General features: G+C 44.7%; 1 long non-coding RNA gene across 1 annotated transcript; it reads right to left on the bottom strand.

The window, feature by feature from the left end:
• Positions 1–23922: 23922 nt before the first annotated feature.
• Positions 23923–40186, bottom strand: LOC117067532. The gene is made up of 3 exons (XR_004430770.1): positions 39740–40186; positions 39313–39373; positions 23923–24036 (listed from the first exon to the last, which is right to left on the bottom strand). It is a non-coding gene; the product is annotated as an uncharacterized LOC117067532 (long non-coding RNA).
• Positions 40187–72089: the final 31903 nt, after the last annotated feature.

A 72089-nucleotide genomic window follows, 5' to 3' on the forward strand; every position in this document is an offset into this window, starting at 1 on the left:
TTTATGAAGATGAATCTTTTAGGCAAGGGCCAGAAGTGGGCTATGGGAGAAGTGAAAGGGAACTGTGCTCTCCCCTCATCCCCTGAAAGAGAACTGAGCACCTAATGCATAGCATTAGGTCTAGTCTAGCATCATGCACAAGCATGAATGTTTGATGGCTTCCTCCAGAAGCCTCCTGTGGTCCTCTAGCACATCACAAGAACATCATTCATGGCAGGAAGGTGAAATGCAGTGAATCTGGGAACTCTATCTCCCTACTCCCACCCACCACTCATGCTGCCATGTTTACAGTTTAGCTATAAAGTAAGGAGTCTTTCTTGTGTGCAGAAATGCACTATGTGCCACATGGGACATCAGAAAAGCAGGCCTACAAGGGACCTCAAAAATCATCTAGTCCAATCCCTTATCATTGAATGGACAAGAAGCTCATATTTACTCTGCAATAGTTCAGTCTTTGTCCTAACTATATGTGGCAGGTATTGTTCTTATTCTCACTTAACAGAAGTGGAAACTGAGCCTGAGAGAGATTAAGTATCTCATGTAAGGTCACAGAAAAGGCTATGGCTGCATTCAAAGTCAGGTCTCTGACTACAGCTCATGTCTATTCTACAGCAGCACATTATTCCTCCTTTGGAGGAGGGAACTATAAGCCAGGGAGATGAAGAGTGGCTTGCCTAAAGCAAATCTTTGGCAGAACAAGAACGACAAGACAGATCGCTTAATTCCTACTGCATACCACTACTTCTTGGGCTGTTTCTAGTCTGTGTCTATTATGGGTTTGGCTCTTCACTGACTGATGTGGTGGGAGGGGATGGTGGATGCAGAACCATAAAAGCATGGTTTCCCATTCCTAGACAGCTTATGATCTTCCTAAGGAGGTGGCTCCAAAGGTGGTAACTACAATGACTAGCACAGACTGGCAGCCTTCTTTTTCCTTTTCCTTCCCCCATCTCCCATACTTTACTCCTTCTCCTTTTATCAACTGGTCATCAAGGCTGAGGATAAGGATAAAGTACTCAACAAACTCTCATCCAAAGGGTCCCACCATAACTGGTAGCCAGAGTAGGAAGGAATGCATGAAGGACATATTTCAGGAAGGCACTCAAACCATAGATGCCAGCATTCTGTAGTCGACCTCAAGGTCAGGCATGAGATGGCCAATTGCATGCTGGCTGGTTTAAGATGCTGTTGCATGGACATGGGCAGAAAAAGGAAGCCAGGGAGGGTTGCAAGTCAGGCCAAGTGCCAGTGATACAGAAACACACAGTCTTTAGGGCCAATATCTGCTTCATGGAAGGACACAGGATAGATCTGATTGACTTTTGCTTGCTGTGGTCAGAGGCAGTGAGAGAGAAGAGCAGGGATGTTGGACCCAGACAGACATGGGTTCAATTTATAGCACTGATAATGTATAGCTGTGGGACCTTGTGCAGGGATTTAACCTCTGAAAGTTTTCTCACCTTTAAATGGTGAGGAAAATACAGATGTGAAAAGTATGCAAAAGAAAATATGCAAAGCACCTAGCCTTGCTGGAATCCTCAGTTAATCATGATGATGATGATCATGGCAATGGTAATGATGATAATGGTGATAATGGTAGTGATGAAGACTGATCATAGTCTGCCCTTCCTTTTGAGTATCTTTGGAAAATGAAATCTCTTTGATTCCTGCTAATGCTTTAAGCTGTGTCAACCAACAGATGGGTTGGGGAGGTGAAGGGGGATAACTGAAATATTTAGCTCCTGCTCTGTACCATCTACTACAATAGGCTCATCTGCATACTTTTTTCTTCATCTCATTTCTCATGAGAGTCCTGTGAAATCTGTCTTATCATCCATATCTTATGAATGAGAAAACTGAGGTCAAAGAGGTTAAGTCATTTTCTCAAAGTCTCACAGTAATTAAGTCACAGAGCGAGGATTTGATATCAAGACCACAGGGCTCTCTCTTTTATTGACTGCACTTCTCATGAACTGCTTGAGACAGGATTCCATGGCTTCTCAACTGTGAGATTTTTTGTTGTATTGGAACATTTCTGGATAAACTCTGACCCACAACCATCCCAGCAAGGAGACCTGAGCAGAAGTCCCGACAATTATACCTTGAACTGTGCTGACTCCAACAGGCATCATTCATTCCTTTGTATTCTGCTATTATTCAAAAAGTCAGCTGTGTTTATTGAGTCTGACACTACTTTTGGCCCTAGAAATAGAAAGAAGAAAGACTGGAGTGAGATTAATGATAGATAACAGCAATGTATTTGTTTGATATGCCCTTTGATAGATGTAAATCATAGATTGTGTGTGGAGGTATCAGTCAGTATCCAGTCAGGAGAAAAACATCATACCAACTTTTTTAAACAAAGAGAATTCAGTCAAAATAATTATTAACTAGGAATAATGAATTGTTAACTAGGTAACTCAAAGGGCAAAGATAAAACAATAAGTTATTCCAGATACAGCACAGCCTTGACTGAGGAAACAAAATGATGATGTTAGAATTATTAAAATGTAGAATCTTGGGACTGAGGAAACAAAATGAAGATGTTAGAATTATTAAAATGTAGAATCTTGGAGATCAGACCCTGCAGAGCTGAAATTAAGCTCTTTGAGGAGAGCACCTTTCCCGCTGGTGCTAGTGGTTCTGAATATGGAGGACGTAACCTGTTTAATTTGGACTTCTGAGAAGGGACCACCAACCAGTTGCTGTTGATGTTGAGGAGCAAATACAATAAAATGTGTTCTGAAATGTTGGGAAAAACCTGAAGCCTGGATCTAACTGATGCTACAGGACCAGACTACTACTTCTGGGATGGAACAGCAAGACTAGCATGATGCTGCTAAGAAAAGGAAGCAGAAAGAATGTTTACAGGAAGTAAATTGAAAGACAGGAATTTCTTCTTTTTTCTCCTACCTTGCAGCATCCCTATAGTTCCCTCTATTGGCAGCATTCAACAGGAATCCAGCTGGAAAAGCAGAAATGTAGTTTGTAGAGCCCTATCACAAAACAGTGTATAGAAGGGTGGGTATGAATTGATAGACAATTGTGGACAAGAATAGAGACTTGAAACACTGAATTAGTTAGAGAAGGCTGCCTGGAAGGCATGGCATCACTTTCAGAGGAGAGTTTGAATCTTGAAGGATGTGAGTACAACGGAGTAAGAGGATGAAACATTAATGGTGACATGAGTTGTTTTAAGAAATAAAAGTAAAACCCATAAAAAGACACACATAGAAATAATGTCAACAAAATGATGGGATAGGAGTTTTCAGAACTCATATCCTTGCAGAAATATCAATTTGAACAACTATCTATGTGCAAAAATATCTTCACAAGAGCTGAAGGAATCCAGGAGAGAGAGTACACCACCTGAGTGGAACACAGAAATAAGAAAAGATGCACTAAACAGGGTAGAAAGGACAGTTTCACATTACCTGTATCATCCTTCCCCTATGCCCAGGCAATACATTATGGAGATACCCTCTATGTGGGGAAGACGAGTGAAGTGATCATCCATCTTTACCATGGACCGCAGCATTAGGCCTAACCCAGGTTCCAGGCCAGATCTGACAGCCCCAGCCAGGCTACAAGCTGACTCCCAGGGACCCAGGCTTCAGGCCCACCCCAGTTCTGTTGAATATCCAGACTCCAGGCTCATCTCCATGAACCCAGTTGCCAGGACCACCTCAGTGGATGCTGATGCCAGACCAGCCCCAATGGGCCCACAGTCCAGGCCTACACCCATAGATTCAGTTTTCAGCCTGCCCTCATGGACCCACACACCAGGCCTGTCCACACAGACCCAAACTCCAGCCTACGCCAGTGGACCAGTCTATAGGACCTCCTACGTGAGGACTCCAGCAGTAAGCCCACCCATGGACCTCATCAGATGGCCCACCCAGAACCTCTGAGAAAGTAAGCTGGTGAAGAGATTAACTTGCTAAAGCTAGTCTGTAAAGACTGGAGGAGGTGCCTACATCTTCAAACACAGACATCAACACAAAGCAACAAGGATTGTGTATACTCATAGAAACATGATCCCACCAAATGAACAAAATAAAGCACCAGTAACCAACACTAGAGAAATACAGCTATATGAATTGCCTGACAAATAATTTAAAATAATCCTCTTAAAGAAGCTTAGTGAAGTATGAGAGAACACAGGTAGAAAAGTCAACAAAATCAGAAAAACAATACATGAAAAAAAATGAGAAGTTCAACAAAGAGATAGAAAACACACAAAAGAATCAAAGGTAAATTCCGGAGCTGAGAAACACAATAACTAAACTGAAAATATTCATAAAGAGTTTCAACAGCAGACTCAATCAGGCAGATTTAGTGAGTTCAAAGACAGGTAATTTGAAATTATTTAGTCAAAGGAATAAAAAGAAAAAAGAATGAAATAGAGTGAAGAAAGCCTACAGGACTTGGGGAATACCATCAAGCAAATCAATATTTGTGTTATAGGAGTTGCTGAAGGAGCAAAGAAAGGTAATGGGCAGAAAGCTTGTTTAGTAAATGGTGACATAAAACTTCCCAAACCTGGAGAGAGTAATGAGCATTCATACCTTTGAAGCCCAAAGAACTCCAAATAGATTAAATATGCAGTGATCTTTGGCCAGGAATGGTGGCTCATGCCTGTAATCCCAGCACTTTGGGAGGCCGAGGCGGGTGATTCACCTGCGATCGGAAGTTCGAGATCAGCCTGACCAGCATGGAGAAACCCCATCTCTACTGAAAATACAAAATTAGCTGGGCTTGGGGTGGCACATGCCTGTAATCCCTGCTACTCGGGAGGCTGAGGCAAGAGAAGTGCTTGAACCCAGGAGGTGGAGGTTGTGGTGATTCAAGATCGCACCACTGCACTCCAGCCTGGGCAAAAAGAGTGAAACATTGTCTCAAAAAAAAAAAAAAGTTATCTCCACTGATGTATATTATAATCAAATTCTCAAATTCAAAGGTAAAGAGAATTTTAAGAGCATCAAGAGAAAAGCAACTTGTCACATACAAGGGAACCTCCTGAAGTCTATCAATTGATTTCTTAGCAGAAAGCTTGAAGGCCTGAAGAGAGTGGGATGACATATTCAAAGGACTGAAAGAAAAAAAAAACACTTTCAACCAAGAGTACTATACTTAAGAAAGCTGTCCTTGAGAAATGAAGGGGAGATAAAGACTTTCAGAGACAAACAAAATCTGTGGGAGATCATTACCACTAGACCACTTTACAAGAAATGCTAAAGAAAGTTTTCCTGTTTAAAATAAAAGGACATTAACAGCATGAAAACATAAAAGTCTAAAACTCACTGTAAAGGTAAAAATATAGTCAAATCCTGATGTTTTAATACTGTAATGGTAGTGTATACACCACTTTTAACACTAATATAAAAGTTAAAGGAAAATATATTAAAATGATGATAGCTACAACAATGTATTAATGGATATACAATATATAAAAGATAGAAATTGTTACATCAATAATATAAAATGTGAGAAAAAGGAAAGCCAAAGTGTAGAATTTTTGTATGTGATTGAAGTTTAAGTTGTTATCAGCTTAAAATCGACTGTTATAACTCTAAGCTATTTAGTGTAAGACTTATGGTAACCACAAAAGTAAACTACCTGTAGTACATACAGATAAGACACAGAGAAAGAAATCCTAGCATACAACTATGAAAAATTATCAAATAGTGAAAGAAGACAGCTAGAGAGGAAGAAAGGAACAAAGAAACTACAAAACAATCAGAAATCAATTAGCAAAATGGCAATAGTGACTCCTTACCTATCAATAATTACTTTTAAGTGTAAATGGATTAAATGCCCCAATCAAAAGACATACAGTGACTAAATGGATTTTTTTAAAAGCCCCAATTATACGTTGCCTACAAGAGATGTATTTTAGCTTTAAGATCACATGTAGGCTGAAAGTGAAGGGATACAAAAAGGTATTCTATGACGATGGTAATTGAAAGAGAGCAGGAGTAGCTCTGCTTATATCAGACAAAATAGATTTTAAGTGAAAAATGGTTGCAAGAGATGAAGAACGTCATTGTATACTGATAAGGGGGTCAATTAATCAAGAGTATACAGAAATTATAAATATATACACATCCAACATTGGAACACCTAAATATATAAAGCAAATATTAACAGAACTAAAGGGTAAAACCGACAACAACATTAATAGGAGGCTTCAATATCCCACTTTCAAAAATGGATAGATCATGAAGACAGAAAATCAATGTGGAAACAACAGACTTGAACAACACTGTAGACCAAGTGGACCTAATGAACCTACAGAACATTCCATCCGACCGTAGCAGAATACATATTATTTTCAAGTGCACATGGACCATTCTCTGGGATAAGTCAAATTACACTATAAAACAAGTATTAACAAATTTAAGAAGATTAAAATCATGTCCAGTATCTTCTTCAATGACAGTGCTATGAAATAAAAAATCAAAACCAGCAGGAAAATTGAAAAATTCACAAATATTTGGAAATTAAATAACACATTCTTAATAACCAATGGATTAAAGAAGAAATCAAATGGGAAACCAAAACATATCTTGAGAAAAATGAAAATGAAAACACAACGTAACAAAACTTATGGGATACAGAAAAACACCACTCTAAGAGGAAGATATAGTGACAAATGCCTACATTAAGACAAAAGAAAGATTTCAAATAAACAACCTAACTTTATACCTCAAGGAACTAGAAAAGAACAAAGTCCAAAGTTAGCAGAAAGAAGAAAATAATAAAAATCAGAGCAGAAATCAATAAAGCAAACTAGCAAAACAGTGAAAAATATCAATGAAACTGAGTTGTTTTTAAAAAGATAAATAAAATTGGCAAACCTTTAGCTGAACTAAGAAAAAGAGAAAACTCAAATAAAATTATAAATAAATAAGACGCTACAACTAATAGTGCAGAAATACAAAGGATCATAAGGGAATACTATGAACAATTACATGCCAATGAATTAGATAACCTAGAAAAAATGAATAACCTTCTAGAGAACGTACCATCTACGAAAAATGAACCATGAGGCAAAAGGCAATCTGAACAGGCCAATAACAAGAAAGGAGATTGAATCAGTAAACAAAAATCTCGGAACAAAGAAGAGCCTGGGACCTGATGGCTTCATTGGTGAATTCTAGCAAACATTTTTTAAAAATCCAATAATTTAAAAAATAATGCCAATTATTCTCAAACTTTTTCAAAAAATTGAAGAGAGAAGAACACTTCCAAACTTATTTAATGAGGCCAGCATTACCCAGATACCAAAGACAGACAAGAACACTGCAGAAAGGAAAATCACAGAGCAATATCCCTAATGAACATAAAGCAAAAATCCTTGAAAAAAAAAAAATTAGCAAGCCAAATTCAACAGCACATCAAAGGGATCATATACCATGATCCAGTGGGATTTATCCTAGGATGCAAAGATGATACAGCATACACATATCAGCAAATGTGATACACCACATTAACGGAATGAAGGATAAAAATTATATGATCATCTCAACAGATGCAGAAAAAGCATTTGATAAAATTCAACATCCTTTCATGATAAAAATTCTCAACAAATTAGGTGTAAAATTATAACTCAATACAATAAAGGCCACATATGAGAAGCCCACAGTTAACATTGTATTCAATGATGAAAAAAGTAGCTAAAAAAATAATAAATGTAGAGGCAGGCATGGTGGCTTACACCTGTAATCCTAGCACTTTGGGAGGCCAAGGCTGGCAGACTGCTTGAGCTCAGCAGTTTGAGACCAACCTGGGCAACATGGTGAAACCTTGTCTCTACCAAAAAAAAAAAAAAAAAAAAAATTAACCTGTAATTAACATGCCTGTAGTCCCAGCTATTTGGGGGTTGAGGTGGGGGAATAGCTTGAGCCCAGGAAGTCAAGACTGCAGTGAGCTGAGACTGCACCACTGTACTCTAGCCTAGGTGACAAAGACAGAAACTGTCTCAAAAAGCATAAAAATAAAAATAAATAAATATGTTTAGAAAACAATACCATTTACAATAGCATAACAAATACTTAGGAATAAATTTAAAGAGGAGATGAAAGATTTTTGCACATAAAACTAGAAAACATTGATAAAGAAACTGAAGACACAAATAAATGAAAAGATCTCATGTTCATAGGTCGGAAGAATTACTATTGTAAAAATGTCCATGCTATCCAAAGTGATCTATAGATCCAGTGAAATCCTTATCCGAATTCCAATGGTATTTTTCACAGAATTAGAAAAAGCAACCCTAAAATGTACATGGAACCACAGAAGACCCTGAATGGCCAAAACAACCTTGAGCAAGAATACAAAGAAGGAGGCAATGGACATCTTGATTTCAAAATATGCTACAAAGCTATAGTAAACAAAACAGGGCAGTACTGAAATTAAAACAAACATCTAAACCAATGTAACAGAATAGAAAGCACAAAATAAACCTCTGCATTTTTATCGATTAATTTTTGACAGAGGCACCAAGAACACACAATGGGAAAAGGACAGTCTTTGTCTTTTCCCAAATTGTGTTGGGAAAACTTGATATCTACATTCAGAAGAATGAAATTGGACCCTTATCTCATACTATGTAAAAAATTAACTTGAAATGCATTAAAGACTTTAAAATGATACTAGAAACTGTAAAACTGCTAGAAGAAAACATAGGAAAAAAGTTTGTTGGTATTGGCCTAGGCAATGACTGTTTTGGCTATGACCCCAAGAGCAAAGGCAACAAAAGCAAAACTAGACAAATGAGATTACATCAAACTAAAAAGCTTCTGCAGACAAAGGAAATAATTGAAGGAATGAAGAGGCAATCTACAGAATGGGATAAAATGTTTGCAAACCATACACCTGATAAGGGGTTAATATCCAAACTGTGTAAAGAACTCATACAACTCAATAGCAAAAAAAACAAATAACCTGATTAAAAATGGTCATAGAAATTAAATATGACATTTTTCAAAGGAATACCTACAAATGGTCTATAGGTATACGAAAAAAAATGTTCAACATCACTAATCGTCCAGGAAATGCAAATAAAAACCACAATAAAATATTACCTCATACTTGTTAAAGTGGATATTATCAAAAAGATGAAATACAATAGGTATTGTCAAAGATATGGAGAAAAGGGAACCCTTGTACACTGTTGGTGGGAATGTAAATTGCTACAGCCATTGTGGAAAACAGTATGGTAGATCCTTAAAAAATTAACTCTTTGATCCAGCAATCCTACTTCTGGATATATATCCAAAAATAGGTAAATAAAATCTGTATGTTGAAGAGATATCTGTACTCCTGTATTCATTGTGCATTATTCACAATAGCCAAGATATGAAACCAACCTAAGTGTCCATCAGTGGGTGAATGAATAAAGAAAATGTGGTATTTTATTTATACACAATGTGGTATATATATGTGCATTTGTGTGTGTGTGTATATATACAGACACACATACACACACAGATTGTGGTTTATATATATGTATGTATATACACACATGTACATATACATATGTATATCACATGATATGCTGTGTATATATATAATTTTTCTTCATCAGTTTTTGTTCCATAAAGCTGGAATAGAATAAAATAAGAACTTTTTTAAAAAAGACACATACACATACATACACAGAGAAAAGAGACTGTAGTTCATGATGGAAGGAGCCGGGATACATGCCAGAGAGTGAGGAGGAGATGAGGTAGAGGAGATGAGTAAGGGATGGACAGGGAAGGCTCTCCTTCTGCCAGGTTCTGGGTCTCAAGCCTTGAAGGTTAAGAGGTCAGGAATGAACTTTGTGTTGAGGGCAGGAAAAAGGCCTAATTCACCCACTTGCCCAATTTTATCCCCCCAATTGTCCGTTGAATAAGACATTGTTGTCTCTACAAATGAAGAAATTTATCAGAGAGATAAAATCTCCCTGCCACACTTAACATCTCCGGTGGGAGCTTTTGGTGTTATTGTCTACAGGGATGGCACAGCCTGGTGTTGTGTGGGATCTGACCTTCATGGCCATAGGTACAGTCCTGGATGGAGGTCATGCAGCTAGTAGACAAGCATGTTATGAGGAGTGTGGAGTCCTCTAACACATCTCAGGATTTCTTTCATGTCTCCAATGCTAGGAAGGGTCTATATGTGAAAAGTTGAAATCATACCTATAGATCACCTCCTTGAGAGAGCAATATTTGAATCTCATCTCAAGAAGCCCTGTTTTTTTTTCTGCATTGTCCCCAATCCTTCAGAATACTTGGATCAAACAGGCCAATCTGGGATCAGTAAAACTTCCTAGTAGTTGTAGAATCATCAGTTTCCCAACTCCAAAATCTATGAGTTTCTGGTATCAAGAGCTTCCCTAATCCTTTCTAGTGGGTTACGGTCAAGAAGACCACTAGATACCACTAGATCTTGAGTGTCAGCCACTGATTTCTCAGCTTGTTTGGGAGTTTGCAAAATTCAGTCATTGGTGCCTGTTACAGCTAATTTCACACTTTGCTGTCACTTGTTATTAGGTGAGAAAAAATACAGGCCCGCTAGCAAATTCTCATTTAAGGAGAAATAAAAAACACATTGGCTCTGGCTTCACTTAGGGAAAGAGCCAATTACTGAGTAGATATTGCCTAGTGTACCTCATGACTTAGGGACCCACAGAGGAGTGGTCAGGAAATTCATCTGGCCCTACAGCATGATGTGACTTCTGATGGTCTACTTGGGTCATGTCCAAGTGACACCATGCAGTATTCCTCATAGCACCATGCATCATTCCAGGTGGGTGACATTTGAAAGAACGGTCTTCGAATCCTGTGCCTAATCCATTGGTGATTTACTACATGGCTCTTCTTATAATTTGGGAAACTTATCCGTAGTTCCTTGCTGGCAGCTGACACATATTGAGCAATTTACAAGTAGCTATAGCAGCTTTAGATCTTCTGAGGCACAGAGCCCTGATATACTAGCATCAGACAGCTCTGTAATATGCTTGAGCTGGCCCCTTCATTTGATGAAACATTTGCAAAGCAGGGAGAACTAAGGTGATAGGAGCTTAATCTAATACATGTCTAAGTTTAGAGCACTGTTCTGGACTCAGCAGATACACAGGCAAATAAGACACATTCACTGCTCTTTGGGGTTCCCTAATCTGGTTGTAAAGACAGATTGTATATAGAAAAAGATCAATCACTGTGGAAGGCAGATACATGCCAAGCAAGAGGCAGAGAGAGTAAGTTCCTTTTGAACTGAAAAAGCCCGTCCATAGCATCTAACCAGACTCCATCATTTTCTGAGGAGGAAACTGAGGATCAGAGAGGAGTGTGACTTGATCAAAATGAATGTCTACTAACGGGACAGGATAGACACTAGACTAAAATATCACAGTTCAGTTCTCTCCCACTTCCAGTACATGATACCAAACACATACCAGATGTATCCATTTATGTGCTACTGACTTCATTTTCTATCGGCAGAACATGTGGCTCAGAGAAGCTAAGTGGCTTGCCAAATTTTCACAGCTATGAATTCTAGAGCTGGAACTTCAACTCAGAGTCTGTTTCTCCTTGATCTCTCCAGCCATCAGCCAGACACACTGGCAAAAGCCTCAAAGAACTTCAAAGAAGAGGCAGTATTTGTGCTGGTCCTTTAAAGAGAGAAAAATAACAGCCATGTGGTTGTGCAGAGAGGCACATGTGACTGTGCAGGGAGGCGCATGGCAGTGGCAGTAGGGTAGAGTGGGGTTGCAGGCATGTACCAGTGACTTGTAGGCTGAGGCTGCTGTTCTCTTTCAGACAAGTCAAGATACTGTCTCTTAAATGGCTACCTAACTAAATCATCATTCTGGTCATGTGCCAAAAAAACTGAAACCATATCAGTTGGGGAGGAGTACCTCATTGTAACCTTACTGCTTAATTACAGGGAAGCTACCAATCTACCAGTGAAATTATCTCTTTGCTTGACTTTCAAGCTCCCTGAATTAAAGTGGTAGGCAGTCATGGGCACTGGGGCACTGAGGGTGGATGTCATGATGGCCTTGATTAGTCCAGGAACTTTTTCTAGATCAGTGATTCTCGAACATGAAATCATGTGGGCACAGAAAATACTGATATCCAATATCCACTCCAGGACTTCAGGACTGGGCTATGGCCTGGGTACCAGGTAATTTTAACATACAGCCAGGGTTTCAAGCCACCGCTCTAGTTGTATACCTCTCATGCAAGCTACTCGGGACGCTTTGTAACTCATGTATACGTAGCATTCAGCCTGCTCGAAACCTGTCAGTACCCAGGTTTGCTGACTCTGGTCATTCATTTATTCATCAAATCTCAACTATATGCTTATTACATCCTAAATGCTAGGCAGTGGCGATGTAGTCCGTGATGTGCTGGTAAATACTTAACCAGCGCTCTGGGAAGAAATAAATCCCTGATTTGTAGTGTTTCCGATTTCTCTGTTATAAACATCCCCACCATGACTGATCTCAAGCAGCTAACATAGAGTCCACTGAACTCAGAGTTTGGAAGAAATGCAGGTAATTGACTTTTGCGAGCCAGTGTAAGTTAGCTCCAACACACTCGTGGATAGAGTGAATTCACCCCGCACCCTTAAGGTAAGCAGAGTCTCATTGGGAAAAGACCCACGTGTGCACAGTTAACTGAAATCCCAAATGAAGGGTGTGGGAAGGAAAGAAGTAAATTCAGCCTGGCAGGGTCAAGGAAGCTGAGTTTCGATGAATGAATAGCTGACCAGAGACAGACCTTAGAAATCAATTTTCTCAGTTGTCCCCTTTTGTTTTTCTCTAATGGCTTCCAAATACCTATGATGTCATCCACAGCCAGTCAGCATCTGACTAGGCTGAGCTAACTGGTGTTATGCACTGAGAAGATATAATTCTGCCCAAGAGGAGAGATGTCAGAGTTTGACTTAGTCTATGCAGCATTAGATTAGCAATACAGATGATTCCGTCAGCTATCTTAAAGTATGGTGGATAGCTTGTGGGTCTCTAGTTCAAACCACCGAAGTGGTCCAGTTCTATCACAGTAGGTAATGAGAAACTGAGGCTCAGAGACTCCAAGTGGCTTAGGCTGGCTGCTTGAAGCTGGCATGAGAAGCCTGGCAGCTCCCAGGGCAGTACTGGTACTCTGCTGCTGGGCCAATCTTAAAGATCAAACACCTCCTGGACAACATTTATTAATACACTAATCTGAGGAACACCAGTTCATTTGCTTTGAACGAAAGGTTATGGGCAGAAAGGAAATCCAATCTTGTGTCTAAATTGATCCTAATAAGCCCACAGTTGGCAGCCTCAGTGATGATCCTCTCAGGCTGTAATTGTGTGAAAAATGGATGAATTCCTATAACCAAGGAAAAACCAAATCTGCCCCCACTGGGTAGTGGTTAATAATCTCATTAAGTTATCAATGAAATTATCAGAGCCTCCTGGCTTGATTGGTGGGGAATATCAGGTGCAGTTATTTTGTGGAACGTTGAGAAAGCCAACAGTGCATTGCCTTGGGGAATTCTTCCTGCCGGTTGATGGTCCCCTGAAGGCCAGACCATGTGGTTAGCTCTGAGTATCCTGCCTATGTGATATGATCAAGGATGCAGCAGACCCTTACTCCATGCAGAGGAGGTGCTGGGCCACTCGGGGGTCAATTTAGGAGTATTTGTATGTGCACATGCAGCCGGTGGCAGGATAGATTGGGGAAATCTGGAGTTAAGGGTTCATTTAAAAGACACAGTGGTAGTGTAGAAAGAGAACTTGACTGGGAGTCAGGAACCCTGGGACTTCATCCTGGCTCTCCCCAGCAGGGTGACTTTGCACGAGTCACTTCCCCTCTCTGATGTCTTCTCCTTATCAGTAAAGCAAAAGAGGGGTTTGACTTAGTTGAATCTATGAATATTTTCTCCAGCTCCATCATCCTCATCTTTTCAGTGTCTGAAACTCAAGACTCAGTTAATAGGGAAAAGATATTTTTCTCCTCACATGTCAACACCAAGCTTCACACCCATAAACTCATAAAAACCCAGACTGATGTTTTTGTTACAGTGGTCAACCCTAGTTAACTACATCATCCACCACCCCTGTGGTTTAGAAGCTGTTTGAGTTAGAAGCTAGAGAATTTGATGCTTTCAGGTCTGCAATTTTTTATCCCCTACTCTCTTTACTGCAATAACCTAAACATTTGGAGTCACAACTTTTGTTAGAGTTTCTTGTCTTTGAATGATCATTTTTGAACTAAAAATTAAGTGTATGTGATGATTCATAGTTCATTTATTTGAGAATTTTTTATTTGTGTTTAATGCTGTGAGAGAGATGTTAGTGTTTCAGTTATTTCCTCTCCAAATCCTCTAGGCAAAATTCATCACTCCCTCCTTGGTGCACCCTTTATGCCTCTTGCATAATTCTTCTCACATTGCACTTCGCTTGGTTTTTCTATGTGTCGATCCCTCCAAGAAACTGTGAGCCTTTCAGGGCAAAAACTACATCTTATTCATCTCAGGGTCCCCATTTCCACTGTGCCTGGCTCATAAATGTTTGTACAACTAAATTGAATTGTGTTCCTTGTGGGAAAACAGAAGAAGCCAACTAACTTAACATTTATCTTCAGTGCCTGTTGGTCTTTGACAGGACATTTTCCTCCAGAAGGTAATTGATCTCAACTGTGCTTATGTTTCAGTCATTTCCTCTAGTCCATTGCTTTCCAAATCTACAATATTAGCTCTGAGGCCAACTCCAAGACTTGATCCCAATTGCCTGATGAATATGAAAATTTTTTTTAAGTTAGCATTTGTTGAGCATCTATCTGTTGCCAGACAATTTTGTATGCCTCAATATTTAAAGCAACCCTGTATCTATTTTCCCTTTTTGCAGGTGAGGAAATGGAGGCACACAGAGGTCCTAAAACTTATCCAGTCACGCAGCTAGTAAGAGGCAGAGCTGCGATTTGAACCCAGGCCTGTCTGGCTCTTTGGACTATATACTGCTGCTTCTCTGGATGGCCAGATGTAAAGTCAAGCTCAACATACATCAAATCAAATTCCCCACCTTCTCTCTTAAGCTAGGCCTTCTTCTCTCATTCTTTTGCATTCAGGCACTAGGTCAAAACCTCAAAGACAGTTTGGGCTTCTGCCTCTCTTTCACTCCTGCATGCTAATTACGCACGAAGGCCTGACCAGCTGTCCTTGTCAATATCACCGGAAGTACCTCTTTCCCCTTCTTCCCACTGCAGCAGCCCTAGACTGAGCTCAGTTCCTTCACGCTTAGTTTCCTGCAAAAACTCATTGGTCTCCAGGTCTCCTGCCTGCCTCTTTAAGTTGTCCTTTTCTCCCCTGTTAGTACGAGTTTTCTATATTTGAATGTTTCATTTTCTTGATCAAAGTCTCTGCGGTGACACCTTGTACAAAATTAAGCCCAAACTTCAAGAATGAGAAAAAAAACAACAGCGTCATTTCAGTCTCTGGTAATGGGCTAGGGATTTTAATTGTGCTATTCTTATCTAATCCTCAAAAGTAGGTCTTTTGATTTCACTGCTGAGTCAACTGAATTACCTGTTAAAGGTCATAGCCAGGAAGTGTTGGGTGTGGCACTGGGACCAAGGCGTGTCTACCACAAAAGGGTATATTCTCTCCATCCCTCGTTTGCCTCCTTAGCCAGATACCAAAGAAACCCTTGGCAGTCTGGCCCCGATCTTTCCAGCACTCTTTTCCAATTTCCTGGAAATTAGTCCATTTCCAGATGGACCAATTCCCTCTGTTGTGTAAGCACCTCAGTCACCTTTGCCGTGTTCTTCTGTTGTGATATCATACCTCCCAACCCTGGAGGCCTGCTTTCTCCACTGAGCTTATAACCTGCAGGTCTTTGGATGCTTAATTGAGATTTCTTGTCCCCAGGGGCTTTCTTCTTCACCTCTAAGCTCAAAAAACCTTCCCTAGCTCTTGACCTTACCATCATTCCCCTTCACTGGTGTGACTCTGTTTAACATCATGTCTCACTAACAAGAAAAAGGGCTTCAAGTTCATACAGATGTGGGTTCTGTTTCAGGTTGGGTTCCCCAGAGGCAGTTTCTGAACAGTGAGAATTCTTGTCTGAGTGATTTATTAAGGAGAAATCCCAGGAAAAACAAATAAGGAAGTTGTGGGAGGTGGGAAGAGGGTCATAGAAGTCGAAGAAGCCAGGCAAGGGAACAATTTAGGACAAAGTCTTGGCTTAGCCTGACTCCAAGCTCTAGAGTATAAATTACCTATCTGCTTTTGTCCCTGCTCTGGGCAAGGTTGCTGGGCTTTCCCAACCAGTCACTGTCTAAGAGTCACCAGGGATAGGGGGATAACTTAGCTCTCAGGTCTTGATAGCTCTCTGGGAGCAATGGCAAAGTGGATCTAAGAGCTTCAGGGCAGGCCTGTGAGGGGAATACTAGGAAGAGGTCATTAGATTAGAGGCAAAAACTAAACCAAAACAGCAGCAACAAAAACACAGCACCTGGAGGAAAGGCAAGCAGAAATGGTAGAGAGGAATGGGACCTACTTAGGGGAACATCAGCAGCATCTGTTAAGCGTCGATATATTAGTCCATTTTCATGCTGCTGATAAAGACTGGGCAATTTACAAAAGAAAGAGGTTTAATGGGACTTACAGTTCCGCATGGCTGAGGAGACCTCACAATCATGGCGGAAGGCAAGGAGGAGCAAGTCACATCTTACATGGATGGCAGCAGGCAAAAAGAGAGAGCTTGTGCAGGGGAACTCCTCTCTTTAAAACCATCAGATCTCATGAGACGTATTCACTATCATGAGAACAGCATGGGAAAGACTTGCTCCCATGATTCAATTACCTCCCACTGAGTAAGGAGGTAATAAAGGGACTGGCATGTGGCAATCATTCAGTGAAGGTTAGTTGCTTTCCCTGGAAAGTGCCTTGTATTTTATATGTGTATGCATCTACACCACACCATACTATATTATACCATTCACAATTACACTATTATATTTCTAAATGTGTTACATTCATTCTGTCTCAGGTCTCTCATGTGTGCTCTTCCTCCCAGTTCCTTCTAGCATAATGTACTCTTACTATCCTTTAAATCTCACTTGAGATGCCACTTCTTTCAGGAAGTTTTCTTTGATTTCCAGGCTAGGTCACATTCCTTCCTGTCTCCCTCACAAATTATATGCTGTCAAAAGACCTTAAACATTTTTTATTTCTTTAAGCTCTTATTACTGTTTACTATTCTGAATATACTTCTGTTATTTTTATTAAAGTATGTCTCATGCATTTGAAGAGATTGTCTTTTTTATCACGTTATTTTTTGAGCCTAACAATTTATTGAATTCAGAAATGAATGAAGGAAAGCATGAGTGAACACAAATGATAAGTCAGTGGGCATTAGAGCAGAAACCCTGGTCACTCCTTTCACCTAACAGTGCTTCAGTAAATGCTTTCTGGTTGGTCGGTTGGTTGGTCGGTTGATTAGTTGTTTGGGTTAAATGACACTGGAATGGGATTTCTAGGCCTAGTCCAGGTTTATTTCTGATTGTGTGTGTTCAGCAAGTCAGCATCTCCTCTGGATCTCAGGTTTCCCAGATTTCAAATGAGGAGATTGAATGTGATGGTCTCCAAGGGACTTCTTGGTGCCAGTCCCTAGCTGCCCAGCGTGGATCATCTGGGGAAGCTGTATGGGAAAGGGTTGCTAGGGATTGCAGACAGAAGGCTATAAACTGCACTCCCATCCATTAAAGGGTTCTCATATATCAGAGTGCTGGGAGACAAATACAAAGGCTGGGGCAAGACCGCTGTGGAGCACTGGGTGGACCTAAGAGGGAAGGAGGAGCTGGATTTGGCCCTGAGCACCAGAGCATAGTGAGGTGGTCATGGGAGCAGCTGAGTTGGTTCAAAACTGTACCTTGCCTGACTTTTTTCCCCTGATTCTGGCATAAGTAATGCTGCTGCTCTACAGCCATATGACCTTGGGCAAGGTAATATGCTATGTAACTTTTTAATTGCCTCAGCTTCCTCATCTGTAAAGTGAGGTCCATAGGGTTCTAGGAGTTAAAAGACTTAAAGCATGTAAAATGCTTAGAATAATGATTGGTGCATAGTAAAAACTCAATAAGCAATAGCTATTATTGCTGTGCTATGGCCACTGCTAATGAGGAAGGCACTCTGGACAGACACACAGCTCCCAAGTCTCTGATGCCGTACCTTGGCATTTGAAAAATGCCATTTTGTGAGCTTTGCCACATTGGTGTTGCGGAGAATGTGAGCATTAAGGCATGGCAGACCTTTATCCAAATTCCGGCTCTGTAAACTACTTAATCTCCCTGAGACCCAGATTCTCATTTGTATAATGGGAGATTAAGACTCACCTCAAAGGATTACTTTGAGGGCTAAATATGAATTTATGGAGCACATATGGCTTACAAGGCATGGTGTGAAACCCTGTGCTTCTTCTCCGTGGCAGCATCGAGGGGCCTTTTGGGGGAGAGCGGGAAGTGAGTGTCCCTCCCATGACATTATTCTTGCAGAATTAAAGACAAATTTATACTGTGGGTAATAAACTTATGGAATTCATCACTCTGGGATTGTCAGGGGATGAATATGAATAGGCCCAGAAAGATTTAGGAAAATGGATGAAGGCTGGATTCTCAGTGAGTTACTACAGCAGCCATTTCCTAGAAAATGTGCATTTAGGAATAGTGGTCATGCTGAGATGCTCTGTTGGAAAAGAAATAAGAAAGAAATAGGTTCTGCAAAGAAAAGCCTTTGGAGAATGATGTTTACGATATTCCACTCCTACTAAGAACTTCACTTTGGACAGCTGCTCAATTGCTGATTCAGCAAATATTTAGAGTACCTACTATAGCACAGGAACTGTTCTACGTACTCATAATACTGCAAGGAAAAAAGCCAGATTCCTGTTCTCATGGAGCTTACAGTCTAATGGGAAAGACAAACAATAAGCAATAAACATAATAAATTATGAAATTGTATGGTGTCTTTGTAGGTGAAAATGCATTGGAAGAAAATAAAAAAGAAAGTTCAAATAAGGGGGACTGCAAATGGTGTGGGTTATGGAATTCCACAGAGTGGTTAGAGCAGTCTCATCTAAAAGGTGGCCTTTGAGAAAAGAAGAAGGCAATGGAGTTAGTTATAGCTGTCAGAGAATGTTTCAGGCAGAGGAAAGACCCAGGGCAAAGACTCTGAGGGGAAGGGATGCCTATTTTTTCTTCCCAGAAAAGGTCTGTGTACCTGGACATAGGGAGAAGGAAACAGTGAAGTGCTAGGGGCCTTATCAACCAATGTAAAGGCTTCTACATTACCAGCTTTAGACAGAGGAGTGGCAAGATCTGACTCAGTGTAAAGGCACTGAGAAGTTCTTCGTACTCCTTTAACTTAACCCAGGTCCTCCCAAAAGTGTTTGACCATGGAACTCCTTTTGTTTTCTATAAAGCCTCTTAACAGCCTTAAACATATTACACTCTGCCCTCTTCCGCTGGTGGTTCAGATACTCGTTAAACTTAATGTTGTATGTCCCAAACACTTTGCCTCTGGAATCTTTTCTTTTCCCTTAAAGACCATTAGCATCTTGCTTAGCCAGTATTCTAAAACGTCTCTATTGGAGTATGGGCTGTAGACCAGTTGCGTCAGCATTTCTTGAGAGCTTGTTAGAGATGCAGAATGTCAGGCCCACCCTGGACACTCCGAGGACACATTAAAGTTTCTGTGCACACTAAAGTTACGAGGTACTGCTCTATGGGACACATGTTGAGAAATGCTGGATTCGAAAGAAGTTGTGTGTGTGACTGGGGAGAAGTTGGGGTGGGAATAATTTGCAGAGAAGTTTATGGTACTTTATATAGATCATTTCCCAAGTGCCCATCTGCCTATGGTCTATCCAAGGTGTTCTTGGAGCTGGCTGAGCTGAAATGTCCTACTCATGTCCCTCCGTACCTTTAATAACTCATCATGGCTTGAGGCTTCGATTAAAATTCTCCTGACACCTGTTTAGAAGAAGCCTGGGCCCCTTGGAGTAATGACCCCCATATGTTTATCACTCACATCTATATTCAGACAGCCTATAGCAGTCCCCAAATGCCACTTTCCTTCCACCTTTTAGAATTTCTTTCCTTTCAGTGTCTGAAGTTTCTGGTGCCCTCTAAGACACCCAGATGTTAAAGGACAGGGATGTGCTTATGAGCTAGGAGAATGTCAGGGTTAAAGAGGTAATCCATGCCTTCTATTTCCTCTGCTCTTGTGCTCAGAAACATCCCTTTCTATTCTTGTTGCCTCTCCTTCCTCCATCTCCCTTCAGCAACAGCTATAGTGTCAAGAGCCCATGCCTTGCTTAGGGTCAAATGGACTGGTGTTTCCGTCTCAGCTTCATTATTTCCAGCACCAGCTTAGACAGACAAGTGACAAGATCTGACTTATGCAGTGCAAAGGCACTGTTCTGTCCTTAGAGCCTCTTTTCCCCAATTGTGAAGGGGATGCACAAGTGTCTGCATCATCGGGTGGTTGTGAAGACTACATGAGAAAATCCTGGGAAATTTCCTCTTGGCCCTTTTATGTGCCATGGACCTCTGAATCCTAGGCAAGAGGCTCTAATAATAGAAACTAGGAGACCTAAAAATTGCTTGCACGATGTAGGCGTGTTTGATTGCTTGGGATGGAACAGAGAGAAACTGCTGGGCGTGTGTGTTGACACTTGATAAGAAACACAGATTCCCAGGTCATCTCACAGACAGGGCTGCACTGGGCCTCCTGCCTAGGCCTGTTCGATGAAGCACCAACAAGCCCCACAGCTTTGTTGCTTTTTCTGTGCCCACTGGGACCAGTGAGAGAAGTATGGTCTTATCCCTGGTAGGAGAGAAAGAGCCAGCATCTGCAAGTGCCCACAGGCTGTCAAGGTGAGTGTCCACTCCCCTCCCTTGGAGAGGGCTGACTAATTCTCAGTGAATATGATTGCAGCCAAAAAGGGGTTATGGGGAAGGAAGGCTGTGCATTTGTTCTGAGCATGTGTGTGCCTGTGTCCCTTATTAGAAACCAAAATAGAAAAGAACATGAAGAGGTCTGAAAAACAGAATGAGTGACAACAGGAACAGACAGCACGGACACATGCTGCCAGGGCCCAAGCTTGCCAGCACAAACAGAGGGCTTCTCAACCTGGGCATTATTGACATTTTAAGCCAGATAATTATTTGTTGTGGGTGGGAGTATCCTGTGCACTGTAGAATGTTTAGCAGCATCCCTGGCCTCTACCCATTGGATGCCAGTAGCAAAATCCCCAAGTGGTAACCACTGAAAATAACTCCAGACTTTTACAAATGTCTGCTAGGAGGACAGAATTGCCCCCAGTTGAGAGTCACTGACATACAGAGGGCTGAGTAAATGGGCCCTGTCTTCTCAGTCCAGAAACCAAGCAAAATGCACCAGGGTGGCTCATGAATTTACATGCCTAACTTCCTCCTCTGTTGCCTCATGATACATTGGCAGCAGGCAGAGGCCAAAATGATTCCAAGTGACCCTCAGAAGACTGAGAAGAGGCCTCAGTGACACATTCTAGACACTGCTCTGCTCTCTTACTATTTTTCTGGCTCCATGTCTGGTTCCTAAGGCCCAAACATCATCAAAACTGGGGCCAGAACTGTTCACTGGCGTTCTCACTGATTGAAAACTGTCCGGGGCATTTTGGCTGTTGGGAGCATTTCATCTCACATTGATTTATTATTATATTTTTAAAGACACTGAGATTTAAGACTCATCCAGGAGACACAGCTTGCCAAGACATAATTAGGAGCAAATGACAGAGGTAGTAAATATATAATTAACTCTTTTCTTAGTGTCTTTTCCTGGCATTCTTAGTCTATCCACACAGCCTGGGAACCAGTTCTCTGGAATCTCCAGGCAACTAGAGACCAATTACCATCATGTGCACATATTATGTTTTTGAATAACTGGTATACTTGTGTATATGCAGTAAGTTAAGCGGACAGCCACAAAGGTAAACATGGGTACACACACACACATTAACAGCTCCTAATTGGTTTATTTTGATTGATTGGTTGATTTACTCACTGACTCATTGATTCAACAAAGATATGGCGCACACCTACTGTGTGTGAGGCACCATGCTCTTTCCACCTTGCTAAAAATCTGTCCCTAACGAGAAGACTTTGAGTTCTTATATATGTATATACATAATTTGTATATGCATATGATACCAGGGAGTTTTATACACCCATGTACACATACACACATATATTGAGGTTCAGAGAGGCCAAGTAGCTTGCTGAAAGTCGTATAGCTATTAAGTAATGAAGTTGGTATTTTGTCATAAGTATGTCTGATTTTCACTTTCCTATACAATCTCCTTTCAAAGCATACTTCCCAGAGAAGATGATAGTTGAGCTGAATCTTGAAAGGTAGATAGGACTTTATGAGGTCAACATGATAGGAAATGACCTATGCAAAGGCTGATAGAGTTCAGGAACTCCAAAAGTAAAATACAGAGAGACACCAGATGCCTTGGGAGGAGCTAGAGAAGACAGTATGGGCAAGGACCCACTAATGGACGATCTCGTTACAGAACCCGTAGCAAAGTTGGACTCAGATCTGACCCAGATGTTAATCTCTCTCCTTCAGGAGCTAAAGATGCTCCCACTTGGAGCTGCAGCCTCTGGCCAGGTCCACCAGCATAAGTTACAAGGTGACCCCAGGCCCATTAAGAAACCAGGGAGCACTTGATTTCACCCAGTAACTGTCTCCAGCCTTCTCTTGCCCAGGAAGCAGGGACCAGTTAATTGCAGGGTGATCGCCATGTTCTTGCGGAGCATTTAATGTAGCATGTAATTGCAGGGTAAATAAATACAGAGCTATTTCCAGCTCTCAGCCCAGTGCTGCAAGCCTAGTGGTAATTACGGCTGGGGATTGGCTGGGTGCAATTTCCAAGCAATGACTCCAGGCATGAACTGGGTCAGCCCCCAAGCAGGCCCTGTCTTCTCCCAGGAGAACAAGGATGCAGATCTGTCCAAGCTTCCCATTTATTCAGGCGCTTAGCATCTTGGTTAGCTGCTCTGGATTCCCCAATACTCTAGCCCACAACTGCTTCTTGAGGCTCGTCATCCTTCTGGTTGGTGCCAATTCTCCCTGATAGTAGTGGTTAAGATGCCTGGCTTGGAGTCGGATGGAAGTGAGTTTGTATCAAACCCCTTCCTCACACAAGGCTGTGTGACCTTAGATAACGTTGCAATTCTCTGAGCCTCAAATTCCTCATCTATAACATAGGGATACAAATAACACATATGTCATAAAGTTGTGAGGATTAAATAAGATAATGCATGTAGAATGCTGAGCATGGTGCCTAGCTCAGAATAAGTACTAGATATTAGCTAATCTTCCCTCCCTCCCTTCTTTCCTTCCTTCCGTCTTTCTTCTCCTTTTCCCCCCTTTCCTCCCTTCCTTCCTTCTTTCTTTTCTTTAGAAACTGTGCAAGAGAGGAAAGAACATACATTTGAGAGCCCAACAGACCAGAGTTTAAGTCCTGGTTCCATCAATTCCTTGACGTTTTGGTCTTTGAACAGTAATTTGACTTCTCCTAGCCTCAATTTCCTCATCTGTTAAGTAAGAACAGTACCACCCACTTCACCAAGTTATTGTGAAGATCAAGTGAGATTGAAGCCATCAATGTTCTTTATAAACTGTGGGCCAGGCAAAATGAAAACTTCCTGCTCAGAGTTTAAACCTGTGTCACAGATTGGGTCCCCAGGAAGGAAACTCTGAAATAGATATTTACTTGCAATGGTTTATTAGGAAGAACTCATAAAATTACACTTAAGGAAGGGATGGGGAGAAAGCAGGATTAGGCAGAGGGAGAAGCTGAGCTGTGATGCAGTCTCAGTGAGCATCTTACCTGATGCCATGGGAAATGTGAATATGGAGTGAGCCTTCAGAGTTGTTCCAGATGGGGAAAGGGGTTCAGGCCTCAAAATCTTTCCATGGATCAGTCATTGGATGTGAACCGCGCTGTAAAGAAGGCATGATCTGGAGCAAGGCAGCTCTCTGCAGTCAGGATTAGGGCAAACCTCATGGGGAGCTGGCAGCTGAGAACTTTGTGCAGGCAGCATCCCCAGCAAGTAGCAGGATAAGTCCTTCCTTCTTGAAGAAGGACCTGGGAAGCACATCACAGCATCCACCACAACCTGTTGCCTCAACCTACCCAAGTTGTGAGAAAACTTCTTCCCATTCCCAAGCTCCTCATCCTTTCTCCTGCCATCACATCTCCATATGTGTTGTGGCCCATTCTTTCACTCCTTTCACTTCATTCTTTCACTTCCTCGTCTCCCTTTCTTCTGGCCCAGAGTCATTTCTAGATGTCTAAGCTCATCTGGGGAAGTTCTTTGATCCTGGTCAAGCAGCAGAGATGGAGACACAAAGGCCATCCCTCATCCAGCTTCTCACCTCCCTCACTCAGAGCCTTGCTTGAGCTCTGTCTGTCCTTGGGCTCTTGCATCCTGAAAATATGTGGCTGTCAGTGGAGATGTGTCCTTCCACCCTGCTCCCAGCACCTATTTGTCTCTGTTTGTGGATCTAACCTCTTATGCTTGTCCCAGTGTCCTCGTGTTTGTGTCTCTATCTTTATTATTATTATTGTTTTACTATTATCTGACTTGGCTTGAAGCCCACATCCCTTGATGCTGCTGTCTGAGAATCTACAAGGCTCACCCCAGTTGGAGACCAGCTCAGAATACCAGGAATACTAAGTGACTCGGACACTTGTTGTTGCTGTGTCCAGTAGAGAAAGAAGAGAGGAGGCCTAAGAGGCACAGAGAGAAGGCTAGTTACTTTGGACCAGTTGAGGCTCTTCTATGTGGAGGTCCATTCAAGAGAGACTGAGTTCCCAAGTTCTTCATTATTGAAAGTGCGTAAGCAGAAATGGAGGCCTCTAAATGTGAAGACAGAAATGGGATTTAGACCTTGTAGGTCAAGGGCTGGCCACTTATAAGTGATGTCACCTTGAGTAATGACCTCAGCATTCCTGAATTTGCACTTTCACAATGGCCAACGTGGTTCACCCCAGCTCTGCAGAATGCTAAGAGGAGGAAAAAGTGAGAGAGTTCTTGTATGAGGGGTGGGATTTTGTAACTTTTTCCTGACACATGAGGACTTTCTGTCCCCTCTTACCCCAAATATAACCCATCTTAGTACCTGAGGAGGCCCAGTGCAGAGAGGGCTGATGCCAGCTCACATTCAGTGTGGATTCCTGGGGGTTATGACTTTTCTGGATTTCTTAAAGTACTCTGTGCAGAGAGGGGACACCAGGCTCAGGGGGAGCCACTCCTGGCCTTGGTGGAGTTTGGCTGGGTGGTGGGGAGAAGTCAGGGTTTCCGATGACCTCACTCCCTGGCAGCTGCCCCAGGGAAACTCTGAGTTTCTATGACCCAGTGGTAGGCATGGAGCAGCGGCTACACCAGGTCTCATGCAGGAAGGAAGGAAGGATAGAGGCAGGTAGTGTGAATGGTCACTCTTGTGCCCCTAAGACAGCGCCAGGCCAAGGTCCCAGCTCTGATGGATTGGTGTCATGGCCTGGGTCCAGGCTTGAGGGGGTGATTTGCCTTCATTCAACTCACTGCCCACCCTCCTCTCTCCTGGTCATGAGTCATAGACTCGGGGAAGACAACTTCTGGGTGAGACCAAGGCCCCTGTACCAGCTGGAGGTTGACTGCCCAACACCTTACATGTAGTCTGTAAACTAACTCTAGTTGAAGCTGTCGCCGAGGAGACACAATAAGATTGTCCCGTCCACTTCTGTACTTACACTCAGCCCTTTTGTGATAATGTTTCTCCTATAAACTCCCTAAGCATGTTTATTCTGTCTTGAGTTTATCTATGACCCATGTTTAGAAGCCCTCCTCGCTCTCCCTCCATATGCACCAGGACTCACTGGTGGGGTTAGAAGCTCTTCCACACCCCAGGCCCTTCCTAACACTCGCTACTCCTCCCTCTGTCCAAGGCAGGGTTGGAGGCATCTGCAGAGAGCAGGCCCAGCACGGAGGGCCAGAGTCACCCTCAGTCTGGCCTTGACTCGACTCTCCTAGCGTACCATAAGCATAGGAATTTGACACAGGTGGTGTCAGAAATGTTAAACTATGAAATAGGACTTGCCCTGCAGACCCACCCCAGGCACACCATCCTTTAGCTGGCTGTGTGTGTGCACTATGGGGGGCAGGCACAGTTCCAGGCTCTGTATAGGAAAGTAACCTGGACCTTGGAGGTTATTTTGTCCTCATTTTGAAGTTGCAGAAACTAAAGGCCAGGATTAGGGCAGGACATCCTAATTACACAGTCTGTGAAAAGCAGGCTGGATCTTGACGGGGCAATCTGGCCCCAGCAGCCACCCTGGACTGCCCTGCAGTGTAAGAGGCTCCCTGCCATCTTTTCTGTGTAGCCCTGGGCTCCCATATCTCTGACCCCATGCAAATAGCTCCACTCTCTGCCTTCATGGAAACATTGGGACAAAAACTTAGGCAAATGAGGCTTCTAGTGGCTAGGGCCTGAGTGTGATAATAGGGAAGACATTGAGTGGGGTTTACACATCCAGTGGAGAAGCTCACCAAGCCCTGGCCAGCACAGGCACATTCAACCTTCAAACCTGGGAAAGATCCAGGTCCGGTGTGGTCTCAGCTATGAATTCACTAATGTGCCTCGCTTTCCTGCCCCACCTTCAAGGGCTGGCACCAGGACTCCACAGCCCATGAGTCATAGACAGCACTGAAACCGTGGCCCAGGACCTCCATACTGCACCATGATGTCATGAGCTAGCAAGGCCGCTTGAACCTATGTGCCAGGCAGGCAGCTGCAGACACTGCTTTCAGAGCCAGCAAAACCGCTGGCCCCAGATTCCTCTCCAGCCTGCTCACAGGGTGCAGGAGTCCTGTAACAGGACAGGCCTTCTCCGTCCCTGGGAACAATCAGTGACATGAGGCTCTTGTTGGGAGGGACAGACAAGGAAACCTGCGTGCACTCATGTAGAATCGACAGACATCAAAACCTCTATGGGGCCAGAGGGAAGAGGAAAGTAAAAGGTATAGGATGTAGGGGATTGGGAAAGAATCTCTCTTAGGAGAGGGCCTGAAAGGAGAATCCTACAGAAAAAATGTCATGGTTATCAAGGATAGAAAAAACGTATCCTTCAAACAAGCACAATGCCTGGCTCACAGTAGCTACTCAATAAATATTTGTTGGATAAATGTGAAATCTAGACATGGACTTTGTGTACCCAGATTTCTGTTTTCTTATTCTGATTAACTTGAAATCATTTTTCCCTCTGAGTTTTGATGTTCACTTTTGCAAAATGAGAATGCCACAACCTTCCAGCACAGATCACTGTACCACTGCTGCTACGATGCAGGCAGAGGTGCCCTGAAAGTGGCAAATGCTGTGCAGATATGGGGAGGTTTCATTTTTCAACACTTTCCCTCCAACCACCCCTGGGGTCAGCCCCCTGCATCCATCATCAACATCTAATGCTTTTCAGCAATTACTCTAGGTTAATTGGCTCAGGCAGAGCAGTCCATAGGAAATGCCCCCGGTGGAATTGACAAGCCCTCTTCTCGGCGTAGGGAATATCTCTCCGGATTAAGTGTGCCTAATGCTGCCGTTTCTAGATGGGGGATGAAGACAGCAGGGCCAGAATGCAGCTGCACATCATTTGTATCAGAAATACCAGGGGCCAGCTGCCTGGCTGTAATGAAATTCCAGCAAGCCTTGTTGACATTCCAGAGGCATCGCCACAACGAGGTTAAATTATAAGTTGATGATGACAAGCAGACGCACAGGAAAATGTCAAAATTAGCATGGCTGAGCACAGGCACCCTCCTCCCTCCATCCTTGCTTCGGTACAGCCACTTTTCCCTCCTCTGCCCACACCCACGCCCAGGACCACCTAATCTCATGATTTGATGTTTAAGGGTATCACAGCAGGAACAAGTTTGTCTTAGTGGCTTCCTCTTTCTGTCTTACCTTTCTCCTTGGGCCGCCTGATGGAGTGAGAACAAAGCAGCCTTCTGATGAGTCAGTGACCTTGGACATGTCGCTGACCCTCCATGAGCCTCTGTTTGCTCATCTGTGCATTGAGGATAATTATGCCTTCCTCCCGGAGTAGCTGTGGATTGGATGAGCTCACATACATACTTCACTGGGCACAGGGCTCAACAATGTCACTTTCCTCCCTGCCTGCCTTGGGCCCACGTGGGCTCTCCAGTTGGAAGAGAGCAGTTGGGAGGATGGAGCACAGGTGAGGTGGAAAACTAGGCTGGGCTTATACCAGGAGTCCATGCATGATGAAAATCCAGAGTTAGAATGTGGGGTCAGGGCTGGGCAGGCTATTGTGGGAAGGGGGGCACAAGTCCCCGAGTGTACAGCTGGACTCACTATATGAGACTATGGAAATAGAGGGTAGGCATTTCACAAGCAGCAGTCTGAGACTGAATTAGACCAAGTAACAGTCGTACCATTTCAAAGCACCTGTAGATGAATCATATTGTTAAACTCACTCAACAGTTATTTGAGAAAGAGATTAATACCCCATTTACAGATGATTTTGGATCTGTAAATGGAGTATTAACATATAAGGAGACCAGGGAAGGCTTCATTGAAAATGTGACATTCAAGCAGATGATCCAAGAGTGTCCATCCAATTTGGGGACAGAGAAATTTAAAAAGGGGAGGTCTGAAGATAAGCAAAGGATTAGTCAGATTTCCAGTTGAGGAAGCCATTCAATGGCTAGAGGTTTGGGGGGTACTGAGAAGAACTGGGGGAAATCTTCAGCATGGTAACTTAAAAGGATAGACTTACATTCCTGAGGATTAAATGTAGGCTGAGCAGTCCAGACAGCAAAGAACAGAGCCTTGTGGGATAACTTCATTCAATGAACAGGGGAAGAAGAGGAGAGATGGAAGGAAGCAGAGAAGGAAGAGACAGAAATGTAGGCAAACATCATTGACAGGGCAATAATGTGGGAACCAAACCAAAGAGAGGAAGCATCTAGGAGAGGAAATTATTAATGGGAACAGAGCAGAGAGATGGGATCAAGGTCTCCAGCTGAGTCAAACAGATTTTGGTAGGCTTGTCTGGAACTCTCTTTACTATTTATGACCTTGATTCCATGGGAGCATGAGTTATTAAATCCAAAAAATTGATGTGTCAAATTGATTTTCAGGTCCTGGCCCACTGAGACTTGTCAGCAATTTTTTTTCTTTTCTGTTCATGTCTTTGGCTCTGACTTTCCTAGAAAACAGATCATGACTTTGGGTTTCCTTAAATGAAAGTGGTTCAGATTACAGAGGTGGGTCTAGGACAAGAGATAGAAAGGAGAAGAGAGGATGATAGAGGGAGAATATTAAGCCACCTTTCCCTGGAAGAGGACTAGACTGGGCCTCCACCCCAAGAGGCCCAACCCTTTATTTGAGCTCTGATCCCTGCTTCTGTTCAGGCTTTGCAATCCCATATCAGCAAAAGGGCTTCCATCCTGGGGAGAGAGAAAGGATCTACAGGGAAGAAAAGGAGACAGTCTCAATTAGGGTTAGTGGCCAAAACCAACTGAGGTCAACTTCCAAGCATGATTTCATGCACTCATTCATTCAACAAATATTTAGTGAGTGCCTGCCTTGTGTCAGACACTGTTCTGAGCACTGACAATATACCAGTGAATAAAGCAGACACAAATGCCTGGCCTCATGGAACTTACATTCTAGTAGGGAGAGATGGCCAGCACACCACATAAAAAAGTAAATTAGATGATACAATTGTTAAAACATTATAAGGTACTATGGAGAAAAGTGAAGCAGGAGAGGAAGACAGGAAAAGCTGAGGGATGAGGGTGGGGCTGCAAGTTTGCATAGGGAGACCAGGGAAGGCGTCATTTAAAAGGTGACATTCGAGCAGGCTTGTAGGACTTAGACACAGATGTGAATGGATGGATACTGGGCAATTCACAAAACCAGAACTAAGGCTAAAATAGGTGTGGCCTCACAAAGGAGAGGAATCAGGAACCTCTGAGTATCTAGGATGGAGGAATTCATGGGCACTCTCTTTGTGGCAAGACTCTATGGATAGATGGATGGATGGATGGTTGGATTCCTATCATCTAGTGGCACTCAATTCAAGTCAGTGTCTAGGAAAAGAGAAGCTGGTTGAACTTGCCTAAGTCTCCTGTCCACCTGTTGGGCAGCATACCTTGATGGATACCACCACTGAGACTGCATGCCACTGGATGGAGGGTGGCTGCCCAAGGAAAAATCCAGGCATAGGGCTGGGGTGCCAGGCGGGCAAAGCCAACTGAGGTTGTACACACATACATACACACACATAAGCACAATAGCTGCTGCAGTAAGGCACCAAAGAGAAGTGAGCTCAGAGATCTTTGAATCTGCTTCCTTAAGGTTGGAGCTGGAGACCCTGAGACTTGGGAATTGGGAGGGAATTACTCATGGTCACCTATTCAGGAAAGGGGAAGTTTGGTAATAGACTTCCAAGCCAGACTGCTTTCCACTTCCCAGAGCTTCCAGAGAGCACAGGAGGTCTGAGGAGAAAGAAACCTAAGAAAGCATCTCACAGAATCGTCCCATTTCCCAGCTGAAGAAACTGAAGCCAGGAAGAAGACTGAGTGAGTGGGGATTAGTGGACAGTAAAAGGCAGGAGATTTTGGAGGACAGAGTAGAAGGTGGAAAATCAGAACTTTCCTTCTCCTGGACCAGGTGAGAGGATGATGCACAGAGATGTCTTAAGCAAATGTTTAGAACTCTCCTGGGGTAAGGGGAATAGGACTGGCAAGACATCCTTGAGGTCCAGTGCAACCAAGCAGGCCCTGTTAGGTGTCCTGTGCTCCACAGGAAACACCCCAAGGATCACAGCAAATATTCTTACCCAGAGGAGAGCCTGTTAGCAATCTAGGCCAAATCCTATTTGCTTTCATAAGCCTGTGTGTAAACGATGGGCTGCGGCTCATGTCCCGTGGCAGCCTGATGGGGTGAGTGAGCAGGACCAAGCCACTCCTCTCTGTGTCTATATGTTCAGGAGGTCACTTGATTCAAAGTCAAATACACCCAGAGTAGAGGGAGAGCTGCAGAGCTCCATTTGGTGTGAACACTGTAATTGAAAATTAGAGCCCTCCTGCCTACCAAATCTTCACTCTGGAATTTGCATCCCTGCCCTGCTGGGCAGTCAGAATAGCACTCAGTTGCCCAAGTCTGGGCTTATTGCTACTGGAGGAAGCATGGTTTGGCCATTCTGCCCGGGCTCTTTAAGTACAGCTTCTATCCTCTCCACCCACCCCCAACAATGGCAGCTTGCCTCCACCTGCACCTGAATGGGAAACTGGGAACCACAGACCCTCTGTTGATGTCTCCACTGGGTTGTGCTGGCTGCTCTCCCTAGATCCTAAATCCTTGGCTCCTAGCATCTGCTTCTGATCCCTTCAACTGAGCAACCCTTGGCCCTTCAGTAGCTTCTGGGATTTGGACTACAATTCAGAGCTGAGCTCTGTGTGTTCCAACTCAGTCTCTGCAGAGAACGTTTCTGCTCCTGCTTCCAGCCCAGAAACTCTAGCAGCCAAGCCCAAGAGACGATGCAGAGATTCAGATCACCCCCTCTTCAGGTAGAGATTCCCTCACTGTGGGTGTGTCACATTCAGGGCTGGCTCCAGGCATAACTCTGACACTGACCACCTGACCTGGGTTAGTTCTGTCAGCACATCCCTCTTTCAGTCTCAGGCTCTAATTTGCACAGAAGGAAACTGTGACCCAGAGAGGGAGGAAGCTGGGCAAGGTTTGTCTCCATCTGTAGTCACCTTTTCTCCAGTGCTAGCTGGCTGGGACTCTTTCATTGTCTACGATGGGGCCCAAGTTCCCACAGTGTGTTATGAGACCTAAAGCTTGTGTTAACATGATTATTCTTCATCAAAAGTGACCTGTGTTCTCTTCTTGAGGATTAGCCGTGTGGCAGGAGCTAGTCTATAAACTAATCCTTAGTAAGGCGTGATGTCTGATCACAGACAACTAATTGAGCTTTTCACGCCTTAGCTTGAGGGAGTGGAAGGTGCAAATTTCAAGGAATAAAGGAGTTTTGGATTGGTTTGTTTTGTTTTTCCAAACAGAGAATGCTTCTTGATGCTCCTTAAAGCATGATGTATAGTCAGAAACCACGTAGCTGGACCAGTCCTACACAAAGAACTAGGGGAACATTAATCTAAGCCTAGAGATCACTGGAGCTCTGGGCAATGCTGACCTTTGTTTGTTTGTTTGTTTCTAAAGAAAGAGAAACTACTATTTAGAGTTTAGAGCCCACAGAGATACTGAGTGTGAGTATTTTTCTATTGTCCTTCCTGTCATGCATTCAGTAAATGAATCAATCGTCAAAGGTACCTCGGTCACCTACTGTATGTCAAGTTCTTTTTTGGGATCTTTGGGGGATTCACAGATGGACACGGCGTGACTCTCCATCCTTAAGACATCATGTGACATGTTTGGTAAGTCAGCTGTGTAATGTTGATGACAATAATATTAACTTAACATTTGTTAGTCTATAGTTTATAGTAGTTCCCAACATTATTCAGCCTTTGAAGACTTTGTTTCTCCTCTGTAAGGAGGAGGTGGTGAGATCGTTAATCCCCCACCCCACATTGCTGGGAAAATCACCTGAGGTTACACATGGGAAAGCACTTGGTAACTCTAAGAACCCTGAGCCTGGTGGTTATTATTATTACTTCTGTTGTTTTTCTCAGTCTCAGGGAAGAATTGTTACTAATGTCAGCAGAATCACAGCTTCTATTTACACGAAGACAGGCCAAGAATTTCAATCCCTTGTCCCTCTCCCAATTAAATCATCGATGCAGATTGTTCTAAATCCATCGCAAGGTCTAGGTCTGAAGATCCAAGTTTGAGTCCCAGCTCTGTATAATCCTATCAAAGCCTCTTAATCTCTTTGGATTATAATTTTTTTTTCACAAATACAGATAAGATAGGTAGATTTGTAGGTAGAAAATGTTCTAATTCTGTGTCTGTGTGTCCTTACATGTATATGGGCATGTCCTGACACAATCTTGCATTTCCAGAGAGTTCATTCCAGCAAAAGTCATCCCTTGCTTCTTTCCCACCTTTCTTATCTTCAGAGGAATTTTAATTATGCATGTGAATGGGAGGGCGGGGACAGGGACTCACAAACTGTCACTTTCAGGAGCTGGTGTGTGAGTGTATGTATGTGTATGCATTTGTGTGCGTGCATATGTGCGAAATGTTCTCCTTGCTGCCTTTAGACTTGCCATTGCTCTTCTCCAGGTGCCAAATATTCTCTCAAGGCTTCTAAAGTTTGCAGCAGGGGCCAGGCCAGAGAACAGAGGTTTCTCTGCTTCTGCTTGGTGTTTTACCGTGTTTTGACCAGGTAGGCTGCAGCATTGACAACCCAGAAAACAAAGGCAGGAGAGGTGGTGTGCTGCTAGCACAGCCGGCTTGGAGCCCCACTGTCCATCTTTGGATTCTGTGCTCAGCCGGCTTCTGTGTTTGACTGTGAATCATTTCTGCTGGAGGACTGCATGCCACTGAGTGCCCTTTGAGTGGTGTGCATTGCACAGGCATCCTGGAGGGAGGCATAAAGAAATGGGAGTGGAGGGAGCAGCCCAGAGGAGAAACACAACCCTGTCATGCCCAAGTTTGGCTTCTCGGATTTGAAGGATGATAGGTATAGCAAAGGGAAGCTGGCTATCTCTTTTGCAGGACTGAAGGGCGATGAATCTGCTGTCAGCACGAGTGACTCAGGACACCTGGGTTTGTTCTGAGCATCTCCCCTGGCCTGTTGGAGGAAGATTTCTCAGCCCCCACTTCTCCCCCACCTTTCACCGGATGCCACCAGGGTTAATGATGAAAGCAAGTAGTTTGGAGTCAGCCTGGATGCCTTTCCCTGCTGGCTCTGCATGTGCTTACCGCATCTCTTAGGATAATTGCATAGTCTCAATGAGTGCTTACAACTCTTCACAAAAACTCCTTGTTGAGTTAGCCTTAAATCTCCCTGGCTCTGCGTTAGGGGTTGGTCTGATAAATCCTCCTCCTTGGCCTTTGGGACCCAGACTGGAGTAGAGGCTGCTGGAGCTGAAGCTGCCTAACTTCCCTGTCTTGTGTGGTCCCCATAGTCCAACTGTGATGCCACAGCTGCTGCTTAACTTCCTCTGCCCATAGCTCAGGGCTTGGCTCAGCAAGGGAGCAGCATGTTTCACAGCTGGGTGTGGGCACTGCCTGTCTCTGGGATGTGTTCCAAGCACAGCATCCGACTAAGCAGAGACCAAGGAGAGCATGGCCTGGTCAAGATGCATCCACAGCTCCAGAAGTTTAAGTGGGGTGCTGCCTGGGTTTCGAGGATGAGGAAAGGTATCCAACTACCCCACTGGTTCTCAACTGAGGGCAACTTTGCCACCCAGGGGACATTTGAGGATGTCTGGAAACAAGTTTTGTTGTCATAATGAAAGGTGCTACAGGCATCTAGTGGGTAGAGGCCAGGGATGCTGCTAAACATCCTACAATCCACAGAACAGCTCCCCACAACAAAGAATTAATGAGCCCAAAATGTCAATAGTTCAGAGACTGAGAAACACCGCTAGCCTCAGAACTGCCAAGGAAACAGGCACGTTGAGATAAACAGGACTTTGCATTGCTAGATCCTAATGGTACTGGCAGCTGTGTGGTATAAGTGAGCTTGGACTATGAGTGGGCCTTTCCTTTCCCTCTTCCCCCAGACCCCTAGCCCAGTGTGGAAAGTTACATATCAGAGGCCTAGCGAGGCAGGTGCTGTTGGTGCCTCACCTGTATCCCCTTGGCACTCACCGTGGCTTGCCACCGTAGCTACCGATGGCATTCTACAACAAACAGTTGGGACTCTCCACTTCTCTGCCCCAGGGCTTTCTCCCAGCCCACAAGCAGGACAGAGCAGAAGTGCCCTGGAGTTCCTGCCCCCGGGAATGGCCCTGAGTCATTGATGATGGGAGCTGGAGAATAGGTACAGCTCCCGTCCCTCAGGTGAGACAACTCTGCAGCATATCCACATTGTCGCCCAGAGACCCCAGTGGGACGGAGCCTCAATTGTCCACAATAGTAATGAGCTTATTAATGCACCCTGCATTGCTTCCTGCCCTCCCCTTTCTCATTGCCCAGATCCTCTGCTGATGTTACTTGGGACCACTTCGCAGATAGACGACTTCATTCCTTGTCACTGAGTCTGCCTGTGGGACAGCCTAGCCCAAGAGAAACAGCCATATCCGTGTGGCTGCAGGAACTAACATCGTCTGTACTAGGTTATGTATTTACTCATTTGCTTACATCATCCATTCATTCATCCATTTGGTGAGCCCACAACATTTACTGGGCATCAACTATGTACCAGAAATCGAGAATGTCATACTCACATAGAGAAGGAGAAACTGAGACTCTGAGATAAACCTGCACTGCTTCAAAGTCCCCCAAAAACGAAGGACCAAAACTAGAATATAAAGTCAAATGCATCTTATGCCTATTCTTACTACTGGTTGTTTCTCAACAGGCCATGCTTGTAATTACCTGGAGAGTTTTAAGTAAATACAGATGTCTGAACCCCACTCCAGAATCAATTATTATCTCTAGGACTGGGGCCCTGGTCTCTGTGCTTTTTTAAAAGCTCACTGCCATCCGCCCCACACACATTGTCTGACTCAGGATGCAGCAAGTGAGAGGAATGGAGGCTCTTCTGTAACTGGGGCTGAAACTAAAGGCTGACCACCCTTCACCACCTGTCACAAGCCCCCTATCCCCTTGGGGAAGTTGGCATCCTGTGGGGCAGGCCAGCTGCCCGTTGTTGTCTTAACATCTTTGCTGAGTCATCTTGCCAAATTCCACCTAGGCAGGCTGTGCTGTGGTTTCACGGCTTGTTTTATGGTTGGGGTTTCCTGTCCTGCCATATGGTGAGTCCCCGTAAGGCATGGCGGTAATGGGGCCGCACACGGGCAGATGGGCGCTTCTTGACCCAGAAGCCCAACGGAGCTGAAGTCCCCAACTTCACTCTCACCTCTACCTGCTCCCTGGAAGGGTCAGAGATTGAAGTATTTCAGGCTAAATATAGAGGCAGGCCATTAAGAAACAGCATCTCCTCCCCCCTCCCCAATCTCTCCGGGCTTTCCATGCGATGGTTTAATTGCTCCTGCAATCTGTTCTGTTTCTCCCTTGCAGTGCGGGAAAAGCAGCAGCCACAGCCCATGGTGAGAAGCTGCTTTCAGAGATGGGAACAGCTTTTAAGAGGAAGAAGGAAGCTTCAGGTCTCAGAACACAGTTGCAGGCAGGCTTTATTTTTAGAGGTCTCTGCAGAGATTCTGCCCCCTGTTCAGGGTTCGCCAGACACCAGGCCTGGCTTTGGAATTTGGAGTTTGGGGGGAGGCACCATTTTATTCAGATCAGTGTAGCAGGAAGGGCACTGGGCTTAAAGTCAGGCAAACTTGTGAGAAAGTCATTTAACCTTAAGGACAGGAAATGCCACTCACGTTGGCAACATGGGGATGAGGAGGAAGGGAGGGAGCATAGTAGATGGCACACAGTAAGCCCAGAGTGTGGGTCTGCCACCCTTGGCACAATATGGATATTGACAAGAGTCTTGGGCTCATTAGTTGTGTGGCCTTGGTTTTCACATCTGTAAAATGGGGGTAATAATAGCAGCTGCTTCCAGGACTGGCTACATAGTTTGCAGGGCCCAGGACAGAATGAAAATGTGAGGCCCCTAGTTGAAAAAGCATTAAAAATTTCCACACAGTGAGAGCAGAGCATTAAACCAGGCATGGGAGCACAGCCTTCTGAGCACAGGGCCCTGTGCTACTGCATAGGTTTCACATCTTGTCTACTCACAGGAGTGTGGTGAGGAATGAACGAGACACTGCATGTCAAGTGCTTCTGACACTGGCAGCTTTTATTACTACTACTAATTAGGCATCAGATATACTGTTGGGAGCAGTGTTACCCATTTTGCTATGGCGTATATTAGAGGGAGAAATAGATTGAGATGCAATTTCATGGTGTCTCCGATGGCAAGCTATAGTTAAGACTTTATAAGGTAACAATGGGGTGTAACCAAAGACTTTTGAGTACCTTCAAAGTTGTGTTTAAGAATTTGAATCAGGCCAGGTGTGATTGGCTTACACCTGTAATCCCAACACTTTGGGAAGCTGAGGGGGGTGGATTGCTTGAGCTTGGGAGTTCAAGACCAGTCTGGGCTATGTGGTGAAACCCCGTCTTTACAAAAAATAGAAAAGTTAGCCATGCATGGTGGTGCATGCCTGTAGTCCTAACTACTTGGGAGGCTGAGGTGGAAAGATTGCTTAAGCCTGGGAGGTTCAGGCTGCAGTGAGCTGAGATTGCACCACTGTACTCCAGTCTAGACCACAGAGCAAGACCCTCTCTCTCTCTCTCAGAAAAAAAGAAGAATCCTAATCAGAACATTGTGTGGGTAATAGGGAATGGTGGTTGTGGGGGGTTGCTGAAGAGAGGGCACTGCCTGAATATGAGTATTGTGGGAAAGTAAATAAATAAATAGAGACACCAAAGAAATCCCTCCTGGGTGACTGAAGAGAGGTGCTATGTATAAACACAGGGAACCAGGAAAAGGGGAGTTGGGGTGGAGTGAGTTGCTTTTGGTGACATAGAGTGTGAGGTGTCAGTGGGATGGATATAAAACAGGACACTAGAAACAGGGGAGCACGGCCCACATTTGGGCTAGGAGGAAGACTGGGGTGGGTGCACGAGGTCATGGAGACCTGTATGGAAACAACTGATGTACCGGAATAGATAAAATTATCAGTGCAAAACACATTTCCAGATTGCGGAAGCTAGGGATAAAAAAGAGCCGGAAATCAACTATGTATAAAATTAGCAAGTGAAGCTGAGAGGCTTGAACTGATCTGAGAACAGTAGGAGTCAAAGAAGCAGCATTCCTGGAGAAGATCTTGACCCTCTATGATCCTTAATCTCTTCATCTGTAAAATGGGTACAGTGTCGTCCAACACACAGTGTTGATGAAAGGGTAAAGTGAGAACATGTGTGTAAACTACTTCTCATACTATATCAGATGTATAGTTAGTGGACAACACAGTGTAATCCTCTTCTTGCTTTAATTCCTGATTCTTGGATCTTTTTAGTGAGTTACATTCTATGATGTTGCCAGTTTTTATGGCGGTTCAGATATGTTTGTTTTCATAATGAATGCGGTATTATGTAAGTTACTTTACATACATTATCTCCTTTTAATCCTTATAGAATTCTGCATGGAATAGTGCTATTTCCATTTTATGGATGGGATGCTCAGAGACGTTAAGCAAATTACCCAAGGTCACACAGCTACGGAATGACATGGTAGAATTCCAACTCAGGCCTGCCTCCTTCCAAAGTCCATGCTATCCTCTTTATTTAGCAAAAGCAAGACAGGCAAGACAAATCACCCAAAAGAGCTCCCCTTCACAAAGGTTGGCTCCTCTCCTGTATACCTGCTAACAATACCATCTGCACAGGTACTCGGAGACCAGGGAACACCTTGTTCTACAGAATTGTTCATTGTGGGTAATTTGCTATCTTCATGTTACTAAAATACCTTGAACAGTAGCCCATGTACAGTGGCTTGGGTTCTTCCTCTCTATCCAGAGCCTGCATAGTGAGGGCCTTGGCAGGCTGGCATCTTTCCAGCATTGCAGAGGAGGAGGAGAGCACCGGCAAGTGGTCTGAGCTGGGAGGAGGGGAGCTGAGCTCTGTTTCTCCAACCCACTGCTCCCCTTGGGCTAGTCCCTTCCCTGGCATGAAAGGAAGGTGGCCTAAATGCTCTCACAGGATTCCCCAGATCTCCTGCTACTTCCCCAGGTGGTGGTCAAGGTGAGAAAATACTACAAGAAGCAGTAGAGTGCGGTTCATCAAGAGTGTGCATGCTGGAGCCAATCTGCCTGGGAATGGATCCAGGCTCTGTCACTTCCAAGCTTTGTGACCTATGGTATGTTACTTGGCCTCTCTGTGTCTTGCTTTCCTCCTCTTTAAAATGGAAAGAAAAGAATAGTTGTTTCACAAGGAAGGGAGCTAGTACAGATAAGTGTTCTTCATTACTTTCACTGTTTATCGTTGTCATTGTTGTATGGGAGGCCAGACCAACCTGAAAAGATACCACTTCCTCATGAAGTCTGTTCTCATCTGTGACTCTTGGATTATACCCATCCTTTCATGCTTGGCCTTGTATTACAATTATTCAGGAGGCTGGCTTACCTTTTTGATAGGCTGGGAACCCTGCGAGTTGTGGCTTCATGTTTATTCTCCATGCTTCATACTATGTAATTAAAAAAAGAAAAAAATATCCACAGTGGAATATAAAGGGCAGGAACTTTAGAGTCAGCAGTATTCAATATAAATCCTAGCTCTGCCATTTACCAGCTGTTTGATCTGAGGCAAGTCACTTAACCCCTCTGAACCTTGATTTGCTCATCTATAAAGTGGTATATCAGCACTTTTCCCATGAGCTAGTACATGGACATGTTTGACACATCATGGGCATTCAATAAGAGCCATCTCCCATCCTTTCCTCTTTCTCATTTTTCACCACCCCATAGAATGTTTGTCACTAAATACATTTTAAAAGGGGTATGGAAAGTGGGATTTGGAGGCTCTTGGAACTCCCTGTTCCTCGAATACTCACCCAGCCACCAGTGTAGGGATGAGGTCCGTGAGCACTTTGCCCTGTTAGCCAAGAATTAAACACTTCTCTCTTGGAAATCGTAAGCTGGAAGCAAAACTGAGGTCAAGAGAAGGACAGCAACTTTCCCCAAAGCCACAGCAGCAGGACAAGAAGCTCTATGTTCTGACTCCAGCCTCAGTTCTCTTTCCACCACCGCAGGCAGCTGCCTTCAATGGAATGAGGTCTCACTCTAAGCTAGTATCAACAAACTTCCCCTTCAAATGAAAGAAGAAAGTTCTGGAAACAATCTGAGGGATAGGTAACCAGATGCAGTGTAGCAGCAGAGTGGGTGGTGGTTGGGAGATGCTGTCAAGAGGAACTGGGCTTCTAATGACACGAGGATGAAAGTGAAAGAAACCAACAACTTCACCTATTCCTGGTTTTGCAGCATGGTATCACCTGTCCAGAAGGGAGGTTCTCACTTAGCCACCTTGTGGTGTGAAAGGGAGAATGAAGCTTTTGGTTATTTCCTCGTTTTACCGTGGTCCTTGACTCTGAGGGACTGGGAGTCCTTTGTAGCCAGGGAATATGTAAGACTATTGAATGTTCTTGCCAGGCCAATTTAGAGAGGTCTAATGTCTGATTCCACCATCACTCACCAACTATCTAAACTTGAGCTGGTCTGAGCTCAGATTGTTCCTATGGGGTAGAGGGGTGAGACCTGTTCTGCCAACCTTGTCAGGTTGCTGGATGTGTGATAGACTTATGGAGTCAGAAAGTCAAAGTTGGAGTTGGCTGTACAGGCATCTACTGAAAGTAACAAATTGGTTTCATCTAACACGTTCATGCCAGCCAACGGGTAGTGGTTTCCGGGGACAGATTCTGAAGCCTCACCTGGGCATAGCACAAAGAGTGTGGTGATCAATTAGTGATGGCTGCTATGAGCACAGCAATGGGGAGTTGGGCCCTGCATGCTCCACAATTTTCTTTTCTGAGTTCATCTCACAGTTTTATCTTACAAAGGACACTGAAGCTCAAAGAAAACAAATGACTTCGTCAAAGTCATCCAGTGGCAGACGTGGTCTCAGTCCCAGATTTCCTAATGCCAAATTTAGCAATCTTTCTTTTAAGAAAGTTGTCTGCTGTAAAATACTTTACAAATATAAGAATGCCTTATCATCTTTCTGTTGGCCTTTGTTTTCCTGAAAGTCAGTCACCTCAGTCCTCCTGATTGGCTCCATGAACTAAAGACTCATGTTTATGAAAACCCTCAGAACTCCCCAATGACAAGACATGCTGAGTTTAATGGTCTCATTCAGACAACGATAAAATTATGACAATGATGGTGATATGTATTATACATATTATTATACATTATATGGAACATACATAATATATAATATAACAATAGCATAACTTAAACACCTGTTATGTGTGAAGTACAGTAGCAGGAGCTAGCCTGCTCTCTTCTCAATTCTGTCCAATGCATATTTCAGTCACTTCCCCTCTCTGAGCTTCAGTTTTCTCATCTGAATAATGAAAGCCCAAGAACAGATGCTTCCTTTTTGTGCTGACATTTTTCTCTCTGTGCTTCATATTATCAGCACCTACTCTGCGTCCAGAAATGGGGAAAGAGCATGGGACAGAAATGAAAATGTGAATTCTTGGTTCTGTTCTCCTAAGCCACTCACCCTATTCTTCAGGAGGCAAGACAATGGGACCCAATGCACCCAGAAAACAGCAGTGCAACATAGAGAGCAGTGGACTAGAAATGAGATGGGGAGGCTGTGAGATGGGAAGGGGGCTGGTAGAAGTGTAGTTGGGAGCAGAGTCTGGGCACCAGTCCAGGCTGGAAGCCTGACTCCTGCAGTTGTGAGCTGTGCAACCTTGGGGCAAGTGGGTGCTGTACACCTCTCTAGATCTCAGTGTTCTTATCCTTAAAACTGAGCTCCTCTTACATATGTTTCCGGGAACCTGGGAGGTGGAGAGACCACAAGATGTGCACACAGTCTTATCCTTAAAACTGAGCTCCTCTTACATATGTTTCCGGAAACCTGGGAGGTGGAGAGACCACAAGATGTGCACACAGTCCATGAACAAAATAGCTGACACCCCAAGTAGAGATGTGGCAAGGAGTGAAGTGAAAAGAAGTTAGAAAGGGAGGGGGATGCAGAATCTGTAGTTGTTGAGGAAGGCTTCCTGTAGGAGGTAGCTTAAGGTCAGCCTCAAGAAATATATTAGTTTGGGTTGGGAGACATGACGCTAGTCATTTTTCACTAAAAATGGTTTTCTCCTCTTTGGCCCCCATCTGTGCCTCTTTGGAATGGAGCATGAATATTAAGCACATTTTTCATACACTTCGAAGAAAACTAGACAGTGCAGGCAGTGGCCGGGTGAATCTCTTACATATTTAAACAGCATCCTGTTGATTTGAGGTGGAGTCAGCTGAGCCTTGGTTTTTCTGTCTCAGTAGCCCCCAGTACAAGCTGACACGAGCACTTTATTCCTGTGAGTACTTTATTCCTGACCCGAAATGATAACAGAAGAGACACCCCACATTCTACACACCATGCAAGATGTTGTGCTGTTTACAAGGCATTAGAATAGCTTCAGAATTCACTGTGGCTCTGGGATGAAGAACGGACTGAGCCAGCTTTTTCTCTCCCTGGAACATCTACCTCCCCATCCATCCTGCTATTGGGCCATTCATCCTTGGGTATTTGAGCATCTACTATGTACCAGGCACTATATTCTTTCAAGACTCCATTCAGATGTCACCTCCCCCAGGAGGCCTTTGTTGATACTCACCCCTGCCTCAGCTGGGCTCAAAGCTCCTCCTCCATGTTCCAAAGAATCCTATGTTTATTACTTATCTTCCCAAGTTTTATCTCTATGCCTCCTTCCTCATTTGACTGTGGGCTCCTTGGTCTCTTTCACTAGCAAATGGTAGAGTCTCAGATGGTGTTTGCAGGCCCACAGAACTGGACTTGTTCATGGGCTTGCATTCTGAAGTGGGAGTAGGCATTGAACACATGGCGGCAAGTGTGCTGAGTGTTAGAAGAAGGAACTGCCGTGGAGTCCTGAGAGTGAAAGGCCAGCCTCTTCTGGAACCAAGGAATTCCTACCTGATGATGTGAGTTTTAAGCTGATATTGAAAGATTTGTAGCTTTAGAAAGTTAGGTAGCTTCTTGAGTTGACTTCTCCCTAGCTGGTTCTTACTTCTTCCCAGGGCTACAGTTTGGAAAGTGGAGATGGAGATTGGAAAGCAACTGTGGAGAGAAATGTTGGGTTCTGAGCTTCCATGACACCTTCCTGCCTGAAGGGGCAGCCAGGGCTCTCTGACTCCCTTTGGTTGACTTGTTTCCTCCCTCCCAAATATGTCCTTTATGCTACCCAGAAAGGCAAGCAGGTGGGCTTTTTGAAATTCTTCCTTGGTCTGAGCAATCATCACCTGAGAAGGCAATTATGCAAATCACTCCGTGATCTTCCCAGAACAGCAAGCGTGCTCTGGAGAGAAAATCCAAACAGTAAACACCTCTTTGGCTGCCCCTGTGAGGACAACGCAGGCACCTTGTTTGAGGAGCATCCATTAGTATGCAGCTCAGCTTCAGCCAGGTGGAGTTGGAGGGCAGAATTTCCCATGATACTCTGTCAGTTCCCGGGGACATAAGCTCAGGATGAGCTCTCTGCTCCATTCTAGCCTCCACCACTGACTGTGATGGACCTGTTCAGGATCCACCAGTTAAGGGTCTATCTTCTGCCCCCATCATCCCAGCTGGGTCCTGCAAAATGCTGAGGCTTTGTCCTACATGAGCAGCATAACTGTGTCCTAAAGCAGTGACCCTGCCCCTGCCAATAACTGCACATTCCTCTTATGCACTTGGTTCATGGGCTTGGGTGTCTCTTTAAAGATACTTTTTCTAGCTTTCATCAAAGCCGGTCAAATTCTTTTGGTTCTTCCGTTCTCAGTTTCCACATAGAGTTTCCTTCCTTTCCTTTCCCTGTTCCTTTCTCTTACCAGAGTTACCACCTTGGCCTGGGCATTGATCACCTTATGCCTAGCTGGCTGACCCACAGGTCTCAGCCCTAATTTAGATCTCCTCCACTTCCACGTACTTAGGGTTGCCTGCATTATTTATCTCATTCAGGTATTCAACAAATATTTATTTGTTGGGTCTCTATTCACATCCTAGTGATAGCGTGGAGATTAGAGCAGCACCGATCTGACTCTTGCAGAGGCTTATATTCTGGGGTAGGGGCAGGCATTGAACACCTGGCTGCAAGTGTGCTGAGTGTTAGAAGGTAGAACTGCTGTGGAGCCCTGGCAGTGATGGGGTGAGTTTTAAGCTGATATTGAAGGAATCGTAGGACTTAGGTAGGTGAAGCATGCTCAAGGAAGAGGACAAATGCCTGAAGCAGGAGACAATGGTACGTTCTAGAAACTTAAAGTCCAGTGTGGCCAGAATATAAATTGGGAGGAAAAGTGGTTCATGCTGAGGCCAGAGATCAGCAAGGTCCTGACTACTGAAGGCTCTAAAACCATGGTTAAGGAGTTTAGGTTATATCTTGAGAGCAACAGGAAACTTTTGAAGAGTTTTAACAGAGCTCACAGTTCTCCACGGGTGTAATGGTCCAGGATCAATCTCCAGTCAAACATTTAGGCATGGAACTCATTCATCTATGTACATACATTAGTCATGACTCTTTCCATTTCTGGTAATGAAAACTCAACTCAAAGTGGTTTGAGAGAAGGGACATGTGTTGGTGCAAGGATTGAAGCATACAGGCAGATCTAGATTTAGGGGCTTAAATGTCCCTCTCCATCTGTTGGGTCTGGTATCCTCTGTGTTGGCTCCATTCTCAGGCTCTGTTCATGAGAAGGCAGAGGTAGCTGCTGGCAGCTGCGGGCTAACACTTCACTGCAGCAGTTTCCACAGCAGAAAGACAGTGACGCTTGCCTAATAGTTTCATTAAGAGCCTTGGCATTGACTGAATTTATCCCACTTGTGTCAGATGCTCATTTCTAAACCAACAACTGGAGCTAGGGTGAACTATGCTGATGGATCAGGCTGGATCACACACCCATCCCTGGATCTGGGCAGTGTGATTAGCATAGGCAAAGCCCATTGACCAAGAGTAGAAGAGCAGTGGGTGACGAAAAGGAGACTTTGGGTTCTGTCACTGGAAAGTTGAGGAATGAGTGCTAGAACACCATATGCAAGAACAGCAGGCATCATGGTTAATATCGTGTCTACGAAGTAACTAACTTGCTTTTGATTGGATTGAAGGACGCAAAGTATTGTTCCTGGGTATGTCTGTGAAGGTGTTGCCAAAGGAGATTAACATTTGAGTCAGTGAACTGGGAGAGGCAGACCCACCTTCAATGTGGCTGGGCACTGTCAAGTCAGCTGCCAGCGTGGCTAGAATAAGGCAGGAAGAAGCTGAAAGGACTTGCCTTGCTGAGTCTTCCAGCCTTTTTCTTTCTCCCATGCTGGATGCTTCCTGCCCTTGAACATCAGACTCCAAATTCTTCAGCTTTTGGACTCTTGGACTTACACCAGTGGTTAGGCAGGGGCTCTCAGGCCTTTGGCCACAGATTGAAGGCTGTACTGTTGGCTTCCCTACTTTTGAGATTTTGGGACTCAGATTGACTTCCTTGCTCCTCAGCTTGCAGATAGCCTATTGTGGGACTTCACCTTGTGATTGTCTGAGTCAATACCCCTTAATAAACTCTCCGTCGTACATACATCTATCTTATTAGTTCTGTACCTCTAGAGAACCCTGATTAATACAGTAAATTGGTATCAGGAGTAGGGTGCTGCTGTAAAGATACCCAAAAATGTGGAGGCAACTTTGGAACTAACAGGCAGAGGTTGAAACAGTTTGGACAGCTCTAAAGAAGATAGGAAAATGTGGGAAAGTTTGGAGCTTCCTAGAGACTTGGAGGGCTCAGAAGACATGAAAATGTGGGAAAGTTTGGAACTTCCTAAAGTCTTGTTAAATGGCTTTGACCAAAATGCTGATAGTGATATGGACAACAAAGTCCAGGCTGAGGTGGTCTCAGATGGAGATGAGGAACTTAGAAATGGAGCCAAGGTGACTCTTGTTATGCTTTTGCAAAGAGACTGGTGGCATTTTGTCCCTGCCCTACAGATCTGTGGAACTTTAAACTTGAGAGAGATGATTTAAGGTATCTGGCAGAAGAAATTTCTAAGCGGCAAAGCGTTGGAAAGGTGACAGAGTATAAAAGTTTGGAAAATTTGCAGCCTGACCATGCAGTAGAAAAGAAAAACCCATCTTCTGGGGAGAAATTCAAGCCAGCTGCAGAAATTTGTGTAAGTAATGAGGATCCAAATGTTAATTACCAAGACAACAGGGAAAATGTCTCCAGGGTGTATCAGAGACTTTTGTGGCAGCCCCTCCCATCACAGGCCAGGAGGCCTAGGAGGAAAAATGCTTTCATGGACTGGGTCCAAGACCCCCTCTTCAGTGTGCAGCCTCTGGACATGGTGTCCTGCATACCAGCTGTTTCAGCTCCAGCCATGTTTAAAAGGGGCCAAGGTACAGCTCAGGCCATTGCTTCAGAGGGTACAAGCCCCAAGCCTTGACAGCTTCCATGTGGTGTTGATCCTGTGGTTGCAAAGAAGACAAGAATTGAGATTTGGGAACCTCCTCCTAGATGTATGGAAATGCCTGAATGTCCAGGCAGAGGTGTGCTGCAGGGACAGAGTCCTCATGGAGAACCTCTGCTCAGGCAGTGCAGAAGGGAAGTGTGGGTTTAAACCCCCCACACCGAGTTCCCAATGGGGCACTGCCTAGTGGAGCTGTGAGAAGAGGACCACCATCCTCCAGACCCCAGACCCCTCCAGACTGGTAGATTCACTTACAGCTTGCACTGTGCACCTGGAAAAGCTGCAGACACTCAATGTCAGCCATTAAAGCAGCCAGGAGGAGAGCTGTACCTGCAGAGCCACAGTTGAGGGGCTGCCCAAGGCTGTGGGAGCCCACTTCTTGCAACAGCATAACCTGGATGTGAGACATGGAGTCGAAGGAGATGACTTTGGAACTTTAAGGTTTAATGACTACCCTATTAGATTTTGGACTTGCATGGGGCCTATAACGCCTTGGTTTAGGCCAATTTCTCCCTTTTGGAATGAGTGCATTTACCCAATCCCTTCACCCCTATTGTATCTACGAAGTAACTAACTTGCTTTTGATTTTACAGGCTCATAGGCGGAAGGAACTTGCCTTGTCTTAAATGAGACTTTGGATTGTGACTTCTGAGTTAATGCTGAAAGGAGTTAAGACTTTGGGGGACTGTTGGGAAGGCATGATTGGTTTTGAAACGTGAGGACATGAGATTTGGGAGGGTCCAGGTGTGAAATAATATGTTTGAGTGTGTCCCCACCCAAATCTCATCTTGAATTGTAGCTCCCATAATCCCCATGTGTCATGGGAGAGACCTGGTGGGAGTTAATTGAATCATGGGGGTGGATTTTCCCATGCTATTCTCATGACAGAGAATAAGTTTCACGAGATCTGATGGTTTTATAAGGGGTAGTTCCCCTGCACACATTCTCTTGCCTACTGCCATGTATGATATGCCTTTGTTACTCCTTTGCCTTCTATCACGATCGTGAGGCCTCCCCAGCCATGTGGAACTGTGAGTGCATTAAACTTCTTATCTTTATAAATTACCCAGTCTCAGATATGTCCTTATAACCATGTGAGAACAGACTAATACAGCAAGTGTCTACTACATAAATCCTCAAGAGACCTTCAACTCCAGTCAGGCTAGATTCCATATTCTGTGGACCCCAAGGACATGTTGCTTCTCTTCTCTTCTAAGCCTTTGTGCTTGAGGTTGCCTGGAAAGAAATGCACCTGGATTAGAGAACATAGTTTTAGCATCTGGGTCAGAGTTGAATTCAGAGCTTTGGGTATGTAGGGACAGCTGGATATATGAGTAGGGGCATGGTAGAGGTTGTGTGAGAATTCCCTCCTGGAGGTCATTACCAACCCCAAACGAGCTTTTCCAGATGCTCATCCTTCATCTCTGGGATTAGCAGAGAGGGTACGATAAATCCCCATTATTCCAATTGTGAGAGCCAGGTGAGCAGTCAGGGCAGCAGCTGCCAGGCCCATGGCCAGGTGGCCACAGAGCAGCTATCCCCTGCCTCTCTACAGAAGCCTCCCTACTTGCAGAGGTAGACAACTGTCCCAGCTCTCAGGAGCTATAGGCTGAGTGAGGCATATGCCATCAGGACCAAAAAGGAGTAGGCTCGTCTAGCTGGGCACTAGGTCAAGATCTGCCATGATGTCAGTACTTGAGAACCTTAGATGGTGTTTGGGAGGCCCACAGAACTGGACTTGTTCATGGACTTGCATTCTGGGTTGGGGGCAGGCATTGAACACATGGCTGCAAGTGTGCTGAGTGGTAGAAGGAGAAACTGCTGTGGGGTTCTGACAGTGGGGCCAGCCTCCTCTGGGGCTGAGAAATGACTCCCTGGTGATGTGAGTTTTAAGCTGATATTGAAGGATTAGTAAGAGATAGGTAGGCTACTGATTTGGTTTTTCCCCAGCTGGTTCTTACTCCTTCCCAGGGGTGCAGTTTGGAAAGGGGAGATGGAGGTTGGAAAGTGGATGTGGAGAGAAACGTTGGGCTCAGAGCTTCCGGGACACCCTCCTGCCCGAAGGGGCAGCCAGGGCTACCCGATTCCCTTTGGTTGAGTTTTTCACTCCCTTGCAAATATGAAAGAACTTACACTTGTGTCACAACCCTAGCCTGGCCTTGCTTCAGCCTTTCTCAGGTCAATTCCTGAGATACAACCCACTTCAGACTTTGAACCTCATTCTCTGAATGGTGGAAGCTGTTCTTCAAGAGCGCTTTCCCAACGCTCCCTCTCCTATTGCCTCTCCTGCTTGGATAACTGCCTAAACATTCCTTCAACACTAAGACTTTCCTTTATTCAGTGATTCATTTTTTTAAATTAATTAGCTTTTTCTTGACGCCCTACTATGTGTCAGGCACTCGACCTCTGACTTGTCTCTACCTTGTTTCATGAGTCCATCACTCATTATATTATATTGATTATAATAGTCTAATGACGGGCCCTCAGCTTGTCTATCAGTCAGTGGCCACTCAGGAGATAGGAACTATCCCAGGCATTTGAACGGAGAGAACGTAATACAAAAAATTTTAACTAGGTGTAAATTCATTAACCAGGTATCTGAAAAAGTGAAAGAGGACACTAAGGGGTTACAGAGATAGTAGCTACTACAGAAAGCATCCACTGTCCCTTGGGCTGGAGGAAAAAAGGTTGGGATTATTAAAATGCAGGAAGTTGGAGGAGGGGCCCTGTTGGGCTGGAGCTCAGACCTCTGAGAGGGAGATGCTGATCGGCTAGTACTGGTGTCTCTGAGCTCAACATAGGAGGGGTCCCGTGGGGCTGGCTTCAGACCACTGAGAAGAGAGTGCCTCCCGGCTGGTGCTGGTATTTTGGTGGTAGGTGGTGGAATGCATACCACTGGTTCTGCAAGTGTTGGAAAAAACCATACTGAGTTCATCTGCTGCTTTAGGAAGGAACTACCTCTGCCAAGATGAAGCAGCACCACTGGGGTGAAGCTTCTAGGAACAAAAGCAGGCAGAAAGCCACCAGGAAGCGAACTGGAAGTCCTTTTTCTCTCCAGCCTTGCAAACTTCCCCTAGTGCCCCCATTAGCAGAACCTAACATTAACCCAGCTGGCAAGAAAATAGTATTGGCAGCAACAGCAGGCCAAAGCTGCACAGAGAAGGGTTGGTTTAAAATGGAAAGACAGTAACTTCATGATGAACACATATAAGACAGGTGACCCTTTATTTACCATACTTCCTTGGTGCCCAGAACAGTGATGGCTAGAGTGTGTTATTGGAAATACCTAGGACTGGGAGTAAATGGACCCATTTCTACCACTTAATTTCAGTGTGACTTATTGGTCAAGTCATCAATATCTCTGAGCCTTCATTTTCTCATCTGTAAAATGGCGAAAATAACCTCTGACCTACATACCTACCAATCTGCCTATCTTTGATGCAAGCAAGAAATCAGTGTAATAAAGCAAGTATGAGAACTTTGCACCTTGTATCCTGCCTCTCAAATGCAGCACAATGAATCAGTACTCAATAAAATACTCTTCCCCATGGAAGAAAATGTCAGTCTATTTAGGGTTTTGAACATCATCTTAAAGAACATATCCCCCTGGAGACTTCAAGGTTCTGCTTATAAGCAAGAAAGGCACAAACCAGGCTGCGTGTCAGGGAAACTTTCCTGACAATGTGAACATTGTATGAAAGAAAGCAAGCCATTTCTTCTCAGAAATGAGGTTCTATTGCATAAGACATCTCAAACAGACTCAGACAAAACACTTGCAGCTTCGTGGCAGAGCTGGGGGTGAAGTTAGAGGGAATCAGGCGGCCCTTGTCCTTGGGGATGAACAGTCAGCACTGGTGAAGCTCTTTCCCACGTCTAATTTTGAGGCACATTTTACAGCTCCAGTGGCACTGTGTGGGTGTTGGAGACATTGCCTCTTCTCATCTTAATGATGTTTTGCTTTAACAGAGACATTTTGCTTCTTGGAGCTCTGCTTGCTTCTTCAAGGTAATAAGCCTCCCGGGATGCCCTGGGTGGGATTGGGAGCTTGCTCCCAGCTTTAGGCATATTGGCTGCCATGGAGCAGTGAGCAAAAACGGGGAGGGTCCTAAATCTACAGGATCATGTGTGGCCCAGTTTGACTGCTCCCACACATACTAATGGGTGACTGGGCCACAGATACCACACTTCTGAGGACTTTCAACATTCCGCTGCACACAACACACTCCTCCCCATCTCAGGGCCAGGGCACAGTTTTGCCTGGCCTTGTATTGACCGCTGCTGCATCCCACCTCCACAGACGCTGGGTAGGCAACAGTGTCAGATAACCTGGGATTCCAACCTGTCTCATTCTTGGTTGTTAACTTTGGACAGTTTTTTAAACTTCTGTCCCTTTGTTTCCCCAAAAGAAGAAATGGATGTCGGCAGGCTTAGTTCAGGTTCCCTTCTCTAATTCGCTCCTATGGTCCTGCCTAAATACTCATCAAAGCAATGTGCTCCAAAACTCATCCCTACCCTATGTGGCCTAAAGAATGTACTATGGAACTCCATTGCCCAGCAAATTAAATTTAAATTCCAAAGTCTCACATTCAGAGCTCTCTATCATCTTAATCTATAGTTTCTGTTCTTGCTCCTTCCTCTTAATATACTTATTTACCCCAACCAACATGGAATAGTTTGTAATCCCCAGCACTGAATGACACATTCTCCCATCCAAGCCACCACCCACAATACTCCCCTCATTCAGGAAGCTGGCCTCTTCCTTGTTCAACCCTGCTTGTTGAAATTTCCCCAGATCTTACCAACCTGAAAGCACTTCATCCTTCTTTGAGATGTTTTATTTTTTAACAGGGTTTATACACTACATTGATTTGTATGGTTTTTTTTTAACTACAACTGAAGGAGAGCAAGCAACCAAGTAGATACAATAGACCAGGATTTGAATCTGGTCTATTGTGATATGTATATTCAGTACTTTACTGAAAAGATTATAGATAATGTATATAAAATTATGATCACAGTATCTAATAAAGGGTAGTGATTATTATCACACAGTATTAGGTACCTATTACACACTCAATGAAAATCTATTGGATTGATTTGAGTACCTGACATAGGGTTTGAAGCAATAATATTGGATGTAAAAGTTATAAATTGGTATTTTTAAGAATTGGATTTGTTTCAGATTTTAAAGCAACATGTACTCATTGTAGAAAATGTATAACATGTGTGCATGTGTATATAAAAAGGTAGGAGAAATGTCGCTCATAATCTCACAATTCAGTGATAATTACTCTTAACACATGATGTGTTTTTTTCAATTTTAAATACATTGTATGTAGATGATCTCATACAAATATATAGTTTTGTTTCTAATGTTTGTATATGTCATAAATAAAGGTTAGAAACCTACTGTTTAAACTATTATAAAATAATATATGATAGTCATTTTAAATACAAAAAATATTAAAGCATTTAATTAAAATACTCAAATCTAACCTACTATACATATTTGGGGGTATTTTCTTCCAACCTTTTATAATTGCATTTTTGCTTATTTCAGGAATCATGATTAGAGTAAAAGCATTTTCCTATGCTATAAAACAATTTTCTGACATCGTTTTTGATGGTTACATAATATTTTACCCTACATAATTTGTTTAATCCTACCTTTATTTCTACATAGTTAGGATGTTTTTAACTTTTTTCTGGTTATCAATACGTCTTCATCTGAATTTTAAATGTTTTCCTTAGGATAGGGAATGCAATTTTATCAACAATTTTTTAAAAGCCCGAATCGTAATGACTTAGAGTAAGTATGTTATCTCACATGACTAAAAGTGCAAATGAGGCTGTATTTGGATGAGTTAGTTCAGTGACTTGATGATATCATCAAGGACCCAGGCATCTTCCATCATTTTGCTCCTGTTTTCTTTAGTGCATGATGTGAATAGACATCATAACAAATGATTTACATATATTAGCTTCTTTCATCTTCACAGCATCCCTAAGAAGTGGGATCCTATTATTATTCTCATGGTAAGAATAAGGAAACAAGCTCAGCAAAGTACCTTGCCTAGGATCCCATGGCACAACATGCAAGAGATGGACCTGCTGAGGTTCCAGACATCATATCCTCACTCCATCACCCAGAAGAAGGGAAGGATCTAACTCTTCCTCTGTCTCTTCCCCACCTTTTTGATTCGATAAATTTCTGAGCTATGCAAAATTTGGAAGCATATTAGAATGAGCATCTGTATTCCCTTCTCTTCACTCATTGCTCACCATTTGCTGTGTTTGCTTCCTCTCCTCTCTCTCATTCTCTTTCTCTCTCCCAGTTGAAAGTGATTTGAAGGTATCATGGGCTCTATGTCTCTTTTTCAAAACTTTTAAAATTGAAATATGATATACTTGCACAAAGTGTGTTTATTATATGTATGCAGTTTAATAGAATTCCACAAATTGATCACACCTGTGTAACCAGTGCTCCCCTCCTCTGAAATGTATAAAGGGTGATATTGAAAAGAAAAAAGTTCTTTCGGTAAGAAAGAAAAGAGGAAGAGGCCAGGCAGGGTGGCTCACACCTGTAATCCCAACAATTTAGGAGGCCAAGACAGGTGGATAACTGAAGGTCAGGTGTTCAAGACCAGCCTGGCCAACATGGTGAAACCTCGTCTCTACTAAAAAACACAGATATATACAAAAATTAGCCAGGCATGGTGGCACATGCCTGTTGTCCCAGCTACTCGGGAGGCTGAGGCAGAAGAATCCCTTGAACCCAGAAGGTAGAGGTTGTGGTGAGCCGAGATGGCGCCACTGCACTCCAACCTGGGTGACAGAGTGAGACTCTATCTAAAAAAAAAGAAAAGAAAAAAGAGGAAAGAATAGGTGTAGCATATTGGCACCCACAGCATCTGCTGCTGCATCATCTCAGTGACCGTGCTTTCTTTCTTAAGCTGGAAACGGAAATTGGCCACAGAGCATAAAGGAGTGAGGACCATGGTAATACAGCACAGGAAGGCACAGTTTCCAGGTCACCATAGACTTTGGAGTCAGAGAGTCCTGGATTGAAATCTCAGTTCTACCTTTTATATGCTTTATGATCTTAAGCAAGATATTTATCCTCACAGAGCCTCATTTTCTTCATCTGTACAATGGAAATAATAACAGGGCCTACCGCCAAGGGCCACTGTGAAGGTGGAAGGAGTTAGTATTTGTAAATCATTTACTATGCTACCCAATTTATAGTGTGCACTCTAGAAATGATACCTGTTGTTATTATTATTACTAATCATAATAATCTTGCCAAATATATGTTATTACTATTCTTGTTTACAATGGAGAAAATGGATGGCCTGAGAGGTAAAGAGATTAATTGAGTCATAAGTAACAGAGCCAGGATTCACAATCAGGTTTTTCTGGCTCTACACTTGTTACCTCCCAATGAATAGATCAGGCCTGGTCAAATGGGGGACTAAATCATACCTCTGAAGATCAATTTGTTAACTGACAGTTTTATAATAAGAGATGTAATTGCCAAGCAGTCACTGAGCTGGTGCCAGCAGGCCAGCATTTGCTTCTTCCCGAAAAGAAAGTGCAAACGGCAACAGGAATGGTGCTAAAATGGCTGGAGCTGCCTTCAGGACCACCCAGCACCCCAGCCCTTGCAGATTCTCCAGACAGCACTGGACCCAGATGAGGGTACCCAGGGTCTCATCAGGACATTTCTTCTGACCTTTCAGGTGACTGTCATTGGTCCCTTCCTCTCTGCGAACTTCGGCCTCCACATGGCCAAGGCAGTGGGCATGGGGAGTTCTGGTGGAGGCGATGTCTGTGGACCTGGCTTGCTTCAGCAAGCTGGGACTCCAGGTCCCCACTCATCGCTGCCTCATCTCCCAACCCCACCTTCCCTTCAGTATTCAGAAGGGGGATTCGTCGTTTGCGTTTTTTATAACTCACTTCTCTATTGCTTTATTACTTTTCCAGTGACAGGCAGCAGAATAGACTTTGTCTCGATATTGGCTGAGGGAACGTGGTCTGCATTTATTACAAAATCTGATTTCATTTTGGTTTTACTTCTTTTTGTGTATGGGGGAGGAGGCCTGATCCTCCTGTAGGTCAGCTCCAGCTGGAGGAGTGGGCCAAATTACCCGGCAGCCTCTGGGTCCACACTGAGAGTGGGCAGGCCCTCCCGGGTAATCAACTCTAGAGGTGCTTGGGCTGAGAGGGAAATTGAAGTCACCAGGAAGGCCACGCAGCAAGAGTGCCTGATTGGAGACAATGGCCCTGAAGGGTCTTCCTAATACACCCTCTGAGGTAGCTGCTTCTGACTATGGTTCAGCCTCTTAGAGCCCTCTGCCTCTGGCAGCCTCAGTACTGTTCTTCTCCAAGACCCAGGCCTTGAGGGAGGCACAGTCAGACTTAGCTTGAGTCTTGATTCAGCCACTCACCAAGGATCAGGATCTGGGGTTGGCCACACTAGAATTCAAAAGTGGACACTCTGATTTTGATGCACATCTCTAGGCTCTTGGAGTTTTCATTTCTCACTGGGAACTGTAGACAGTAACTTCTGTCTTGCAGAATAATAAAACAGTAATTAATCCTCACTAAGCCTTTGCTAGGTGCCAGGCACTGTGCTAAGCGCTTTCTATGACTATCTCTTCCATTTTGTACAACCATTTGATAAGATTGGTACCAAACATGACCCCACATTTATAGATGAAGAAACAGAGGATCACATATGCCAAGAACTTTGCACATCTGTCCAATTAGGCTGGCAAGCAGGCCTATGGAATTTGAGGGATGCATGGTTTGTAAAAATGGACCTAATGTGTATTTTTAAATAATCCTCATTAATTCTTTTGATTCCTTGGAATAAAATAAGAAATCATAGACATCCAAGGCAGCATAGAAAGGGTGTGCGGTACCTTTAATTTTTCTAAAAATAAAACATAAATTTACAAAAGCACAGTCACTTATTGTGGAAGAATCTATTGAGTATCTTCTGTGTCCAGCATGGTGCCAGGCTATGCAGATTTGAGTCGGACAAGCCATGGTCAGGCCTGGGTAAACTGCTAGTGTATGGCCAGCAAACAGCTAGGGGGCAGTGTGACATCTGCACTGAGCAGGGTCCACAGAGAAGTGACCAATCCTCTCTCATGCCCTGCCATGAGAGATTTTCCCAAAAGACATAGCACAATCAGTTTGTGTCCACAAAGGATTCCTATCATGCTGAAGAAAACTCACCCACAAGTCAAGTTGGTGAAACTTTGACCCACCACTTGTTTTTGCATGACATTTACATTTTTAAACAGATGAAAAAAATTGAAAGAAGAAGAATGTTTTGTGCCACATGAACATGTATGAAACTGAAGTGTAGATGTCCATTTATAAAGACATGCCAGAACACAGTCCCACTCATTTGTTTACAAATCATCTGTGGCTGCTTTCATGGTCCAGTGAAAGAGTAAGTAGTTGTAATAAAGACCCTTTGGTCTGCGTACCTAAAAGATCTACTTTCTGGCCCTTCACAAAAGAAGTTTGACAACTTCTGCTGTAAGTCATTGTCTTCTTCTTCATCCTCTTTTACCTTGGTGCTTTTATCTTCATGCAATGTCCACTGTCTCCTTCCCTTGCTTTGTCTAATCCTCCCAATCACAGTGTAAGGTAGGCATTGACAATCTTTCGCTCAAACTGAGGATCCAAGAGGAAAAGTCATTTGCCAAAGTCCACAGCTACTAAGCAGGGAAGCCAGGACAGGTCTTGGATTCCAGGTTTTCTAAAGCCAGGGCCAGTCCTCACACCTTCTCTGTGCAGTACAGACTGAGTGTTTGAGGCCATGGCACCATGTGATCAGAGGCCAGGTGGCGTTTGAGGTGTGAGTCTGTGATCCTGGCGGGAGTGGGCACCCCAGGGCAGAAACCTTCCATCTGGAGGATTAGGTGACCTTAAGGTCCCTTTCAACTCCCTGAGCCCATGATTGTGTGATCTCTGGCCAGTTCTGCAGAGGGCTAGGCCCCATGCCATCTCTAAAGGCTTCACTGACAAAATGAGGCTCCTGCAGGAGCCTAGATCCCCACGCTTCAGCCAGACTCTCCGGAGCTCTGTGGTGCTGAGTGAGGCTCAGAGCATTGAATTTGTTTCTCCAGATAATTTGTCTTTGCAGAATGAGGTAAAGCAGTGTGGAGACAGCAGAGGTCAAATTCAGCTTGTGGATTATCAGCCACCTCTGTTCTTCCTCCCACGCAGGAGTGTTTCCTTCTGTCCCATCAGAGACCACCTTAGCACCCACCTAGCACAGTACAGTGGAAGTTGGATGGACCTAGATTCAAACCCTGATTCTGCCACTTACAGGCTTCAAGATTCAGTCAAGGGGCTGCCAATATCTTTCACCCTCCACATCCTATTCTGCAAAATGGAAATAATAGAGTGTTTAGTTAGCACTTAGGATCAAGAAGAGATACATCATCTAAAGTACCTAGAATATCCAGTAAATATTAGTTATAATCTTAATTCGTATTTAAAGCAATAAGAAACTGAAAATATTTAACACTGGTAAAAATACATAATATGTGACTCAGAACAACCCCATCCAAACAAAGAAAGAAAAATACCTTCAGCTTGATGGTCCTCTTTGACTAGAAAATAAAATTGAACACCACTTATCTTTGTGCTTTAGGCCCTCCAGATATTTTCAGAATTCATCTCTTTGAAGGATGGGTGGAAATTCATTCATCTTCATCCTCAATGGATCCTAAGTTATTGGACTGCTATCCAGTCCCCAATGTAACATGCATTCTTTGTGGCTTTTGCATGCGAATGTTCCTTTGCCTGAGCTTTCCTTCTCCACTTCTCTGTTTTGTGAACTCCTACTTATCCTTCAAAACCCAACTCAAATGTAAATACTTCTATGATGCCTTCCTGTACCCTTAATTCCTCTTCTGTGTTCCCACAGCACCTTATACATGAGTCTTATTAGAGCATGTAATCTATTGTAATTGAGTTCACTGTTGATGTTGGAATCTTTAAGGCCTAAGTAGAGGTCCCACTAAGAGCACTAATTAGAGTAAAACACTAATGGAGCTGTGCTCCTTTTCCTGGAGAATCTGCCTGTGTCTCCACAGAACAGTCAACACTCTCACTACTCCTGCCTAGAGGGAAGGAAGGCACAGTCTGGAGTGGCGAAGATAGATCTCCCATGAGATGGTGCTAATAGTTTTCCTTTGATTTTACTTTTCCATCTTGATTAAAAATATGTGATGTTTACACTGCTACAGGGCAGATGGAACTGTGAATTGCTTTACAATCTACACATCAGATTTCATGTCCTCTCTTATTTCATGTTCCATCAGATTTCCAAACCTTTGGTTCTCCTCTATTACTCAGTGGAACTCAGAACTTTATAATAATAATCTTAGTGGGTGCAGGTGCAGGGAAGGGCAGATCAGGGATGTGGATGCAGAGGACATATATGCCCCATCTCCTCTACTTCACCCCATCCTGCCACACTAACATCCTCCCGCATCCTTCTGGGAGCTCCCCAATCTTAGTTCAAGTCTGGTTTCCTGGCCCTGTCTCTGCTACTCTTTCCTATATGTATGCCGATCTATGCCAGCTTTACCCATGGACCTTGTCCCCTGGCCCCACCTTCTCAATGGCCCCACATGGAACTGCCTATTCCTAGTGTTGCTTCCCTTCATTTTCACTCTGGGTTTAGTCTCTCTGAATAGGACAGCCTTCTCCATCTCTCCTTGCTCCCTCCCTTGCCAGCTGCGGTGAGCCCCACTAGCCTATGAGTCCTAGAGGGCAGTGAACATGTCTCATTCATTTCTATATGAACACACAGCAGTGAGCACTGTGCCTGCACACAGAGGGTATTCACTGATTGTTAAATGAATCAATGAATGCACAAATGAACAAATGACTAAGTCTTGATGACTATGCATTTAATAGATCTTTATTTGTTCAGAAGAGGTCTGATTCAAGGCCAGGCTAAACAGTTTCCACCTTTTTTTAGCATTCAAAGAAACGTTGGCACTTTTGCCACAGCAGAGGGCACTGTGACTTCCCTCCAGCCTCGGGCCCCCCAGAACCCCAACCTATTCCAATCGTCTTTCACCCATGGTGAGATGACAAGAAAAGGATTCTCAAAAGATGGACAGATAGCAACATCACCAGCCTTCTGACTATCTCCAAATAAGAGATTTCATATACTTATACAGGTCTATGTGCAGGATCTTGAGCTGCAGTGGCTGCCTTGACTGCGATGTGGAGATCAAAGCGACCAGTAATACGATCTGGTCCCTTCCTCCAATTCACCACTTAGGAGGTGCATAGTGCCTTAATCACAGTTAATGATCCACCTGCCTAGTGGCATGTCATATGCTAAGGTCTGATGGTCTCTGACTTCCTTCTTGCCTGCTGGGGGATGCTTCCCAAGCACCATGAATGGGATTTCCCTGTCAGAATCTAATTATGGATCTTTATGCTTTAATCTCATTGCCTTGTCCACTTTGAGACTTGTGGCCAGTGGGGCATGAATTCCACTTATCAGGGCCTGCTTTATTGTTTCCGAGACTGCCTGCTGCTCTGCCCAGAAGCTGGCTCTGGATGCAAGCAAATCGTTGGAAAGTGGATTGATGTAACTTTGTGGGGAGCTGAGTCAGATCACGGAGCTTCTTGTTGCCAAACTTTCAGGGAGACCTAAACAGACCTGGCAAAAGATTTGTGAGATTCATTTAGGTCACCATGGTGTCCCCTGCCACCGAAGCCATATGCAGCCTAAATCAGGAGGCTCAAGGCTCAGAAGGCATTCTCAATCTTAGCTCTGAACTGCCCTCTTCATCTGCTTGCCACATCTAAGCCTGCTGATTTGGGCCTTCTTGGTTAGCAATATTGTTGCTTCTCCCATTTTTATTTCTCTTGTCCTTTGTATTTGTCCTCTAGTACCATTTTCCTGGCTCTAAACTTATTTTCTGCTAAACCAGTTGTGCCTCCTTATTCCATCTGAGTTAACAGCCCTCCTGGTCATGACCCTAATGCTGCTCTGTATCAGTGAGCCATCAGTCCTGAGACCACCAGGAAAAAAAAAAAAGGGTAAGCCTTTATGCCCGTGCTGAGCTTTGAGGTTGTGAATGTGTTACCCATTTCACTCCTCTGGCAGGCAATTCTGTGAAATCGACATTATAACCCCCTTTCTAAGATGGGAAAACTGAGGTTCGGGATGTTAAGTGACTGCGGATCACGACTTCACATTGGAAAAGCTGCACCTTGAGCTTTCAAGCCAAGCTGCTGCCCCTGGCATCAGCCTCTGTCTTCTACAGAGTTGCCCTACAGAAGGCAGCAGCAATCACATGAGATCATACTTAAATTAGGCATCCGCTCAGCCCTTAAGAGCTGGTACACAGTTTCTAGTGGATCCTCAGCAACCCTTGGCAGGACAATGCTCTTTTTTTATTGGGAAACAAATGTTCAACTTCAGGAGAGACTCAGAGAGGGGTGAGGGAAGCAGAAAAGATGGTGTCCCAGCCAGTCCATTTTACACAGTGGTGAAGATTACCATCAGATCTACCTCCATCACAGTCCTCCATCACATGGCCGAGAGGGACGGAGGCCACAACAACTGCAGCCTTGAGTGTGGTAGCACTTTGCAGTGTGCAATGGACTTTCAGCATGATTAGCTCATCTCATTCTCAGGACATCTGTCTGGCAGGGCAACCCTGAAGAGCAGGCAGGGCAGAAATGTTTCACTTTGGCACAGAAAGAAAGCATAGCTCAGAGACTAGCCCACATCACATGCTCCTGGAACCCTGTTTTCTTGGCACTCCCCTGGGTCACCTACCTCTCCCCACAGGTTTTCCTCTCCATCCAGCCCTACTCGATTGCCTCAGCCTCACCTCCTTTCTCCACTTCTTCCTACTCTTGTCTACTTGCTTCTCCCTCTGAGCACCTGTGTCCTCTCTGAACCACTACAGATGTTTTGATGCATTCCTAATCATCAAGCCTCCTTCTTGAGGCTAATGAATAGAGATATGAAAGTTCATGCTAAGCTGGCACTGTTTCTTCTGCTATTGCTGCTCAGGGCTGGGTAATCTCATAGGAGGTCGCCTCCACAGAAAGCTCAGACCCTATCGGGTCACACCCTCAAAATACAGGTGAATCAGATATTATCTGTCCATGGAAGTGCAAGGAAAATAAGCAATCTTAAACGTAGGTATTGAGTGGAAGTGGTCGATAAATTGCCGCTGAAAATTCAGAAACATCAGCAAGTCCTTATACTGGTTTTCAGACAGAACTTGTGATACCACCTGAGTAATCTGAAAACCTCAAGACAAGAATTTCTTTTAGAGTAACTCAGGTTGTCAAAAGCTGACACAAATCCTATCTAGGATCTGCCTTCATCCTCAGACGCAAGTGGTTTCCACAAATAAACCTCTAAGAATTTTTATAGTTAAAAATAACTGAATGACAAGGAAACAAAACACTCCGAGGGTGAATCAGAAGAAGCAACTGCAAGCACTGAACTGCCTGAATCTCAGCTTCCTCACCAATAAAACGGGGATAACAATACTCACCCTACCAAGGTGGTGCGTGGATTAAGAGATCAGGTGCATGTAATGTGTTTAGCACAAGGCCTGGTGTGTACAGCGGATGCACAGTGAGAGCTAGCAGCCGTGGTTATTTTCTCCGGTTTTTTTTTTTTTTTTTACTATTATCTTTCAATGAATGTTGGCTTCTTTCTCCTATATTTTCACTCATGCACAGGCAAAAGAAAGTCAATGTAGATGGAAAAATTGCAGGATTTGGTGTCAGGAGGTTTAAATTTGAATCCAAGTCTCTTAACCTCCTAGGGTCTGCAGCCTCAACTGTGAATTGAGACAGAGTTACTTGCACCTGCTCTTACTGGGCAAGGTTGTTTTGAGGATGAAATGCAGGGAGGGCTGTGGAAGCACTCTGCAAACTATAAAGTGCCGTGTAAATGTCGCCTGATCATATTCTCTTAATTTCTTCCATTGTCTCCCATTTTGTGTCTCTCCTGAAACATGTGGTGTAGGAAGTTTTCAAAGATGAAGTGGGGACATAAGGGCAGGTGGGGAATGGGTTCTCATTCTGTGGTTTCTCCATTACAGTATCAACCTTCTTCCCTGGGCTTCTACTCTTTCTCCCTTGCAGGGGCAAAGACAAATAGACTAATACCTTATATTTTTACTGTACTGGATGATAAAAGAATAAAAGGCTGATCCAGAATTCAGAAGTTCCATTCTGTCATTTCCTCATTGTGTGACCTTAGATCATTTCTTTTTCTGGCCTTAGCTTTCACATATATAGAATAGATACAATAGTACCTACCTCATAATTGCATGAAATTGCATGAAATTATTATTATTTTTTTTTTTTTTTTTTTTTGAGGCAGAGTCTCGCTCTGTCGCCCAGACTGGAGTGCAGTGGCGCAATCTCGGCTCACTGCAAGCTCCGCCTCCCGGGTTCACGCCATTCTCCTGCCTCAGCCTCCCGAGTAGCTGGGACTACAGGCGCCCGCCACCTCGCCCGGCTAGTTTTTTGTATTTTTAGTAGAGACGGGGTTTCACCATGTTAGCCAGGATGGTCTCGATCTCCTGACCTCGTGATCCGCCCGTCTCGGCCTCCCAAAGTGCTGGGATTACAGGCTTGAGCCACCGCGCCCGGCCAAAATTGCATGAAATTAAATGAGATTTTGTTTGGAAGATAAAAGGTTGGAACTTACACCTTCTAAGATCTTTTGCAAAGTTAACATCCTGAGACTTTGGGAGGGAGAAATGCTTCTGGAATGGTGATTCCCAACTATTACTGGAGAGAGCCTAGGTCTGAAAGCCATATAGGTGAGTTCCTCCTTGCGACTTTGGGGTCAGCCCTGTGACACAGAGCACATTTTCTAAAACTGGGATGGTAGTTGGCCTTCATTGCTCTGCTGATGAAGCTAAGTACAGCCCTTGCCTCCAGAGCTGTTCAACTTGAACCATGTCTTTGCAACACACACCATCTTCCTCTAGCAAAATGTGAAGAAATGAAAAAACTTGACCCCTGACTTCAGGGCCCCAATTTGTCTCTGCCACTTGTTTCCATAGTGATTATCACTGAGAGATGACCCGCCACTCATTAATCTGTGACTTCGTGTTCCCTGTCCAATTCCTGCCTCCCGCACACTCTCACGTCACCCAACCAGAAAAAGGGCAGCTTCTGTAAAGGAGAAAAGGAGCTGGAAGGCAGAGGGTCTGAGTTCTGGCCTTGGCTCTTCCATTGGCTGTTGTGTGAACTTGAGTTAGACCCTGTACTTCTCTGGGTCTCCATTTCTTCATCTGTGAAAAAAGGGCTCCATCCGTAGGTGACTTCCACAGGTTCTAAGACATTCTAGGACAGAGGGCACATCCCTATTTGGGCCTAGGAGGGGTTGAGTTTCCCTCTTTAGCATGAGAAGGAGGTGAACAGTGATGATGCTGCCTCAGGAACCCACTTATCAAGTTGTGACTGTGACACTTGGATTCCCCACCTCCCCAAGGGCTTTCAGGCATTGCTCAAGTTACTCCATCCAGCTTTGGTACCTTTTCTGCCTTCTCCCTTCTTCCCCAACTGGCGACCTCTCATCTGTCCTTGGAAACTTCGCCCAACTGTTGTCTCTTCCTGCAGCCTACTCAAAACCCCTAGCTTCCTGCCAGTCTTGTCCATACACGTCATTTATTTGTTCCTGGTAGACGTATATTCTAGCCCTTAAAATGCTCTGTGGGAATGTTGTGTCCATATATCTCCCCAACAACACCTGCCTTCCTAGCCTGAGTTGCGCCGGGGTGGTAGTAACTGCAGCCAGACAGCCTTTTTCTGGCTCAATGTGGAAGCTGCAGGCTCACAGCTGCATCCTGCCCTGTCCCCGTGCAAGTGCCTTCTGATTTCAGACTCCAGCCGTGAGCAAACCTCTCTCTTATGCCCCAGGCAGAAGTACAGGGGATCCCCTCCCAAACTCCCTTTGGCCTCCTTTTTATTCCTTTATTATTCCATTGCTCCTCTCTGAGCCAACATAGATAGAAATAGCCACTGCTATGTGGGCTGGCCTCTCTCTGGACCACTGCTGCTGTCCCAGTTTCTTTGCCCCCAGTGGAGAAGATGCTGAGCCAGAGACCCCCAGCTCCCTCTATCCACTTCCACTGGATGTAGCTGCATCTCTAAGTCTGGGGCTGAGAGCAGATGAGGTCTCTATTGGCCTTTCTCTTGGGGTCCCACTTGGGATGAGCCACCCGGGCTCCGGGATGCTGCTTTGGATAGGGTGGGATTCCTTTTCAGCCCCCGGGAAGCCCCTGGTGGTGCAGTAAGGCTTCGTCCCTTGCAGTGCCTGCAGCCTTTTTGCCACCACTCTAGGTTCATCCTGCCTGATCCTATCTGGGATGGGGCAGATCCACTGCTTTTCCTCCTAGCACGTCTGGGAGAGGGATGATCTGAAAGACTCTCCTATCAGCATGCCCTGCAACTGTCCTTCCTGCTCATCCCTGAACCACTCACTAGGACACCCTGGCAGGGTTGGAGGCTCATCTGGCCCCTCATGAGGTTCCACCACAGTTGAGCTCCCCTAGACTTCTGCACTTAGACTCCTAACGGGTAATGCTGCATCAGCTCTTGGCCCCACATTCTCCACTCTGCCCGACATCCAGGAAGATCTTTTCCTGCTGCTCATCTGACACTGCCAGTCGCTGCCTGAGCACTTAGATAGCTCTTTGCTGCATTTAGAATGGAATGCAAACACCTTAGCCTGGCCCTGGAGGCTGTGCTTGGCCTCAAGCCCACTCCTTCTGGACTATAGCTGCCCTGGCTTTCTTTCTGTTTTCTAGGGAGCAGGCCATGGGGCGGTCATATGCCCTACAGTGCACAACCACTCACCATCCTTTGAGTCGCAGGTCAAACACCAAGCTTTCCTTGGCACCCCAAGACTAGATCAGATCCCCCATTGTGTTCTTTAAAATACTCTGTGTTTTGCTTAACAGTCTTGTCTCAATTTGCAAAGATTTGTGTATTGTGATTATGTGAGAGATAACTATGTCCCCTGCTAGGATCCAAGCTCTGGGAAGCCAGGAACTACATTTTTGTCAACCGTTTTATCTCCAGCACTGCACCTACTACAGTGCATTGTTGTGTTCAATTTAATGTAAAAGGAAGGAAGGAAGGAAGGAAGGAAGGAAGGAAGGAAGGCCCCGCCCTTCCTTTGGGCAAATAAGAACTCTGATCTCCTCAGTAGTGACCAGCAGCACCAGCCACTCCCAAATGCCCTATTTACACTTGTGTTTAAAGGGAGCTACTGGCCGGGTGCGGTGGCTCAAGCCTGTAATCCCAGCACTTTGGGAGGCCAAGACAGGCGGATCACGAGGTCAGGAGATCAAGACCATCCTGGCGAAGACGGTGAAACCTCGTCTCTACTAAAAAAATACAAAAAACTAGCCGGGCGAGGTGGCGGGCGCCTGTAATCCCAGCTACTCGGGAGGCTGAGGCAGGAGAATGGCGTAAACCCGGGAGGCGGAGCTGGCAGTGAGCTGAGATCAGGCCACTGCACTCCAGCCTGGGCAACAGAGCGAGACTCCGTCTCAAAAAAAAAAAAAAAAAAAGGGAGCTACTGCAGCAGGGACAGAACTCATGTGTGGAGTGAAGGAGGGAGGGAGGGGGTTATGTATCACTCATATCTGAACCCACAGTGCAATTTATGTATGCTCTGCCTTTAGGCCTGCTGTGGGGTCCTCAATCCTGAGATTTAGGCCTTGCTCAGTGATGAGTGGCACTAGATGATAGAGATGCTTCAGCGCGATCCCTCTGGGAACTGCTGTTGCAGCCAAGTGATGGAACAGTCTGGCCAACCAGCTTCTATAGGGAACCTAGAATATGTTAAAGATTACCATAGAAATCATGGAGTGAACCAGTCTGAACTCCTCACTCATGATAAACTCATGATAAAGCCAACTTACCGATTAGGAGGGGACAGGAAGTGGAATAGAAACCTCACAGTCCTCAGAGTTGGGCACGCTGCCTAGTTAGGGTTGTCTGCTGGCCCCATGACCTTGGACAATGGCTTACCTAGAGTAGCTTATTGCTCTCCCAGGTTGAGGTGCGAAATTAAAGGAGAGGATGCATGAGTACGTAGGGTAGACCCTTTTCTCCTCCTCTTCTTTCTTTCATCCCTGCCATTATTGACATCGAAGTTCTCAGGAATCACCTTGATGAGATGACTGACGCCCTGCCCTTCCTTTAGGCGAATAAGAACCCTGGTCTCCTCAGTGGTGACCAGCAGCACAAACCACTTCCAAATGCCCTATTTACAACCTATGTTTAAAGGGAGCTACTGCAGCAGGGACAGAACTCATGTGTCCCATGAGCCAGATTCAGAGGAAAGCATTGCTGACCACAGCCCTGCTCTGCCATGGGCAACAGTGAATGGACACCTCGTTGAACCACAGCGCTGTGGTTCCAGCTGCCTGCTTACCATCCTGTGGTGCTTCATCCCAGCCCTGGAGTCCACAGTGGGTCACACCAGCTCTGTGGAATTGACTCCACTGTGGAAAACCAGTACAGTCAGTTTGTCTCCAGGATTTGGAAGAGCCCACAGTCTGTAGTGTGCATTTTCTTGATTCATTCATGCTCTGTTTGCTTTTTATGCAGGGGATCCAGGGAATTAGAGGAGTCTAGTTCCAGGCTTTCTCAGCTGACATGCTTTGTGACCTTAGATAGCCTCTTCCCTTCTCTGAACTTCAGCTCTCTTCTAAAAAACAAGAGAATGAATAAAAGAAAAATCACCAGGCCTAGAGCCAAGAGTCAATTCCAGTTCTGAGTCAATTTCCAATGGGCTGTACTGCCTTGAGAATGTTACTTGACCTCTCTGATTCCTTTTCTCTACTGCACAGGGCAATTGGGAGGCTTAATGAGATAATCATGGCCTGACTTTATGTTGAATATGAGGCAAATGGGACATGTCCTCGTGATATTTAAGGAAGCTTGTAGTTCTACTATCTTGTGACAACAGCTATGGAGAATAACAGAAAGTTCCGCTCCATCCCATGTCTGGGCAGTAAGAAGGGGTGAGGCCTCAACAGTGGGCTGGCAGGGACCATGAAGAGTAAGCCTTCAAAGGAGGACTAAGGCCAGCAGGAACTGCCTGGGTGGGAGAGCTGGCCCCAGGCAATGCCCACAGAAGTTATAATAAGCACGGTCTGTACTGCATAGTTATTGACCTCGGTCAATGAGGAGAGAGCAGAGGCCAGAGTTTGAGCACAGAGGCACTTTCCAGCAGGGATGGCCCAACGATCAGGTTGCCACCTGGCATGGTGCGTAAAGACCCCAGCCTCCCAGAGTCACTGAGGCAGGGAGAGAGCCATGCAGGAGGCCTCTAGCTGTCCCCTCTCAGGCTTGGTGGAGGTGAGTGGAGGGTGGGAATTAATTGAGCACCTACTGATTGCCGGCTCCTAGGCTGAGCACTTTCCAGGCACTACATACACAGTAGCCTGCCTGGATTCAAATCGCAGTTCCAACCTGCGAGTGGAGGATGACTGGAGATGATACAAGGGAAGTTTACCATAGTATTAAGGACAAGGGAGTACTTTATAAATGTCAGATACTATTACTGGGAATATGGGGAACATGACACCTTTTCCAGAAGAAGGGAGCTAGTAGGAGCTGGTAAGGGTTCAGGACCCTCACCAGCTAAATGGACTGTCACCAGGGTCTAGCCATGGTGGAAACAGCCTCTGAGGCTGGTGGGAGGGGATATCAGGGGCATTGGGTGTGGTAGGGGCCAGTGAGCTTGAAGGTGGATAAGGAGGGAGCCCCCAGCTGAAGAAATCAGAGGCTCTGGTGCTGGCCGAACTTCCTACTCCCTGATCCCCAGTGCCTTTTTGTCCCATTTTAGGGCATCCCTCCAAACTCCCACACCTTGACATAATACAGGGAGGAAAATATAAGATTCAGTAAAGGAAGCCCCAGGCGGGTATTTAAAGTTCAGATAGCTCAGAAAAACCCTCCTGCCCTGGGGCTCTATTCAAACTAGGCCAGAAAAGGAGAAAATAAATGTTAAAGGCTCTCACTGATTCTTCCCAGGAGATATGGGCTTGTTCCCTAGGAAACTCTTTTCTTCTTTGTGGAGGACTCTGGAAACCCCAAGTCATCAGTAAGTTAATGGTGATGTTGCCCAGAAAGGACAGAAATTGCCAGCTCTAAAAGTCATCATCTGCTTTGTACCAGAAGCCTACTTCTGGTAGTTTGTGTTAAGAGAAAAAATTTTTTCTAAAAGCAGTGGAGGAAAAAAAAAAAAAAAGCTCTCAGTGAATTAAATATCCATGGCTCTTTGCTTTTAGAAGAGTGGGCATTTGGAAACTTCACAGATACCTGGCAATATGGACAGAGTTGACTAGGGAAATCTCAGGACAGCCATTAAAAATATGTTTATATCAACATGGGAAAGTTTGTGATAGCCTTAGGTAGAAGAAAGCAGGAAATGACGTTGGATATTGAGAATGACCTCACCCACTTAAGGAGTACTCTGCATAGAAAAAGCACGGCATGCTCTGAAATGTTAGTAGAGTCACAAGTGATTTATTTTTCTTCTTTTCTCCAATATACTCCAACTTCTCTGTAATGAGTATATGTTACATTCTGATGTAAAAAAAAAAAAAAATGCTCTGATTTAAAAGAGGCATTTTCAGCTGGGCACGGTGGCTCACGCCTGTAATCCCAGCACTTTGGGAGGCCAAAGTGGGCAGATTACCTGAGGTCAGGAGTTTGGGACCAGCCTGATCAACATGGCGAAAACCCATCTCTACCAAAAATACAAAAATTAGCTGGGTGTGGTGGCACGTGCCTGTAATCCTAGCTACTTGGGAGGCTGAGGCAGGAGAGTCTCTTGAATCCGGGAGGCAGTGAGCCGAGATTGCACCACTGCACTCCAGCCTGGGTGACAGAGTGAAACTTCACCTCAAAAAAAAAAAGAGACATTTCCCAGCAGGGATGGCCCAGGTGCCAGTTGCCAGGCTGGCATAGTGGGTGAAAACCCCAGCCTGCCAGAGTCACTGAGGAAGGGAAAGAGACAGACAGGAGACCGCTAGTTCTCTCAGCTTGGGCTTGGTGGAGGTGGAGGGTGGGAATTAATTGAGTACCTACTGTGTGCCACAGACGGCCATTTCTAGTCCCGGGCCATTTCTAGTCCCGTTGTACACGTGAGAAAATGGAGGCTCAGAGGGATGTGTTCATACTTGTCTCTTCAGGTCGTGTGGAATGATGGTGATCGATATAGATGTGATCTCAGAGTTCACTCCCTCATCATACAGTGTAGGAAATGAGGCCCAGGGAGGGGCAGAACAATTTTTCAGAGTCACACAGCAAGAACTCAGAGGCCTCTTGGTTCCTACTCTTGCCTTGAGGCAGTCCTGCGGGCTCTCCAGAGCTCCAAAAAATTCTTTTGAAATTCAGTTCTCCACAGGACGCCTGGGTTCCTCCTCTGTCTGTCCTCCCAGCTCCTCACAGAGGGCTAGTTTCCCTTCTGGCCTGCCTAAATCTGTCTTTTCTTCGGGACCTCAATGGCCACCATGGACCTCCCAAGCTTTCTCTTGGGCTCTTCCAGTGCCGACCTCGGCTTGGCTGCCTCACATCCTGTCTGGTAGGCACTCACAGGGGCCATGTCCATGGACCACCTCGCCTGGGCTGTGGCGAGGCCCCATTCTGAGACCACGTGCAGCCCCGAGCAGGAAGTTAAAAGGGGTCCCGGGAGAACATCTTCACATAGGGTGAGGGTGAGCTCAGTCTCCCTGTCCACTCTCTTTATCCTGACATCCAGAGTTCCAGACCTTTGTGGGCACCGATCCCTGAGACTGGGCTCTTGAAGCCCTTTCACTGATCCCTGGGGTCCGAAACTTTCGACTTGCACTTTGGCTTGGTAAACCACTGACTGTCCCACCAAACACCCCTGCACCCTCTGAGCTCAGCCTGTGCTCTTCATGTGCCATCTCCTGTTTGATCCACACACTGACCCTCTGGGTTAGGGACTCGCATGTCCCCATTTTATAGATGAGGAGCCTGAGGCCCAGGGAGGTGAGTCCAGTATCACACAGCCTGAGATTGGCAGAACCAGGTCTCATGGAATGAAAGCCCTGTCTCACTTCCCTAGAGACAGGGCTTAATTGATAACTTTGAGTTGATACTGAAAGGTCAAGGGAAGTGTGGCAAATAAGGGGTTCTGAGGAACTGGCTCTCTGGCACCTGTGGGTTAATTAATTCAGTATCCCTTTTTGGGTCCCAGAGAAGCACAGTGGCTAAAGAGCACAGCACAAGCTTGGAAATCAGATGAAACCATCTCTGCTCTTTACAAAAAGTATGACCCCAGGAGAGGGATTTATATCCTCTAAACTGAGGTTTCCTCATCCGCAAAGTAGGAGTAGGATTTTAGAGGATACCGAGAGATTAAACGAGATCTTGCTCAGAGAGTGCTTAGCAAGGGACTTGGCACCATGGATAGTAATATCATTATGATGATGCTGGTTATTTTCATTGCTATTCCTTATTATTCATCACTATTTTTATTCATTGCTATTGCTGGTTGTATTCATTATTAATAAATAATAGCATTATTTATTAATGCTATTACTAAGTTCTCTGCTATGTTCTGGGGCTCACTGAATGAATTACACACTGTCTTTGTTCTCTGAGAGTCCCAGTCTGGAAGTGGGGAGAAGCCCCCTGGCTAGTGGGCTGATGATAATGGCTATGATCGCACAGCATTCTTTTCTCAGTAAGAGCAACTGACTGCCCAAGGGAGGTTATACAGAGGAGGTGACATTCGGGCGGGTTTAAAGGATGACTAGGAGGTTTGGGGGCTGAGAAGAAAGGGCAGGGTGTTCCAGATGTAGGGGGCAGCATGTGTAAAGGAGTACAGAGGTGGCAATAAGTGTGACACAATGGTTTGGGGCAGGGCAAGCATGCCAGCGTGGGTGGCTCTTGAGGCTTGCAGGCAGGGCTCACACGGATGGTGCTGGACAAGCCGCCCAGAGCCCTAGACAGCCAGCCTCTGGGGAGTCTTGCCTGCTGGAAATAGGGATCCATGGTCATTTGCAGGTCAGTATGTATGAGGACCTTTCTAGCACAGTGGAGCATGGGGTGGCAGAGGGATGGAACGGCGGGGAGTATGGTGCTCCAGGCCTGTGAGAATTGATAGGAGTTGGAAAGCTTAAGGGGGAGGGACAGGTTTGAGAAGGATTAGGCAAGGAGACAGAAGTGACTCTGTTTGCATATATGGGCACCCATGTGGGTGTATGCAAGTGTGTGAGAGATAGATTAAGGTGGAAAGAAAGCATGAGATGATGATTTTGAAGTTTCTTGATTAAGATGACAAATGGGTTTCACTAGAAGCATCTGTGGGACTTAAAGACTGAACTCCCCAGTAAGCAATGGGAAATTGGCAGCATTGGCCTTGCCTCCTCCAGGGTGTCCTCCCTGCGTCCCATAGGGTGGATCACGTCCTCCTCTGTGCCCATGGCCTGTGCCCTTGAGATCTGCCTTCATTCCAGCCTGAATCCTGCTGGGTTTTAATACCTCGCGGACTTGTCAGCCTTTCCACTAAGACTGTGAGCTCCCCGAGACCAGGGACTGTGTCTTGTTCATTATTCTGTCCTCAAGGTGTAGCATCATACCTGGCACACACAAGTGCTTGAATCGATGTTGCTAAAGTAACAAGAAAAAGTAAGTTTGAGTTTGGAAGTCGGAAGAGAAGTCAGGCTGGCTGTTGTGAACTGGCATTACTCTGGGTGAGGAAGGAGAAGGCTGTGGCCTCAGAGAACCAGCCCCCGAATGGCTAAGCCATAATACTTGATTTCCAGATTGTTGCCTTGCAGGTCAGGTCACAGGGCAGCCCTGCTGAGAGTATGCTTCCTGGGAAGTTCCGCTTCTCAGCTGCCATGACCTTCTATCTCAGAAGGGCTGATCTGGGGAGTAGGAATTAGTCTATTCAATGTGCCCCCAGAAGTCCAAAACTAGAACAAGTGTCTCAAAAGCATCAACTACAAGAAGGTCACTGCTGACCCGAAAGAATCAAATACGCTTTGTTGATTAAAATGAACAGAAAACCTAACAGCTCAGCTGCCTTGGAAGGAGTCAGCTCCGGATCTTGGGATGTCCCCAAGGAGCAGGCATGAAAACCTCCTGCAGCTCTGAGGCTCTAAGGTCTGTTTCGCACATCTGGAAGGACCTTGATTATTGATAGCCTATCTAGGTTGGCCCCATGTGCCTCTTCTCAAAGGATGCTGTGATGCAAGAGTGTGAAGGAGTGAGACCTCGCACCTGCTCTTTCCTTTTAATCCTGACACCTGTTTCCCACAGGAAATCTTCAGAGCAAGTCAGAGTGGCCTTTTTCACTTTGCTTTATTTTCTTCCCTGCCAAGTTGGTCCTCATCCCCTGGATTAGGGCACATTCCCAGTGCATGAGGTCCCAGAACAGGTGACTTCCCAGGTCACCCAGCCACTGTCCCTCACAGCTCGGTGCAGTCACTGAAACCAATCCTGCTCTGTCCTGTACTCACCTCTTTCTAAGCCTGAGCTTATTCATTTGAAAAATGGCTGGATCTCATTGGCCTTGCCGCACTGATGCTTGTGTTCATTGGACAAGCAGTCTCTGAGTATCCAGTATGTGCCAGGCACTGTGGTAAACAAAAGAGATAGAGGCTCCCTATCTGGAGGAAACAGAAAGTAAATGTGCAATT

The sequence above is a fragment of the Trachypithecus francoisi genome, unplaced genomic scaffold, assembly GCF_009764315.1.
Source record: "Trachypithecus francoisi isolate TF-2019V2 unplaced genomic scaffold, Tfra_2.0 Lachesis_group20, whole genome shotgun sequence".
NCBI lineage: Eukaryota > Metazoa > Chordata > Mammalia > Primates > Cercopithecidae > Trachypithecus > Trachypithecus francoisi.